Source organism: Microtus oregoni, unplaced genomic scaffold, assembly GCF_018167655.1.
Source record: "Microtus oregoni isolate MIOR12 unplaced genomic scaffold, Mior012 000050F_000, whole genome shotgun sequence".
Lineage (NCBI taxonomy): Eukaryota > Metazoa > Chordata > Mammalia > Rodentia > Cricetidae > Microtus > Microtus oregoni.
In genome coordinates this window covers 391847-463935 of record NW_024543224.1, presented here as the reverse complement: position 1 = coordinate 463935, position 72089 = coordinate 391847, and the positions used below count along the sequence as shown (strand labels likewise).

Genomic DNA, 72089 nt, shown 5'->3' with positions numbered 1-72089 from the left:
ATCCTTCCATTTTCTGGTATTTTCTTCAATTTCTTTCTTCAAAGACTTAAAGTTCTTGTTAAATAGATCTTTCACTTCCTTGGTTAGAGTTACCCCAAGATACCCTTTGCTATTTGTGGCTATCGTGAAAGGTGATGTTTCTGTGATTTCCCTCTCAGCTTCTTTATCATTAGTGTATAGGAAGGCTACTGATTTTTTGAGTTGATTTTGTATCCTTCCACATCACCAAAGGTATTTATCAGCTCTAGGAGTTTTCTGGTAGAGTATTTTGGTCACTTATATATACTATCATAAAATCTGCAAATAACAAAAATTTGACTTCTTTCTTTCTAATTTGAATCTCCTTGATCTCCCTTTGTTGTCTTATTGCTATTGCTAAAACTTCAAGAACCATGTTGAAGAGATATGGAGAGAGTGGATAGCCTTGTTTTGTTCCTAATTTTAGTGGAATTTCTTTGTGTTTCTCATCATTTAATTTGATGTTGGTTGTGGGGTTATTGTATATAGTTTTGATTATATTTAGATATGTTCCTTATATCCCTGATCTCCCTTATTATGAAGGGGTGTGGGATTTTGTCAAATGCTTTTTCAACATCTAATGAAATGATCATATGGTGTTTTTCTTTCAGTTTATTTATATGATGGATTACATTGATAGATTTTCGTTTGTTGAACCAGCCCTGCATATCTTGGATGAAGCCAACTTGATCAAGGTGAATGATTTTTTGATGTGTTCTTGAATTCAGTTTGTCAGTATTTTATTGAGTAGTTTTGGATCCATGTTTGTAAGTGAGATTGGTCTGTAATTCTCTTTCTTGGTTGAGTCTTTGTGTGGTTTTGGTATCAGGGTAACTGTAGCCTCATAAAAAGAGTTTAACAATGTCCCTTCTATTTCTGTTATGTGGAACACTTTATAATACTATAGGTAATAGCTCTTCTTGGAAGTTATGGTAGAATTCTGCACTAAAACCATCTGGGCCTGGGCTTTTTTTTTTATTTTGCTGGGAGGTTTTTTATGACATCTTCTATTTCCTCGCAGTTTATAAGTCTATTTAAATTGCTCACTGGTCTTGATTTAATTTTGGTATATAGAATCTATCTAAAAAAATTGTCCATTTCTTTTACATTATCCAACTTTGTGGAGTGCAGGTTCTTGTAGTATGACCTAATGATTCTCTGAATTTCCTCAGTGTTTGTTATTATGTCCCCCCTTTCATTTCTTATTTTGTTAATTTGAATGTTCTTCCCCTGACTTTTGATTATTTTGGATAAGCGTTTGTCTATCTTGTTGATTTTCTCAAAGAAAAAATCTTTGAGAAAAATGCCGGGCGAGGGCAGTGCATGCCTTTAATCCCAGCACTCGGGAGGCAGAGGCAGGTGGATCTCTGTGAGTTTGAGGCCAACCTGGTCTACAAGAGCTAGTTCCAGGACAGGAACCAAAAAGCTACGGAGAAACCCCGTCTCAAAAATTCAAGAAAAAAAAAGAAGCAGCTCTTTGTTTCATTGATTCTTTGCATTGTTTTCTTTGTTTCTCTTTTGTTGATTTCAGCCCTCAATTTGATTATTTCCTATCTTCTCCTCCTCCTGGGTGAGTCTGTTTCTTTTTGTTCAGAGCTTTCAGATGTGCTGTTAAGTCCATAATGTAAGCTCTCTCCGTTTTCTTCTTGTGTGCATTTAGTGCTATGAACTTTCCTCTTAGTACTGCCTTCATAATGTCCCATAGGATTGGATATGTTGTGCCTTTATTTTTGTTGAATTCAAAAAAAGTCCTTTTTATTTCTTTCTTGACACAGGGATGCTTCAGTAGTTCACTGTTCAATTTCCATGAGTTTGTAGGCTTTCTGAGTGTGGTATTGTTGTTAAATTCTGACTTTAATCCATGGTGATCTGATAAGACACAGGGGGTTACTGCATTTTTTTTTGTATCTGTGGAGGTTTGCTTTGTTACCGAGTATGTGATCAATTTTAGAGAAGGTTCCATGAGATGCTGAGAAGAAGGTATATTCTTTTGTGTTTGGGTAGAATGTTCCATAGATGTCTGTTATGTCCATTTGATTCATTATATCCATTAGTTCTCTTATTTATCTGTTAGGTTTCTGTCTGGTTGACCTGTCCATTGGCAAGAGTGGAGTGTTGAAGTCTCCTAATATTAGTGTGTAGGGTTTGATGTGTGATTTAAGTTTTAGTAATGTTTTTTTTTTTTTACAGATGTGGGTGCTCTTGTGTTAGGGACCTAGATGTTCAGGATTGAGACTGCATCTTGAGGAATTGTTCCTGCCATGAATATATAGTGTCCTTCTCCATCTCTTCTGACTGATTTTAGTTTGCAATCAATTTTGTTAGGTGTTAGGAAAGCTACATCTGCTTGTTTCTTAGGTCCATTTGATTGGAAAGTCTTTTCCCAACCCTTGATTCTGAGGTAGTGTCTGTCTTTGAGGTTGAGGTGTGTTTCCTCAATGGTTGAGGAGTCCAATTGATATTAAGTGATATTAATGACCAATGGTTGTTAATTCCGGTTATTTTTCAGTAATAGTGTTTATGTGTTTCCATTCTTTGGGTTATGCTGGTGGGGGGTTATCAGATGCCTGTGTTTTTGTGGATGCAGTTAGTTTCCTTGGGTTGGGGCTTTCCTTCTAATGCTTTCTGTAAGACTGGGTGTGTGGATATGTATTGTTTAAATCTGTTTTTCTCATGGAATATATTGTTTTCCCCATCAATTGTGAATGAAAGTTTTGCTGGGTATAGTAGTCTTGGCTTGCATCTGTGGTCTCTTAGTGTCTGCAGGACATCTATCCAGGACCTTCTGGCTTTCATGGTTTCCATTGAGAAGTTGGGTGTAATTCTTATAGGTTTACCTTTATATGTTACTTGATCTTTTTCCTTTTAGGCTCTTAATATTTTTCTTTATTCTGCATGTTTTGTATTTTGATTATTATATGGCAAGGAGATTTTTTTTGATCCATTCTATTTGGTGTTCTGTAAACTTCTGTGCCTTCATAGATATATCCTTCTTTAGGTTGGGAAAGTTTTCTTCTATGATTTTGTTAAATATATTTTCTGGGCCTTTGAGCTAGGGTTCTTCTCCTTCTCCCCCTATTATTCTTAGGTTTGGTCTTTTCATGGTGTCCCAGATTTCCTGGATATTTTGTGTTAAGAATTTGTTGGATTTAATGTTTTCTTTGACCAGTGTGTCTATTTCCTCTATAGTATCTTCAGTGCCTGAGATTCCTTCTTCTATCTGTTGTATTCTGTTGGTTATACTTGTCTCTGTAGCACCTGTTGGTTTACCCAGATTTTACATATCCAGAATTCCTGGGGTTCATGGTTTCTTTATTACCTCTGTTTCAGTCTTCAAGTCTTGAACTGTTTCCTTCACCTGTTTGATTGTTTTTTCTTGTTTTTTTTTTTTGAGGGATTTATTAATTTCTTCCAATTTTTTGTTTGTCTTCTCCTCCATTTCTTTAAGGGAATTTTTTATTTCCTTTTTAAAGGTCTCCATCATTTTCATAAAGTTACATTTAAAGTTGTTATCTTCTACTTCTCGGTTAGGGTGAGCAATTCTTCCTATTGTGTGACCATTGTGTTCTAGTGTTACCATGTTACTTTTTAGGTTGTTGGATAAATTATTGAATTAGCACCTACCCATCTCTTCCTTCAAATGAGGCTGGCAGTGTCTTTGCGTCTTTGTCCAATCCTTGCAGTGGCTGTCTCTTAAGTCCCCTCAGTACTGGAGCAAGCTGTGTTTCAGAGTTCCACCAAGATTGCAGGAGGATAGGCGGGTCTCCAAATGGATCTTGCACCATGTTGTAGCTTCCACACCCAGGCACACTCTTCTCACAGTTCCCTGAAGTAGTACTCACAGCACAGCACACAATTTACTAGCAACTACTCTGCTTTAAAATCAAGCCTGCAGGCCGGGCGATGGTGGCGCACGCCTTTAATCCCAGCACTCGGGAGGCAGAGGTAGGCGGATCTCTGTGAGTTCGAGACCATCCTGGTCCAGGACAGGCTCCAAAGCCACAGAGAAACCCTGTCTCGAAAAACCAAAAAAATAAAAAAATAAAATAAAATCAAGCCTGCAGGGCTGGAGAGATGGCTCAGTGGTTAAGAGCATTGCCTGCTCTTCCAAAGGTCCTGAGTTCAATTCCCGGCAACCACATGGTGGCTCACAACCATCTGTAATGAGGTCTGGTGCCCTCTTCTGGCCTGCAGACATACACACAGACAGAATATTGTATACATAATAAATAAATAAATATAAAAAAAATCAAGCCTGCAGTATCCACCATTCAGCTCTTTATTAACCAATGAGAGTAATACATATTCACAGTGTACAAAAAGATTGTTCCACAGCATCCTCCCCTATCTACTCCCAGATCTGCCTGCCATTCCATATACATCCAACTTTTGAGTCCTTTTTTTTTTTTAAAAAAAAAAAGCTTTTTAAGTCCCATTATTGATGCTTGCATACTCTTAGATGATGCTGAATGTGTCAAATGGGGTAAGTCAAATAATCCCAAGCTAATTCTGTTAGAGTATTTTAAGGATTTTCTTTATTAAAAGGGAACTCACAAAACACAGTGAGAAAATAGGAATGGTGTCCAACATCCAGGTATGGCTCATGGGAAAAAGAGAACTTGTGGGTTGGGACTGTGGCTTTTTGGTACCTAAAGTCACACTTCAACCTGGTCCAGCCTCTTAAAGGCCATTGGCTGGAGGATGTTCCCTATCACCTCCCTTTTTGTCTAAATAAAAGAGTTCCAAACTCAATACAAAACTATATACACTAAGAACAGATATCAAGTATAAAAATTAGAATTACAACCAACCAGCATAAACAATATTAAGCAAGGAACATATGCTAAATGTTTTAATAATAATTTTATCCTAAGGAGTCTAAGTCTTAAATTAGAAATGGCTTGGTTACATCATAAGAGGAAGGTAACTATGACTATCTAATCTTCACCCTCATTGAGGGTCTGAGGAAGGAGATAATAATACTTGAGTAGGCAGGACTTTTTTCTTGTATTCTGCTTGTCCAGTTCAGACACTGTGCACTTTGTCAGTGGTCAAGGCATAGGCAGTTCCTTGCCCAAAGGCCAGATGTACCAAGAAGAAAACAAGTTCCAAGCGGAGTGTCTTTAGTGCTCAACATTCTCTCAGAAATAAATTGGTGCTGCCAGGAGCAATTGTGTCTCAAGTCAACAGAAACATAAGTTACTTAAATGCCACATTCTACAGTTCTTCAAAATGGTTGAAGATTACCTATCTATGCAGAATACAATCTCAATGTATCTAAAGAACCTAATTAGTCTGACTATAAGTATGACAAACGTGAATAACTATTGACCTATAATACTTAATGTCTATGTAACTTAAAGACTTTAAAACAATCTTTAAACAACTGTGCAGTAAATGAGGACAATGACTGCAAAATATAAATAATGTATAACTTTCTTTATCAAAGGTAGATATATATAATGCAATATGATAAATATATCCTAAAATTGTACCAATATACAAAATGTTTTAAACAGGTGTAGAAACATGCATACATACAATCTGACAAAATAACTTTGCATAGATGTACAAATATTATAAACAGAAACAGGAGCATATTGAATATAACAAATATAATTTGAACTTGTATCAATTTACAAGAATCTATACCAATATAAATTGTTTATAAAAATAATAGTTCATAAGTATTCACTCTATTACTCACTATTATTTTTATTAGTGTGAGTAAGCTCACACTAATCTACCTATTATCCCATTCAATTTCCCTTTTTTTTCAAGGAGATCTCTGGGCCTACATAATTTCTACCCCAACTCCCAACCCTATATGAGTAATGATCAACCCCTAAATGATTACCTTAGCCCTGAGGACAGACTTTGTTGGGGGAGGGGACATCATCTTCTATAACTGCTTCCAGTTGTCATGGGGGTGATGTTACCTCTATGGGACCTGTAAAAGTAAAATGATGGTTAAGTTTCAAGATTACTGTCTGGTATTGTTGCAAATGGTCTCTGAGTAGTCAATAGGGTTTTTCTGAGGTTCTTATTTGGCATAATTGCCAGAACGTTGTAAGAAGGTGTACCATTTCAGATAACCAAGTTGCAATTATCTTGAGCAGCTGGTACCCAAAACCAGTATTAGAGTAGTGCTATCAGCATCATGATGTCATATGGCATGACATAGACCCGCTGTATACCTGGAATTGGAATGGTGTGCATGGCTCACAAAGGCAGTGAACAAACCTCTGCCATGTTGGACTGGGCAAAACCAAAAGGCAAAACAGCCTTAGCCCTAGCCACACCCACTTAGCCTTAAAAAGAAAAATTGCTCCTGGTCAAAAACAATTACAGATACTCAATAAAGACAAATTCAGATGGAAAAGACCTCTAAATGTGTCACAGTGTTGGATAACTGTATGTAGCTTGAAAGAGAGAGGAGAAAGAATATAGACAGTTATAATATAAAAGGGTAGAGACAGTCATAGAATAAAGGAGTAAAGATAATAAAATAAATATTAAACTTGTAAAAAAAGTCATAGAATAAGAAAAATAAGCCATGTAAAAATAGAAAATACACAGAGAGTCTGGATTATGTATATTATTGTGTTTTCTTTAGAGTTTTTAATTGAAGAGGGACATTTGATTTGGAGGACTGCTAAGCTAAACAAACATATGTGTTTTAAAGTTATCTTGATTTCAAAATTTGTGTTTAAGGATATGTTGATTTGGAAAGGAGGTTCTGCTTTTGTTTTCACAGAGGGTGAGAACTTGTTGATTCCTTCTAGATTAATGTGGTTTGATAGACCAAAATCCTCCAAAAGGTCTCCATGAAAACCCCCAAAATTACTTTGTCCAACAAAAAGAAGGAAGCAGTATGGAGAGAACTACACCAAATTCCACAAATGACTGTTTATAAATGTTTGTTTACATTTGAAGGGGGATATGCTATAGAGATGGATACTTTGCATTTGGTGTGGATTTTGGTTTCTTTTTCTTTCTTTTTTTTTTTTTGGTTTTTCGAGACAGGGTTTCTCTGTGGCTTTGGAGCCTGTCCTGGAACTAGCTCTGCAGACCAGGCTGGTCTCGAACTCACAGAGATCCGCCTACCTCTGCCTCCCGAGTGCTGGGATTAAAGGCGTGCGCCACCATCGCCCAATTTAAGGTCCATTTTGTAATATATATATATATATATATATATATATATATATATATATATATATATTTCTGCTCTTGATTAAGGTATTGTGTTTGTGAAGCTCATTTAAAAATCCAGTGTATAATTAAGAAATATAGGTTAATAGATAATCATCTATAATAGTTTAGCTCCTAGTCATGTTAGTTAGGTTTTCTATATATACAAAGATATATTTCAGTTAGAAAGGTATTTGTCAAATCTTACAGAGACCTTCAGAATATGGCATTTAAAATATTTTAACAACTTAGAACTTTTTATGACACGAGACAACTTTTTATGACATGAGACACATCTGCTTCTGGCAGCAGCAACTATTTCAAGAGGAAGAAGGGTATTGAAGAGGCTTCTTATGGAGTTTGCTAGCCATTTGGGCAAGAAACTGCTCCTGCCTGAACTGCTCAACTGGAATTGCAAGACCTACAGAAAAATGACTGTAGAAGCTGCCTAAAGAAGGTAAAACAATTCTTCAGGGTTCCCGCTTCATGGAAGAGTCTACCAGATATTCTGCAGGATACAGAAGAAAGTGACTGGAAAACTGCCAACATAAGTGGAACAGTCTTTGAAATTTCCTGCTTCATGGAAAATTCTGCCAGATACTATGGGCCAGTAGTCTGAAGATTGGATGCCCCAATGTTACAGAAGAACTTTGGCTGACTGTCCAGGCAGAGAGATGTCTCTGTCAATTCTAGAGTTTTGGAAGTTGCCTACAATGCACTTCTGTAGTCTGTGATGAAATTGAAGAATAGATAGTTAAATTATTCTTTTCCTTGGTTATGATAAAATACAAAGTAGATATAAGTATTGTAAGTGTAATTCTTGCTTGTTACCTGCTTTGTTATATGTAATTTTACTATGTTAAAGTTAGAACCTTCCTTTTTATTTAAACAGTAAAGATGAGGTGCTGTGGGATTCCCCCTTGTATGCTGTGAATACCATTGGTTAATAAAGAAACTGTCTTGGTCCTACACAGAGCAGAATAGAGCTAGGTAGGGAAAACTAAACTAAATGCTGGGATAAAGAAGGTGGAGTCAGGAGATACCATATAGCCACCAGAGGGGAAAGATGTGAGCTGCTAGCCAGAACCTTGTCGGTAGGCCACAAAACTTGAGGTAGAGTATAAAATAATAGAAATGGGTTAATTTAAGAGATAAGAGTGATCTAGAAATATGCAAAAACTAATAGGCCAAGCAGTATTGTAATTAATATAGCTTATGTGTGATTATTTTGGTTCTGGGCTGTCAGGAAAAAAACAAGTGGCCTCTTATAACAGTAGATATAAATATTGTAACTGTAATTCTTGCTTGATACCTGTTTTGTTATATGTAATCTTGCTATGTTAAAGTTAAAATCTTCTTTTTTTAGACAGAAAAGGGGAGGTAATGTAAGAGGTGATGTATGCTGTGAATATGTTTTGTTGCCATTGGTTTATAAAGAAGCTCCTTTCAGCCAATGGTTTAACAGAGTAAAGCCAGGCTGAAAGAGATCTATAAAGAGAGAGTAGGCAGAGTTAGAGAGAAGCCATGTAGCCACCAGCAGGATACAGACACACTGAAACCTTGCTGGTAAGTCCCAGCCAAGTGGCAATACACAGATTAATAGAAATGAGTTAATTTAAGATATAAGAGTTAGCCAGAAATATGCTTAAGCTATTGGCCAAGCAGTATTGCAAATAATATAGTTTATGTGTGTTTATCACAGGACTGAGTGGGACAGAAACCTCCACCAACACTTAGATGTCTGTCTGATAACTGAGGTGAGTGCCACACACTTAAAGAAAGCTAATTTTCCCTCTTTTGCAGCTAACACTCATCAATAACTCCTCAGCTGGGGTAAAACTTCAGGTCCATCTCCCTTGAGATTGGGTCTCATGTAATCCAGACTAGCCTTGAACTCTCTTTGTAGCCTTGAACTCTTAATTTTCCTGCCTCTACCTCCCAAATCTTGAGATCACAGGCTGTACAAAGCATTGTTGAAGTAAATTTGAGGTTCTTCCTACTATTAACAACCATGGCTAATAACACAATTTTGGTCCTTTCTTTAAAACTGCAGATTAAACCTTGTTTTTTTCATTCTGTCCACCTACTACTTTATGCAGCTCATTTTAGGATGTTATGACAATTATTATTAGGAAAAGTATTTATTTGGCACTGAAACTATTAATAAGGAACTTTCAGTGTAATATGTTTCAAAAAACACAGACAACTAAAATAGATCATTTAAATAATTTCTAAGAAAATAAAAGTGGCCTTCTTTTGAAATTTCTAGTATCTGTTATGGACAGGATAGAAATGGGTATGTGTAGCGATGAGGTGAGCAAGCCTGCTTTTTGTCCCACCCAGCTCCCATACGGCTAGCTTAGCCCCAGAAATAACAACACACAAATTGTATTCTTTTAAACACTGCTTGGCCCATTAGCTCTATCCTCTTACTGGCTAACTCTCACATCTTGATTAACCCATTTTTATTAATGTGTGTAGCACCACGAGGTGGTGGCTTACCAGGAAGATTCTAACCTGCGTCCATCTTGGAGAGGAGAGCTATGGCGTCTGTCTGCCTGAGGCAACTGCCTCATTGCCTTCTTCCCAGCATTCTGTTCTGTCTATTCCGCCTGCCTAATTTTCTGTTCTATCAAAGGGCCAAGGCAATTTCTTTATTAACCAATGAAAGTAACACATAGACAGATGACCCACCTACATCAGGTATGGACATGCTATTCTGGGTCTTCAGAATTTATAAAAATGCCTTTCCTCATTCCAGGTTACTCCAGGAGTAGTAGATCTCTAGATGTGTTTCTTTAGTCAGCTGTATCAAACAAAACAAAACAAAACAAAACCCTTTCCCTACTACTTGTAGAAACTCCTTAATAAGTAGTTTTCCATGGTTACTATCTTTTTAAAGAGACATTTTTATCCCTTCCCTCAAACCCAGGCTAGCCTCTGGAATAAGACCTAATGCATTCCATAGAATTTTGGGTTTAGCCTTAGGCGAATGCTGTAATTGAATGAGATAGGCAATCTAGATCTGTTATTTTTCTGTTTCTCTCAGACCAGCAAAGGGAAGGGCAGTCCTCAAATATAAATTTAATTGCCACTGAAACCAAATTTAGTTTTTAAAATACACACAATTTGTGAAGGTGGTTAATTTTGATGTATGCTATCTGATAGATAGTCAAGTGATTATCTATTACGTACCATAATAACTATAGTTTTTTTTAATTTGTTTGTTTTTTTTTTCAGACTGTAATAAGCAAGGTTTAATCAGCATAATACAAACATGTTTGGAACTCATCTCCATCCTTATTACAAAGAGATAGAGAAGAGTTGTATCTCCTCTGTGGGGTAAGCTTTTAAAGGCATAACTACAAAGAGAATCTTTGAAGCTGCTTTGGCACAGATGCAAGGAATTTTACTCCCTCCCATTCTGTTAAGACAGCTTTTTTCTTGTTATTAGAGCAAGGCCCCTGTTCCTGAGTTAGGCTATCTTTATCAGCCTGTACCAGGTGGCTGGCTTGGCTGAGCTCAGTGACCTTGTGTTCAGAATCTCCCAGGTGGGAGAGGGGAAGGCCACTATCTTCCTGGGAAAACACTCTGCTAGGAAATTTCTTCTTGCCCCTTTGAGAATAAGGGGTGAGGGTTTCACAATTATAAATGACTATTAAGCTTAATTTTTAATTGTGCATTGCATTTTTTTTCCTTTTTTTTATTGCGAAAAGAAGAAAAAAAAACATAAACAAAAAACAAGTTTCCACCTCCTCCCATTTCCCTTCCCCTCCTCACACAATTCTCCCCCTCCTCCCACCCTTCTCCCCCTCCTCCCACCCTTCTCCCCCTCCCGCCACTCCTCTCCCCCTCCCTCTCCAGTCCACAGAGCAGTCCGGGTTCCCTGCCCTGTGTTAAGTCCTAGGTCCTCTCCGTCCATATCTAGGAAGGTGAACATCCAAACTGGCTAGGCTCCCACAAAGCCAGCACATTAAGTAGGATCAAAACCCCCTGCCATTGTCCTTGGTGTCTCATCAGCCCTCATTGTTCGCCATGTTCAGAGAGTCCGGTTTTATCCCATGCTTTTTCGGTCACAGTCCAGCTGGCCTTGGTGAGCTCCCCGTAGATCAGCTCCTCTGTCTCAATGGGTGGATGCACGCCTCGTGGTCCCGAATTCTTTGTTCATGTTCTCCCTCCTTCTGCTCCTCCTTGGGACCTTGGGAGCTCAGTCCAGTGCTCCTGTGTGGGTCACTGTCTCGATCTCTATCCATCACCAGATGAAGATTCTATGATGATATGCAAGATATTCGTCAGTATTGCTCTAGGATAGGGTCATTTCAGGTTCCCAATCCTCAGCTGCCCAAGGAACTAACTGGGAACCTCATCTTGGGCACTAGGGAGCCCCTCTAGGGTCAAGTCGCTTGTCCACCCTAAAGTGGCTCCCTTAACTAAGAATTGTGGTTCCGTGCTCCCCTATCCACCTTTCCTTTATCCCAATTCTCCCGTTTCCCAGGTCCCCCCTCCTTCCCTTCTACCTTTTCTCTCCCCATCTCCCCTTACACCCATCCCCCCCCAAGATCCCATTTTCTCCCCGGAAATTTGGTCTACTTCCCTTAGCGAAGAGGACAACTATATGTTTTTCCTTCGGTTCACCTTCTTCCTTAGCTTCTTTAGGTTCACCTCTTGTAGACTCCGTGGTCCTTATTTATGGCTAGAAACCAATTATGAGTGAGTACATCCCATATTCATCTTTTTGGGTCTGGGACACCTCACTCAGGATAGTGTTTTCTATTTCCATCCATTTGCATGCAAAATTCGAGAAGTCATTGTTTCTTACCGCAGCGTAGTACTCTAGCGTGTATATATTCCATACTTTCTTCATCCATTCTTCCATTGAAGGGCATCTAGGTTGTTTCCAGGTTCTGGCTATTACAAATAATACTGCTATGAACATAGTTGAACAAATGCTTTTGTCATTTGATAGAGCATCTCTTGGGTATATTCCCAAGAGTGGTATTGCTGGGTCCAGGGGTAAGTTGATCCCGAATTTCCTGAGAAACCGAAACACTGACTTCCACAGTGGTTGCACAAGATTGCATTCCCACCAGCAATGGATGAGGGTACCCGTTCTTCCACAGCCTCTCCAGCAAAGGTTATCCTTGGTGTTTTTGAGTTTAGCCATTCTGACAGGTGTAAGATGATATCTCAAAGTTGTTTTGATTTGCATTTCCCTGATTGCTAAGGAAGTTGAGCACGACCTTAAGTGTCTTTTGGCCATTTGAACTTCTTCTGTTGAGAATTCTCTGTTCAGTTCAGTGCCCCATTTTTTAATTGGGTTAATTAGCATTTTAAAGTCTAGTTTCTTGAGTTCTCTATATATTTTGGAGATCAGACCTTTGTCTGTTGCGGGGTTGGTGAAGATCTTCTCCCAGTCAGTAGGTTGCCTTTGTGTCTTAGTGACCATGTCCTTTGCTTTACAGAAACTTCTCAGTTTAAGTAGGTTCCATTTATTCAATGTTGCCCTTAATGTCTGTGCTTCTGGGGTTATACATAGGAAGCGATCTCCTGTGCCCATCTGTTGCAGGGAAGGAACGGGAGGAGAGGAGGGAGTCGGAACTGGGATTTGGTATGTGAAATGAAAAAAAAATTAAAAAAATTAAATTCCTTAATGATACAAAAAAAGAGTGGTGGAGAAAAGAGATCCTTCAAAGGATACACAGAAAGGGCAGTTAGTGAAGTAAGAGGAAACCTAGAAGAGCATACTATTCTAAAGTCAAAATAATGAACATGTTCTTAAAAACAATATAATCAGATGTTCATGATGGGTCAGATACATGTTAAGGACTGTGAAGCAACCTGGATCTCATAAAGTAGATATAATAGGTAGAATAATTTTGCCAGATTATTTTGAGTAATAATCTAATTTATTCATTCAAATTAATTTATTTTCAGAATTCTCTTATGCTTTTACTATATGAAGAAGCAAGGATTAAATTAGCATAATGCAATGTATGCTTTGTTGCCTTATCAATAAAAATAAAAGTGTATCAATGCTGTGTTTTAGCAAATGCTTTGATTTTATGTAAATACTGTCTATAGAATGCAAGGAACTATTATGTATCAAGATAAAGGATACTGTTATGTTTTAAATGTGTCTGTGGTGTCATAAGTAAGTGTCAGGGAGACTTTTAAAACTAGTAGTCATGATTTGCATATGATTCTCCCAAAGGCCGATGAGTTAATATCTTGGTCACCATCTTCAGGTATTAACATGTGGTGGTAGAAACATTTTTGCAGGGCTAGGAATAGAACCTAGGAATTTTTATATTCTAGGCAAGCACTCTACCACTGAGCTCCATTCTAAAATCTTGAATCTTTAAGTGGTGGAGACTAATAGGATGGATTTCAGATACTTGGACATGCCTTTAAAGTGACTATTTGGACAGTGGTCCCTTCCTCTTTCTCTGTTTATTATTCACTATGAGGTGAGTCACTGCTTTTTCTCAGCTTTCCTGCCGTAATTTACTGCCTTCTAAAGGTCTCAAAAGCAATGACCAGCCACTATGAACTGAAACCATGACCCATTTTTTTCTTTCAAATTTAAGTAACCTCAAAAATCTTGTCACGTTGATAAAGTTGACAAATATACCAGTCAACAAATTATTTTCTTGTTTCAAAATACCTATTTTAATCAATTTTGCTGAATTTATCACACAATATTCCTGTTATTATGTTTATTAATCTAAATGAACATATATATACACATTCTTATAGTAACTATTTGAATAGTTCATTAAAATGAAGTAAAATTCTATGCTAAAAATAAGGACATTTTGAAATTTTTCAACTTCTTTAGTTGAACTAGGGACTTCATGTCCCTGTTGGGGAAAAGGACCTTCAAAACAAGACATTTGTGAGCACACTCTAGTTCTTTGTTATTTAGAGACAGTAGATTGCCTCTAACTCGCTTTAAAAGAATACAATTACATCTGGGCAGTGGTGGCCCATGCCTTTAATCCCAGCACTCCAGAGGCAGAGGCAGGTGGATCTCTGTGAGTTCGAGGCCAGCCTGTCTACAAGAGCTAGTTCCAGGGCAGGCTCTAAAAAACTACAGTGAAACCCTGTCTCGAAAAAAAAAAAAAACCAAAAAGATTAAAACCAGACGTGGTGGTACACTCCTTTAATCCCAACTCATGGGAAGCAGGCAGATCTCTGTGAGTTTGAGGGCAGCCTGGCCTACATAGTAAGTTCCAGGCCAGCTCAGAACATACATTGAGACACTGCCTCAAAATAGAAGAATGTGGCCTAAGATGTAGGCACCAGTCTGATAACACCTTAAATCTATAATTCTTCATATCCACACATATACCTTGCTTTCTCTAGCAGAATAACAATGTCTCTTCATTGCTGCCAAGGTTACTTGCATGGACCAGTCTCATTTATACTATCTAGCATAATAGACTAGTTGTTATCACATAAGAAAGTGTCTATAAATAATATGAGAGTTAACAGATAAATATCCCCAATATGGAATGTATAGATATGTAGTAGTTTCATAGGGACTGTTATAAGAGATTGAGAAAATAACTGGTCATGACAGTGTTATTATACTTCCTAATAGTTGTTGTCCTTTCCATAACTCATTACTATTGTCCTCACTTCTGTTTGTATGGATTGTATATCAACTTTAGCTTCAAGTTCTACTTTCTAAAAAAACCCAAGTTACGATACCTGAAAATTTTAAAATGAAAATAACTCTGGACTCGAGTCAGAAGTTTGTAATTCCATCATTTTTGGGTGCAATACAACTAAAATATGTGTGTAACTGTTGCTTTGTTCTTAACATAGGAATGTGTATATTTTAACTCCAAGGTGATAGAGTATAACTACGAGAAGAACTAATCACCAATGGGGCATGTTACTCTGTACTTGTTTACATGGTACTTCAAATTTCTGTACCTGACTCTGGAACATTAACTTGAGAGTAAAGCACCTAGGCTCAAATCTTAGCTCCAGTTTTAATAAGCTACCTAATTCTGTGCTTCATTTTCTCATGTGTGAAATGGAGAAGGGAATAGTACCAATATCATACAATTATTCTGAGAATGAAATATTATAAATAATGCTAAATCTAAGCAATATACTATCATGCTTACCACATAGTAGTATATATGGTGCACTATATTTATTATAGCTATTATGATAAAGGAATAATGAGTTGAAGTTAAAGGAAAAACTTTCAGCTAATGGCATAGAGCACCTATCAAGTCACCAATATGTGGAAAGCAGTAGAATTAGGTATAGAATGATTTAACTGCAAAGAAATACCAAGCAGGAAACACCACCTACACATTCATGTTTATGCAGTACATATTACAAAGCAGGGAAATAATGAAAACAGAGCCATTCTGAAGGATTTAGTTATTTTGTATATATTTTAAATATACATGTGCAATACATTAAAATATATAGAGATGTGTGATTATATATTTACATATATATACATATCTGTATGAAACCACAGAAGGGATACATATGTGCACTCACATGTGTGTGTGCATACCCCAACAGGACCCATCTCTATGTAAACCAGATGCAGTCCATATCAGGCCAACTTGGACATAAGTGAAAGCCCTGACTCGGCAGCAAATTGCATTCAAGAACCCTTTTTTATTCTACCAAGTATAAGGCCATTTAGAAATACACTGAGAAGAACTCCTCTGGGTGTATGGCAGAGCCCAGGGCTCTTCTGGCAGTGCACAATTTGCCTGAGTAAGGACTGCTATTAAGAAGGGCCTTGGAACTAATAAGCAAGCATCCATAGAGTAACTTTAGCCCCAGAACAATGCACAAATATCAAAGAATCCTTAGATATCTGGACTCTAAGCAAATTTTGGGCAGAAGCAGAGAGAAATGTGTGTTGCTACTCATCACCATCTAGTGTGACCCAGACAACTGGGTATAGCTTTTAGGGGTAGACTAAAGTACAATTAGGCAGATTTTTAAGATTAAACACAAACTATTTAAATTTAAAGGATTTAAAAGCAACATAAGAGGTTTCAGGTATTTAGGTATTGGTTTAAGGTTTATAAATGTTTCAAGAAGCCTAACCTTATATATGGCACCATTTGCAGCAATATCACTAACAATATTAATAATCATCATAACATATTTATATATACAAAAATAGAGCAAAGCAATTCTACAAGAGGAGATGTAAGTGAAGGTATGGGTCTGTGTGCAACCCAATGTCAATACACTTCAGGAAGTTTCATAGCCAATAAATACTCTGTGGCATATATTTCTGCAGTATATATCCAATAAAGGGACTTGGAATTTCCTTTCTTCCTCCTGTGCATGACTATACACTTCTCACTTCACCCTGCAGCACACATCCATGCACACTTTAAAAGAGATGATATGTAGAGTCTGGAAGTCTTAAACTAAGTTGGAGCACCTTGACTTCAAGCAAGTGCCCCCAATATCTGATTTCCTTGATAAATTTTGAGTTTATTTACAGAGGGAAACTATAAAATTCTCATGTCTCTTAGTAGCAGTCTTTTGCACCCCTGCCATCACCATTGCAGCCTTTTCCTTATTGACAGGGGTTCGCAGCACAGGCTCTTTGCGTACATTTTAAGAGGGGAGTCATTTTTGTGCATTACATATCTTTCATCTCAGTTGTTCACTGTTGCTGAAATCTAGGTTCTTAGGCAGCTACTATTGCAGACAAAGCCAGGAAGGAGCACAGTGTGTGCAGCAAAGAGTAGATGCAATGGCGAAGATAAAGCTTGGGTAGGGCTTCTTTATGTTTTTCCCCACATTTGAGCTTCTACAAAGTACAGAGTCAAAGGTGATGTCCACTGGGGGCAGCCTCAAACCCAGTAGCTAATAAACTACCCACCGTACACTGCGGAAAGACCACCACACTAATTTCTCATGATTTTCAAAAAGTAATTGAAAGGGAATCACTTTCTGGAATTGGTAACAGAGTCAGAAGAAAAAGTTCAATAACCCAGTGTAATGAAAGGGAGGAACAATGAAGGAGTCAGAAGGCCCATGTTTCTGTCAAATTCTGCTATCAACTCAAGTGTGTGGCCTTGGAAAATTCCCTTTCTATTTTCAGACCTTAGTTTCCCCATCTGTAAAATTACAACATTGAACTATATTTTTATTTAAGATTCTTTCCAGCTCTAAAATTTTATGACTTTTTATGTCCTTTATTAAGGCCTGAGCCATGCAGTCTCAGGGTGGTTAGCTTCTACGAGAGAACATACCTCTGTAATATCCTTTGCTTTGTTCATTTAGCTATAAAGCAGTCTGCCTTTGGCACTTGGGTCAGACATACAAAGTTATGAGCATCCTGATTTACTATCCTACTCAGCATGCTAGTAGAATCTGTCAGTACTATAAGTTGATTAGCAGGAAAAGGAGACAAACACTCCAATTAATTGAGTTTGGAAATATAGAGGAGCCTCATATGCCCACAAACAGGTGAATGTGGTTGTGAGTGCATACACACATTGAGATACCGTCTATTGCTAGCAATCAACTCATTACAACAATCCATTTCCCTTAATACAATTTAGTAAATAGTATAGCATAGCAAAGTTTGTCATCTAAGGAAACACCTATGGAAAAATAACACTTTTGAGTGTGTCAGAGAAAGAAAGGCAGTAAAAGAGAAACAAAAATATCAAACGAAATAAAAATATGGACAAAGACTAATCTTAGAAAGCAGAATAATAGGTAGGAAATGAAAAACAAATGTGACAAAGTAAAAGGAGGAGAACAGAACAGGAAAATGAAAGAAGAGTCAGGGAGATTGAACGTAAGAAAAGATGTAAGAGGGAGAAAGTAAGAAAAAGAGGAAGGGAGGGAGGGAGGGAGGGAGGGAGGGAGGGAGGGAGGGAGGGAGGGAGGGAGGGAGGGAGGGAGGGAGGGAGGGAGGGAGGATCAGATTCCCTGGAAGGTTGAACACTGTTCCACATGCACCTGTGATGACCATCTTAGAAGAAAGTCTTCAAAGGCACTGTGGAAAGCAGAATGACAATCAGAGTCTGCTTCGAGAGGCAATACCTTGGGGAGCCCCTAAACCTTCACAATGCTGGCTCTGTCAGTCCTCAGTGTCCAAACCTCATGCCCATATATCACCTGAATTTGCCATGACAGCCATAAAAGCTGAGCAGGCCGGGTGTAAAAGATTGAAGAAGAGTAAGATAGATTCTGTGAAAGAGCAAGGCATCCTGCACTGGGATATACTTTGCATTCTCCTGATACTGCAGGAACAAAAGAGGCGAGGCCCTAACTTTGGCTAGTTTATTATCTCACACCCTCCCCAAAACATGAGGCTTATGCTTTACTGAAGAGGGCCAGAAGGAGAACACTCTGGATCCATCTTGTAGGAAGGTCATACAGACTTCTCCTGGGCCTTAGGGAAAGGTGCGCTACCAGAAGAGATTTTTCTGCACACAGTGTTGGTGTGCCTCTTACAGCGGCAGCCGGGTCGCCGGAGGCTATCATAGCCTTGCTGGCACAGATGGAGGCATCCACGGGTAGGCAGGTAGCAGCACAGGCAAGGTAAGAAGAGGGAGATTAGACTCATGGCTGCCCAGCGAATGAAGCAAGAGCTAGGCCCACAGGAGCAGGGCTCATCAGAGCAGTTGTCTTCATCATCAGTGGAGCAGTGGTAGAAGAGGCCCTTGACACAGCAGAGGCAAGTGCCACAATCAAGGAGGCTCTCAGCAGAGCAAAGGCAACGCTGGTTGCACATCCAGCAGGAGGGAAGAGGGCGAACCGCTGTGCATGGGACACACTTGCAGCGCCCGCACTCCTCGCAGATAAAGAGGTGATCATTGGGATGCCCTACAGATAGCTCAGCTTCTCCCTTCAGAGCACCATCGACCTTTGGGTGGGCCCTTGCTCCAGGCTGGGTTCTGATGATGGACTGGCCTGACGGAGAGGGCGTAACGCTGGCCAAGAGCCTTTGATCAGAGGCAGTGGTGCTTTGGGACATTGAGCTGGCAATGCTAGATTGGCTCAGATGCTGAGGCAGGGGCTGCAGCTGATGGCACTGGCTGATACTGCGTGGGAGAGCAGTAGGCATGGTAGCCAGGGACCAATCAGACTTGTGGGTTTGCACAATAAGGGAAGGGCTGGAAAGAGCCTGTTTACAGGGTGCTGGAGGCCGTTCCACATAATCATTGCTAGCATGAGTAGAGCGCAGCTGTTCAATAGGCAGAATTTGTTGGAGCTCATCTATAGCTGTGGCATCCATTTTGCCTAGATTTTTGAGCTCTAAGTGATTTGGGGTCGGGGTGGCACTTATGGTGATTTAAAAAAAGCCCTTGTCGTTATATGGACCTCAACACACATCAAAAAAATGTCCTAGAAGAAAAGAAATAGAAACAATATATGAGAACATACATGTCACAAATTCAGGAAAACTAAAAAAAGTTAGGACTTATAATCACTACTTCATCTTTCAAATGCTGTATTGTAGGTTTCATGTAACACCTTTATTTTGTAAGTGAACTCACTTAGTTTCAGACAAGTATGGTCTTTCTATTCAAAGGATAAATCAGTTTTGAAGCAAATGTTATAACAATTTGCATATAAATACAAAACGTTAATTCTTTTTGTATTCCATCAAGTGACTAAGTTCACAGAAGCAACTAATCTAAGGTCTGAACATCTGCATTCTGGTAAAAATGGAGCCAAATGTTAAAGTAAAGGTCATTTCCTAATGCATATTGATTCAGTAGAGGAAACTTCACAGGTATACCAAAAGAACCTGCTCATATGTTTATATAGATATGTATATATCCAATCATTTTCCTGCTTTACCTTCCAGAGTAGCCAGAATGTAGGTATGCATCACCACACTCAGCTTCCAAAATCAAACATTTTTTAAATATTTTTTAACACTGGGCAATAGGACAACCATATAAAACTATAATACAAGCCCTGAATTATTTCAAATATCACTGTAACTATAAAATTGCATTTATCAAACAAATTCTGCATAGACTGCTTTCTCTATCTCTTACTTTACACCAGAAACAGGATTTTTAAAGAGAAAAAATATTCTTATACTGTACTTAAGCTTAGTTGAATATTAGAAAACATATTCTTACATCTTCATTGTGCCAAAAATGGTTGTGTAGTCATTCTCCTGAAGGCGTTGATATAGTGTAGAATCAATAAATGGTGACCTTGAAAAAATATTTCACAAGTAGTAGACTCCCGTACCTAGAGGACTGAATGTTTAGAAAAGAAATGAAAATATAAATAAAAAGGCAACATGGAACACCAGGACATAATGATCATTAGCATGAATACAGTACATATTTGAAATCTAGTGGATTTTAAGTATCCTTAGAATGAATCAATTACTTGTACTGGTTTGGATAGATTGAATAAATAGTAAATAAAAATGAACAAAGAACTGGAGAATAGTGTTTGTCTAGGTTTCCTCAGTAAAAATAAAGATACAGTTAATAAACAGTTCAGCAGCTAATAATGACTACATTTTGATGGTCTTTGATACTATATTCTCATATAAATATGATTAGCTAAACTTACACTGTTTAAAAATTAGATAAACATAATGTATGTCCAAAAACTCAAATATGAATGATACTTTTGTCAAATCATTTGATTTATTTAGGCCTCAGTTTCACTACCTATATAATTATAGAGGTGGGCTACATGATCTCCAAGAATATTGCCTAACATTAGTCTGTATTTTTATTTAAAAGAATTTAATCATTCTTTTCATCTGCACCATCTACATTTTCAAGTTTCTTGAGAATAAATTAGGCAAAGTGCCCTTGTTTATTTGGAAAATTCAAAAACAAAAATAGATTCACTTCCTTGCTCTTAAAGTCTTTGTAACCTTCAGTCCATACATAGCTTTATTAAATCTTTATACAGTCATAGTCTTGGCATTGGAAAGAAATATACAGTATTCATTTGGGCATCTGAATAAACAAGGATATACTGTTTAGTTAACTGTAGATTATATGTGAATATAGAAACTTTGGACTATGAAAGGTATTTGACAAAATTATAAGAAAAGTGTTTATGTCCAACTGATCAAATTAAAGGACTAGATGACAATTTTCTTGCCATTCTGGGGCGGCTGAATCAATCTAGCTAAAAAAAAAAAAAGATGAACTGAAATAATCAGAATATTACACACACACACACACACACACACACACACATTAAAGCAAAAGGTAATGAGGAGGGATGCTAAAAAACAAATAAGCAAGATACTACTTGTAGACTAGATGAGAAAATGTGTGTAGATTAGATGAGAAAGTACCATTGTATGCATGTTTATAATTTAGGAGTCCACCCATTAAAACACCACTTTTTGTGAGCAGTAACACTTAATAAACTGCCTGTGGTCAATTTGATATTTTGATATATGACAAAGAATATACATATCACATATTATTAAATAGCAGTCAGTGTGTTTATGAATCTTGGCTATATAGGGAAGGAATCTAGTGATTTTTGTCACGTAGTGCCTCTGCAGTAATGAATGATGCATTGTAAACCTACCTCCATCAGTCTTGCTGGCCAGGTGCTCATGGCTTTCTGAATAGTTTTTCTATAGCCATGAAATTTTCTATATACAACCTAAACAGAAATTCCTTTTCTTACTAGAAAGCTAAACCTATTCATGAAATGGTAATGTTTTTTTAATGAAAGAAAATGTATTTTTCTCTCTAAAACCTAAAATCTGCCATGTTGAGACAAAAGTTGAAAACTTTTCTGTCTAAAGCTATTTGCTGTCACCTTAAGACATTAATGATGTCTATAATAAATCTTTTTTGATAGAGTGTGATTCAAGGCTGATTTTTAAAGAGAGGAGAGAAAAAAGAAGGAAGGGCTGACTACTGTTTTCTCCCACACTCACAGGCTCAATGCTGTTTTGTACCTTACTGTGTAATGGCTGTGGGGTGTGTTTTTCCCCTGTACTCTGCTGTTATACACTTGTTCTCAGAATAACTGAAAGCAAATATAGGGGGAATTTCTGTGATGGCTTTATATGTTTTCTTAATTCTACTATACCAAAGTCTGTTCTCTAAAAATCCTTCTCTGTGCAAAAGCATTTGCATCTCTATCAAAGCACACCCCCCTTTACAAATACCAAGTTGTATATAGTTTACATTACTGACCTCTCTGTTACTGACTGGGCCTCCCTCCTACCGCATACATCTTGCTAGAGCTGCCAGATTCTCACCACATTTAACTCTTAACTTGTCACGTTGCTACCCCAATCCTATTCATTACTTTAATAGTTTCATTAAGACTCATAGCAGTTTATTTCAAGCCCCTGAGCCTTGCAGTTTTAAGACCTTGGCATTATTAAAGATATAGGAGTTTTAGTGATGAGTGATAGAGAGAAAAATTTTAACACTGAATAAATTCATATACTTCTAATGGTGAGGAAAATTCTAAGAAATGAGTTGTTCATTTAAGACACTGGGATCTTTATATAAGCCCCAAATTATTTTCTAAGACACAAGAAACTTAGGATATAGTCTTAATGCTAGCTTTATTTTGCTGTGTTACTATAGGTAAGTGACCTCTCTGTTTCTTCATCTGCAAAATGAAGAGGTATGTAAGAAAGATTTTTAAAGCCCATTTTGCCCTGGTCTAAATTCTTTCCTGGGTTTAGACTGCACATCTAAGTCTCAAATTCTTTCATGAAGAATTAGTCTCCTTTCTTTTCAATCGTTGGTTACTTACTATTCAATTCTGAACAAATATCTCTAAATACAAACCACTCATATCATTAGATTATCTTTCTCAGATAGAGACCTAAAAACAGAGCATAAAGAAATAAAATGTCTAGAATTTTACAATAAGATCTTAGTGTATGTTTGTTAGATTCAAATAGACAACAATATACTTAACTGTGGATGAACTGCTAGTCTGCCTTATTTGTATTTTTGCATGTAGCTGTCTTGCTTTAACACCTTACATCACATTACAGCAAGGTTTTAATATGGTGCAGAAAATCAACAATAATTTGCATTTCAAAATGCATTATCTGCTTAAGAGTTCAATTTGTTTTCTGTTCATGGAACTTGATTTGAAACATTCGTAGGTGAGTGATAGTTAGATGTGTTGAAGAAAGTGTACTGTAAATCGGTTCCCTAGGTCCTATCAAATGTCTTTTGACTAACTATGCTCACAGGTTCTTATTTTGGACAAAATTCCCATATGCCATATAAAGATATGTACACATGTACCCAGGCATGATTCCAGAAATTTCTAAATCATTGCTCTGACTCAATGTAAGTGGGGGGTTATGCCGTGTCAGCTTGCGCCATTTCTACCCAAGGCAAGGTGATGTGATGAAATCTGAACGATGCACAGCCCAGACTTGTGAGCCAATAGCAGACTAGCCCCATGCTGACAAGGATGCCCGCTGGGCAGCCAGACTGGCCTCAGCACGGGCTCTTCCTATGTCCTCACCTTGGGTGGTTAGGCTGCGCAGTAAGGGGCTTAGGTAAGCACCAAAATGCATTAAAGGTCAACAGACTAGGCATTAAATTGGCAAAAAAAAAAAGGATCATATTGAATTCCTATTTTGATTTTTAAATTTCCAGTATGAATAATTTTCTACGAGAGCTGATTCATTTAAATGTCATTTTAAGGGTTTTCATTTTATTTTACCCAGGCACTTTCGTGTGTGTGTGTGTGTGTGTGTGTGTGTGTGTGTGTGTGTGTGTGTGTGTGTGCACGCTTGCGCGTGCGCGCGCGCGCGCACACACACACACACACACACACACACACACACACACACACACACCGAACGCTGGAATGAATGGCAATCTGTGCATTGCATAGAAGGGATTCTGAAGTCTTTAGGAGCTAATCCCCGTGGCTTACCTTGAGAAAATGGTTTATCCATGCCGAGAAAAGCAGAAGAACTAACCCTCGATCTGGCTCAAAGGATCTCTTCTCCCGAGTCTTCACGTTTTTCCACCTCTCTTCGGAAAGTCTGAATGAAAACTCCTTTAGTGGAAGAGAAGATAAAAACAGAGATAGTTCTGTCTCGGTCCTTCCGACACAGCAGGAGAAGGAGAAAGGAAGAGAGGGAGAAGGGAAGAGAGGGAGAAGGGAAGAGAGCAGAGGGAGAGGGAGAGAGAGGGGAGAGAGAGGGGGGAGAGAGAGGGAGAGAGGGAGAGAGAGAGGGAGAGAGAGAGAGAGAGAGAGAGAGAGAGAGAGAGAGAGAGAGAGAGAGAGAGAGAGAGAGAGAGAGAACGGCAGCATTAAGGAGGGGGTTGAGAATCAGACCTGTAGTGGCAGACACTCTGTGGATTTTACATGCAGAGCTGAATCTTGATGCACGTATTCCCCAAAGAAAGCTCAGCAGGGTAAGTTCACCTCCTCCTCTTTCTCCTCCTCCTCTTCTTTCTCCTCCTCCTCCTCTTTCTCCTCCTCCTTCTCTTACTCCTCCCCCTTCTCCTCCTCCTCCAGTTTCTTTCCCCCTCCTCCTCCAATATTTTCCTTCCCCTTCTCTTCCCCTCCCCCTCCCCTTCTCTCCTTCCTTCTCCCTTACCTACTCCCCCACCTCCCTTTGCTCCCCCCCTCCCCCGCCTCCACATCCACCTCAGTCTCCTCCAATCTGTCAGAAGAACCGAAGCAGCAGAAACTGCAGTTGTAGACACAGGGTATCTCAACCAAGCAATAGATACCGCTAGTGTGTGATTATTTATACAGCTCTGGGTGTGTTGGTATATGATCTGCGGCAGTATGTGTGTAGGGTGAGGTTGCACTCTGTGTTCAGCTCAGCTAGCTGGTTGTTCTGTGAATGTAGAGGGTTTCTGGAGGTCTTGTGAATGGGTTATAGGAGGAGGATGGGAAGGGATTTATTGCTCGTTGCTATAATTTTTTTCTCTTCCCCGTCTCTGTGTCGTGGCTTTCCCGGAGCTTTAGCTCTTAATGCTTGGCTAAGTGGCGTCATCCAGCTGAAATTGAATCGACCCATTAGAACTCCCCATAGGAATCTCTGTATCCGGTCCCTGGGTAATGACTGAAACAAATTTTAAAGAGGAGTGGGGTTCCAGGGGTGGTAAAAATTTTAAGGGGACCTTATTTAAATATCTCTGCCAATCACAAGACTCTCAGAATTTGCTAACTGACTGTAGCTTCAATCTGATAAAGATTGAGCTTCTCCTTTAAGGGCTTCCCCCACCTCTTTTCCTCATTCATTCCCACTCCCCCCCCCCCCCACCGCACTAATAATGATTGTCCATCCATCATCCTCTGGGAAACCATTACCCAACCTACATTCCCTTTCTTCCTTCAGCATGTCATACATTTAACAACAAATATTTATTAATTGCCTTCCTTTGTGCTAGGTGTTCTGAATTCTTGCCTTTATGGAGCCTCCTTGGGACTTTCTGGCTTCTGAAAATAAAGCAACAAAGCAGCCTTAATTTACTCTTAGAGAGAAAGACAAATCTTTCTGTAAATTATCTTCAGCTCATTATTTAGTTCAGTAAGAAGGGGGGGATTGTCCTTCTCACACCCAGACAGAAGCATTGGAAGAAATTCAAGCCTTATATTTAAAATTAAAGTCCTGCTTAGGTGGACTAGTGGCAGGAACTTGGCCATCAGCATTCTTAGGATGCTTTGGTTACTCTATCTATAAAATTAAGATGGTAAATGGTGACAGTTCAGACTAAAACAAACTCGTGAGTCTGGAAACTCAGATTCTTAATCTTACTCTAATTCCTTGTGTGACCTTTGTAATTTGCTTCCTCTCTAGAGCCCCAATTTCTACATTAACAGAAGGAAATCTTATTTGGTAATTGCCCTGTCTAGCTTTGCCATTATATTATCTACACCCTTTCATGAATATCAGAACAAAAGAAAACAGAAACTATAAAAATGTATGGATGTGTGTTTGCGCATACTCTGTAAAAGTTCTTCAGATTATTCTGTTGCTATATATCATATATGTGTATAATACTTATATTCATATATAATTTATAAGCAAATCTAAATGTGTTTTTAATCATAATTATCAGTCAAGAGATTTTTCTATGTAAATTCTTCTCTTTTATGGCTCAATACTGTTCTCTTGAGTTTATTGAAATTATGAAAACCATAAAAACTAAATCATAGGTTTGTCTGCAGATAATAGATTAGTAATCTATTCCTTTAACAACTATTTATTGTAATCAACTATGTGCCAAGAACTTACTACTAGCTAGATACAGGCCAACAGATCAACATTAACAATTTTGACTTCTCAATTTAGGAGGTATGTATTTGACTTTGGAAAATTCAGTTAACCCCTATGAACCTATTTCTTCATGTTTAAAATAGAGACAAAATTCTACATCATAGAATTATATTGTTGCTCTGTAATTTGAATAAGGTTTTACATTTAGAAATTCTATTAGATTGACATATAAAAAACACTCAATGAATAGTAAGTATAAATTAAAAAACTGTTTTCACCTTAATTCAGTCCATAAGCATAGCAAGAGATGGTTTTAATTAAATGTCCTTTTAGTTTTTAAAAGTTTTAAAACCTTTTCATTTTATGTGTATGAGTGTCCCATCTACATGTAAGTGCAACATGTGCATGCAATGAAAACAAAAAAGGACATATTATAAGCTACCATGTAGGTTCTGGGAAACTGAACCAGGGTCATCTGTAAGAACAAGTGCTCTTAACCTCTGAGCTATCTCTCCAGCCCCACCTTTTATTGTTTTAAGGTACACATTTAAATTTGAACAGGTGGGTTGCCTAATTATTTCCCCCTTTATTCTTTGAGTCTATATTAAGGAAAAAAAATCAACCAAGATTATTCAACCTTACATTTTAGGATACCTATGCCAAAACAATTATGTTACAGATCATTCATTCCACAGTGTTTTCAATGGGCCAACCATTAGTAAATTTCTGGTATTCCAACAACTAGATGTCCTGTTCTTTCAGAATTGACATTTAATTAAGTAGGGAGACATTTTTAAAATCTGCAAGATACTATCTTAAGTATTTTATGTGCTTCAACTCATTTAATTCTTACAACAATCCTATGGAGTTTACGTACAAAAGAGAAATAAAAATTTAAAGAAATTAGGTAATTTACATGACTTATAAGTTTCAGATCTGAATTTAATTTACTACAGGGCTTGCGTACTTAATCATTATGCCATAGTGCCCAGTCATGTGCAAATCCTCCTACACATACATATGCAACATTCTTCCAAACTATTTGGCATTTATTATGGTTAGAATATATGTGTCTCCCCAAAATTCTTATGTTGAAAACTAATCACTAATGTTGTGTTATTAAGAGGAGAGTCTATTGAGAGTTAATTAGGTCATGAAATTGGAGCCCTCATGGAATTAGTGATCTTATACAAGAATCCCTGGTGAGCTAGGGTGTCCTTTTCATGATATAAAGATTTAGTGAGAAGGTTCCTATGAATCAGAAAGTTGGACCTCATCAGACACTACCAATAACTTTATATTAAACATCCCAGTCTTTAGAATACATCTACTCTAAGATATTTTGTTATAGTAGGTAAAACAAATAAGACATTAACTCTGAATATTTTGTATTATTATATACTTCTTTGTCTTTGAATATTCTGCTCAGTCTTCTTGAAATACTTCACTAATGTTTATTTTTATACCTAGGTGTCAAAGTCCCACATTGTAGGAAAACTTTGCCTAATCATGTCAGTACTCTTCTTAAGGTTCCAGTTGGCTTCCTTATACTTTAATACAATCAATCACAGAGTTTGCCAGCTTTTATTTATGATTATCTGTTTTCCATGTTAGACAGTTATCATTGGTGGTATATTGTATTTGTCTTTATTGCTTTATCTCTAGGGACTGATATACTACCCACACAATTAATGATTATTGTATGAATAGTTAAATGATTCTTGGAAATAAACCTGGATAACTTCTTGACCTTCGCATTTTAAGATACTATGTTCTCAAATTACTTTTGTAGTTCAATGATTTTTGATAGACCATCAGACAAGGATGGCTCTATACAGAAAACTCCTGATGAGCCATTACAAAATTCAACATGTATTATCTGGCATTTTGCTTTATGAAACCATTAGATTTTTATAACAGTACATTTCAGGAAATATGTTAATGGTTTACTTTTTGGTAAAAGACAGATTCATTAAATTGCTGAAGATAATTCAAGTAGTTTGCGACAGTGTGGGAACTAGAAGCAAGCACAGCTTTCTTGTTTCTTAATCTAGGAATTTCTTTTTGTTTATAAAATACCATAATGACAATTTCATTCCAAGTGAGTTTGTAGATACTATTTCAGCACAAATCAGCCACGTATTTTTTTTCCAAAAAATAAATGAATAACCTTGAAGAAGACCATAAAACTACTCTGCCCTCAAAATATTTCCCTTACTACTCTAAAAATCTCCCGATTGTGATTTTACAATAAATTAATCACATCTTTAAACACTTTATAGTAACTGATTGTTCAATTCACTTCTCGTATGACAGCTAACTCAACGATATCTTAAAGATGAAAGAATATGTTTAAATATTATACAAATTAAAAAAGATTGGTTGCAAAAACAGTGAAAGACTTAAAGAGATATTAGTATCTGGTCAAGAAAAAACTGAATAAACATACCTACCTAATTTACATGAAGGGCACATTTGGAAAGTTCAGTTGTCAGAAACTGACTAGCACATGGAGTTCTGAGAAGAATGATATATTCAAACTGTCTTATGTAAGAGATATATATTGAAAATAGGAACAAAATGTGTAATGTTGGAGAATAACTTGAATGACAGGTAGAATAATTTAGAAAATGTTTTAGGAATCAGAAATAATTTTTTGAACAAAGTAATAAAGTATAAAATTAAACCATATTAAGAAAGATATATTGGAGGGAGAGGTAGTGAGATTGTTCAGCAAATAAAAGTGCTTGCTGTCAAGCCTGAGGACCTGAGTTCAAACCTCATAACCCACATGATAGGAGAGAACCAGGTCTTGCAAATTGTACTTTACCTCCCCATGACACACACACACACACACACACACACACACACACACACACACACACACACACACACACACAATAGATAGATGTGAAATTAAAATTTAAAAAGAAAGACATACAGGACATGATAAATTGGTTAGGAATATTTGAATTAAGTCAGCTAATTTAGAAATTTAAAGCATCTTGGAGAAATTAAAAAAAAAGAAAACAAAAGGGGCTGGTTTAGGGAATTGACAGTGAAAATGGGAAGTTAGGCTGGTTTAATAATAACTATACGAAAAACCAAAAAAAATAATAATAATGATACATTGTCATATGGAGACGTAGGAAGGTGAGCATGAGTTTAAAACAATATTGGTGCTAGAAAAAAGCTTTAGAAACTAAATTATCAATCCTTCATTATAAAATTGTATTCAAAATTCCAACCTATCTGCTTATCCTAGTTTCTTTTTTATAGTCATCTATGTAATATTATTCTGCCTTAAAGATTATTTCAAGTATGATGTCCTGTATAACGTTTTCAATATCTTCTTTGTACTTCCAAACTTTAAAAACAGGAGAGTTGTGGTTTTGTAGAATTTATCAATTTTTAAAAAGATTTGTTTTATTTTTATGTGTCTAGGCTGGTCTTGAATACCTCTATAACCAAGGATGATTTTAAACTCCCAATCCTGCTGTCTCCACTACTTCAGTGCTGGAATTACAGGCATATGTCATCACACCATGTACATGCTGTGAATCAAGGGTTCCATACCTTCTAGAGAAGCATTCTACTGAGACCTATATTTCCCAGCCAGGTATTTATCACTTCCAATTTGTACTGTAATAGTTTATGTATGTCTTATCTTTACAACTAAAATTATCTCACTGAATATCCAACTATGTGTTCCTAAGGTACTTTTTATTGTGATTATTATAATTACACTGTATTATTGAAATAAATGAAATGAAAAGAACCCAGGACTCCTGATGCTTGGGCCAACATTCTTTATGCTGTACAACAAACAGAAAGGATGGTAAGATTTTTTTTGAGTTATTTGTGAGGAAGTATAGAACTTGAGGTGATCATGAGACGTTTTCAAGTGAGAACATTTAGAATAAACTTATTGATGTGCGACTAAAATTTGAGTGAAACACCAGAATAGAAATTTAGGGGCTACTAACATAGAAGAGATCATTGAATTTTTGAAAATGGATGAAACTTTGGAAGTACAGGAAAGTAATAGAGAGGATTGTGTATCATGTAGAAAGTTAGAGAGCAAAAAGATAAAGAACTAGTGGGGAAACCAAATAACAAGTTATCATATGTTGGAAAGTATTCAGAGCAGCACGATGTTATAGAATTGCAGAGAAAATATAAATAAAGACAAAAATTTGAAAAAAATGATTTAAAATATGACTTAATTTACACATAGGACTATAGGTGAATAATTGAAAAATCCTAAGCATCAATAGGTTGAGAGGAACAAATCATGACATGGTTATAAGATTTTATCAACACAGGAAAGCTAGTGAATTGTGAAATAAAAGGAAGGAATTAGTGGAAAAAGAGATGAATAGGAGCTTTAAAGTGTTTGTTGGAGCCAAATTCCAGTGGAATTTGCAAGGATTGACATTCTGAAGCAAAGTATGTTGTGTACTTTAGAGCGAAAGATAGTCACAAGTCTTACCTTTGTTACATTTTAAAGCAAAAGATAGTCACAAGCTTTGCTCTTGTTACAATTTTACCTGGAATTACACTGCTGAAGAAAGAACTTAAACACCTGAAGCCTGGATAAGACTATGACAACTAAGGAGTTTCCCGTAGCTTGATCCTAGTGAATTCCAAGGGTCACAGAAAACATCTCTGCAACTAAGCCAATCTAGAGAAGGCTTTAGAGTCAGATCTAGGTTTACAGCCAGTTCCATTAATTAGTAGCTGTGTGATGTTTGGCTTAGTTACCTAAGACTTTTGACTCTTACGGTGTCCACTTGTGAAACAGACATTAATTTATTTGTTAAAAACCTGAGTAATTTGAAATAATGTGAATAGTAAGTAAACTAAGTACTCAATACATGGTAGATATTACTATGATTCTTATTTTCTGAGAGACTACTTCAGACACTGTGAAGAGTCAACTTAAAATTGCAGCAAACTCTCAAGATAGTCACTGGCATGTGGAGCAAGTATACACATTAATACAGTGACCACAGCACATGCAGAATATATTACTCATACAAAAGAAGTCTTCTATAAATATTAATTATGGAAAAGAAGTAAATATATCTAACTAGCAAACATAGTTCAATTTTTCTCTTTATCATACCTTGAGATAATTAAATATTCGGTTATTTTCTTTAGTCAAATATGAGATACGTGATTAAGTAAACAATCAGCAAACATATTGAGAATCAAATTTATATTAGGTTTGGGGGGTTAGAAGGAAACCAAAGAATAATAGTAAATTAATTAATGATATGCATTTATTTTTAATTTTTGAGACAGGATCATGCTTTGTAGCTCTGTCTGATCTGGCCTTTGCTGTGTAGCACAGTCTGCTTTGAACTCATGGCAATACTTCTCTCCCAGCTTCCCAAGTTGTTATTACAGGTATGTGACTTTTTGTCCATCTAAATTCTATAGTAACAAAAATACAATAATATTGTGTAATTATATGTTATTAATTAACATAGAAACAACAGATGAATATATTATTCCATAGATATCATAATCTAGTAAAAAGATATAAAATAGATAAATATATTAAAGTATATCAAGTGTTTTGGAGAGAAGCAGAAAGAAATATATCTAATTCACTGTTGAGAGTAATGATAACATAACATTTAATATAAATTTTGGGGGGCTAGAGAAATGGCTCAGTGGTTAAAAGTTCTTTTTCCAGAAGACCCAGTTCAATTCCCAGTATTTGCATGGCAGCCCTCAACTCAGTAACTCCAGTTCCAGAAAATCTTGAGCCATCTTCTGATCTCCACACAAGATAAAATTGTTTATAATAGAGAATTAGATTAGTTTTACAGGTACACTTTCTGATAATGATTATTTTAAATGTTGTATTAGATTAAGATATAATGTTGGCTCTAAATAAGCTCAGTGTGTTCTAAGAATTTAAGTGAGATATGCATTGTGGTGACTTCTAGAGAAAAATTTTGCCTCTGTGATATAGTGTGTTTCAATGTAATTCAATAAAACAAATATATATAAACCATATACTTAACATTATATAATATGCTTGATGTGAGAGATGCAGTGATGAATGTAGCCCAATATACTATGCTATAAAGCACCAATGCAAACTGATTGAATGAGTGGATTAATGGTCTTATCCTCATTATTCATAGCGTACAATAATGGACATATAAAATATAAACTGTAATATAATATGTCAATAAACCAGAATGAGATACAATTATGGCCATAATTATGGTAAGGACAGTATAGACAAAGATAAGTGAGTGACAAGTAAAAAAAATAAAAAGAACTACGGAGACTTAGCAACTTACGGTTTATCAAAAAGTTTCATGAGATTCTTGCTTTCTAACACTTCTAGACAACTACAAACACTAGCCATCTTGCCTGGAACAGTGGAAACTTCCAGACCTGGCTCAGACTTCCTAACTGAACTCTAGATCTACATATCTAACTTTATATCAGATATCTCCATTCATTGTTTTTCTTTCTCTTGACATTTTGGTTGTCAGACTAACCTTTAATGGTTGAGCCATCTCTCCAAGCCCTTCCTTTTTCTGTCAAACAATATAGGAGCTGAGGGGAATTGTTATTTTGTATATGGTAGTAACGGAAGGCTTCTCTCATTTGGATGAAATTTGACTCAAGTAAAATAAAAACCCTGAGATAGCAAGGACTTGGGGGTGTAACCCAGTGGTATATTATAAACCACAGATAGACCTCAGTAATGCACATTCCTGAGGCCAGAAGTGTGAAAAGATTAACTTTCTATTCTTATAGTGGAATACTGGAGAAAGACTGGTAGTATATGAGATGCAGCAAAGGCTCATAATTTGGAGTTCTGAAAGTGATGTTAAAGATTTTGTATTTTACTCAAAATGGTCTGAGAAAATGTTAAATGTTTTCGCACAGAGCACTAATAAAATTTGAACTATAATATATATAATCATATAAATATAATTTTGTAATGCTCTCTTTAGATGCTCTGTGGAGTATATATTCAAGATACAGGCTTGGATTGGAAGTTGGAAAAAATTAGGAAGCTATTGAAGGAGTCTAGATGCTAGAGTAGTAAGAGTAGACATGAATCAAGTTATTCAAGGTACTGAGTTTAGCCAATATGCACATCCATGTATTCTATATGCATTCTGGGATTTTGTAAACTTCTCTGAGTAAAACTGTATAGATTTCACTTCAGGTGTTAACAATGGCTAATAGCTGCATTTTTTAAAAGAGAGTTTAAAGCAACAATATACAGACTGAAAAGGTTAATAATACACTCATATGTATAAAATAAATGATGAAAAAGAGGTCATGAACTTGCAAAAGGGCAAGGAAGTTATATTAAAGGGTTTAGAGGGAAGAAAGGGAAGAGAGAAATGGTGTAATTAAAATCTCCAAAACAAAAAAAAATTAAGTAAGAATATAGAATTGATTGGAATTTTGGCTCTATTTTAGTCCTTAAATACTTATATGGTGTTTTCTCCTATATTTTCCCAACAGTGTGTTTGTTTGTGTGTGTGTGTGTGTGTGTGTGTGTGTGTGCATATGTGTATCTAAATAAAGCATAATTCTCATGTCTTTTCAAAGGGAAACAGATTAAAATTGCTCTTAATGGAAAGGATGAAATACCTCCTGATTTCTAATTTCTTCATGTGCAGTTTTGCTTTGATAGCCCAAATAATGAATTGTCTCCTTTTTACTTATATATCCTGTCTTGGACCTGGGGGTGTGTCCTATATAAACTCCTTATGTCCCATAGAGATGACATCTTCATAGGAATTATCTCTATGATACTTCAAGATGCTTCAACTATTTCCTTTTATATAATGTATTATATTGCTACTGAGTCTTTTTGTCTACTTTCATGTCTTAGAAGTGTATCAAGAAAGTAGTTAATACTACATTAAACATCTGACTGTATGGTATTGAGATTCTGGTTTCAACTTAGCAGAACACTTTCCTCCTCCACATATGTACCAATATTTATCCCACGTTGTTCAAATTATCTCACTTCTTTTTATCTACATTAATTGGAAGTTTTATAATTTGGGAATAAGAAAACAATGGGGCAAATTCCTACAAATATCAGATATCTGATACATCCATATTGTACTCTTGTTTACAAGCAGGTCAGCCTAGTGTAGGTGACAACAGCATTGAAGATTGCTTTTGGCTCTGGAAGAAGTTTGTTTTTAGAACTCACATCCTACCCAGAACTAAATTTAACCATTACTTTCATTTCAAATAATTTTGACAAATTCAAATAAGTTTTAGCTTTGTGTTTCAAGGTCTCCCCCACCCCCTCCTACTAGTCATGAACATTATTCATGTTAAACTTCTTCCCCACAACCACATCAGGTTTCTTCTCCCTTGCCATGCTTGTTTCTTTACTTTCTGGTTGGTTTTATTTTCTATCTTTCTTCTCTCATTTCTTTTTTTCCTATCCTCTGATACCATTTTCGTCTTGATGCTCTTAACTTAAAAAGAATCCCTTAGTTTTATTCCTAGTGCTTGAACTGGCATTAGGAGTCCATTCTTTTTGGAGGGATACCTTGATCAGCCTAGATTTAGCGGGGGATGGCCTTGATCCTACCTCAAAGTGATGTGTCAGACTTTGTTGACTTCCCTTGGGAAGCCTTATACTTTCTGAGGAGTGAATAGATGCCTGGGGAAGTTAGAGGGAGTGGAAGGAAGGAGGGAATGGGAACTGAGATTGGTATGTAAATGAAAAAAGAATGTTTAAAAAATAAATTTAATAAAAAGACTCCCTCAGGAATACTCTTCAAACAAGTAAAGAAAGGACACGTGCTCAAGATTAAAAATAAGTTTTGTGCAAGTATTTATAAAATCTTCTCAGGCTGAAGATATTTATGTTTGTCTTCTTGTGTGACATTTGGTTCACACATAACATTAATGACATCTTTGCATTTGTTGATTATTTATAATGTTCAAGGAACTATTACATAGATATAGTTATGAATCTATTAAGGAAAGTGTTAAGGCCATTCTTATTTTAAGATGAATCACTTGAAGCCAACAAAGATATAGAAAACACAAATTAGGTCAAATAACATTTTTTACAGATATTTCAAATTCTGTATACATTATAGGTGAGAAGTATGAAGTAGTTATAACCATACAATGAATCAATATGAAATAAAATAGTTTGTTTTTTCTACTATTGCTAGCGAATAGTCTGAGAGGGGCAGAATAAAAATAAGAATCTAGAAAGAAAACATTGAATTTATAATCAGTTAATTGTCTACAATGGTATAAGCACCATTTAGTGAAAAAAGAATAGTTTTTCCAACAACCAGTGCTAGAAAACGGAATAGTCTAATGGCAAAGAATGAAGTTTGACCCTAACTTCAAACCATATAGACAAAAATTAACTAGAACTAGATCATAGCTAAGAAGCAAAAGAAGCAAATATTTGTGACCTTGGATTGTGTAACCCTTAAATACATAAGCTAAGAAGGCACATGAGTAAATATTTGTGACTTTGGATTGTGCAAACCTCCTTATATACAGCAACAAAGTACAAGTGACAAAAGAAAAGATAGACGAATTGAAATCCTTAAAAATCCTTACAAGCAATTTTTCTGGCAAAATATCACCAGTAAAGTACACATAAAAAATGAAAGAAATTTTTTGCCAATGATATTTGTAAATTTAACTCATATCTATGATAAAGAACTCTTTCAACTCAAGAATAAAAGGGAAGTAAGATGAAAAATGGACAGAGGTCTGATCTCCAAAATATACAAAGAACTCAAGAAATTAGTCATCAAAAGAACACATAATCCAATTAAAAAATGGAGTACAGACCTAAACAGAGAACTCTCAACAGAGGAATCTAAAATGGCTGAAAGACACTTAAGAAAATGTTCAACATCCTTAGTCATCAAAGACATTCAAATCAAAACAACTCTGAGATTCCATCTTACACCTGTAAGATTGGCCAAGATCATAAACACGGATGACAATTTATGCTGGAGAGGTTGTGGGGTAAAGGGAACACTTCTGCATTGCTGGTGGAAATGCAAGCTGGGACAGCCCCTTTGTATGTCAGTGTGGCGATTTCTCAGAAAATAAGGAAACAACCTTCCTCAAGACCCAGTAATACCACTTTTGGGTATATATCCAATCGTGCCACAAGGACATATGCTCAACTATGTTCATAGCAGCATTGTTTGTCATAGCCAGAACCTGGAAACAACCTAATTGATCCTCGATTGAAGAATGGATAAAAAAAAATGTGGTACATTTACACAATGGAATATTACACAGCAGAAAAAAAGATAACAACAGCTTGAATTTTGCAGGAAAATGGATGGAGCTAGAAAACATTATTTTGAGTAAGGTAACCCAGACACAGAAAGACATTTATCACATGTACTCACTCATAGGCGGTTTTTAAACATAAAGCAAAGAAAGCCAGCCTACAAACCACAACCTCAGAGAACTTAGACAACAATGCAGACACTAAGAGAGACTTACATAGATTTAATCTACATGGGAAGTAGAAAAAGACAAGATCCTGAGTAAATTGGGAGCATGGGGACCTTGGGGGAGGGTGAAAAGGGGGAGGGTGGAAAGGGGGAGGGGAGAGACAGGGAGGGGAGCAGAGAAAAATACAGAGCTCAATAAAAATCAATAAAAAAGAAAAATAGACAAAGGAATTGAACAGAACCTTCTTAAGTAAGACATATTAACAACCAATGTGTGTATGCAAAACACTCAATATCAATAGTAATTAGTAAGATGCAAACAAAAAAATAATTACATACAACTTTACAACCATTAGAATGGCTAATATCAAAACAATTGATAGCAACAGTGTTAGTGGGGAAGTGGAGAAATTAGAAAAATTTTATATTACTGATGAGATTGTAAAATGATGCAGTCACTTTGGAAGCAGTTTGAAAGTTATCCAAAATGTTAAATATAAAGTTATAATATGATTTAAGAATTCTAGTAGCATATATACATTTGAAAAATATTGAAAATATATATCTATATAAAATATATGCATAGGCTGGGCAGTGTTGGCCCACACCTTCAATCCCAGCTTTTGGGAGGCAGAGGCAGGCAGATCTCTATGAGTTTGAGCCCAGCCTGGTCTACAAGAGCTAATTCCAAGACAGTTAGGACTGTTACACAGAGAAGCCCTTTCTCATAAAAACAAAAAAATTAAAAAATAAAATATTATTTTTAGCATTAATATTTAATATCTTGGTTATTTAGAATTAGCTAAAAGATGAAAATAACCAACTAACCCTAACTCTAACACTAAGAAAATAGGATGAAATATTTTTCAATCATAAAATTATTAAAATTGATACATAAATTATCCTTGAAGTTAAAAAAGCCACACACAAAAGGTCATGGACTGTATCATCCTGTTTATATGAAATGTCCATAGTAGGCAGATATATAAAGACAGAAAGTAGAATATAGGTTTGGGAGGCTAAAGGAAGAGTTTGGAGTGATTGATAATGAATATATGTTTCTTACTTGGTTGATGAAACTGTTTATATTAGGTAGTTATGAGTGCACAAGTGTGTGAATATAACCCAAACTATTGAATTGAGTACACTAAATGAGTATTTTTTACTATATGTTTTAAAATGATGTATTGGTGGAACTCACTAGTCTTCATGTAAAAAGACTCCTGGCATAAATAACTCTTTTATCAAAATGCCAGTCAGTCTCTGAAAATCATTTAGCAAATTTTCAGATTTGATATTATAAATAGAAATACAATAAATTGTTGTAAGAGCTGCGGGCTATGTTCCTGCCTCCCCAGCTCCTGGTCACCTGGCTAGCTTATGCCCCGAAATAACAACACACAAATTATATTCTTTTAAACACTACTTGGCCCATTATATCTAGCCTCTTCTCGGCTAACTCTCGCTCCTGGACTAGCCCATTTCTAATAATGTGTGTAGCACCCCAAGGTGCGCTTACAGGGAAGATTCTAGCCTACGTCCATCCTAGGTTGGAGCTTCATCGCGTGTGCCCCTAGAGCTGAGCTATGGCATCTGTCTGAGGCATCTACCTCACTTCCTCTTCCTCCCAGCATTCTGTTCCGTTTACTCCTCCCACCTATGTTTTAACCTATGAGGCCAAGCAGTTTCTTTATTAATTAACCAATGACCTCCCTCCATCATTAAATATCATATATATACATATTGAGCTTTATACTAAAATATCTATAAGCTAAACTTCCAGACAAAAAATGATGGGCAAAGAATACATATTTTTATTCTGGTGAATGTTGTCAAATTGCTCTCCAGTTTCCACCAATTTATGGTACCAATAAGGAGTTTAGTAGAATGCTCATTTTTAAAATACTTTGACAACTAACTGTATTATCAAATTTCTGGACTTTGTTCCAATGAAAAGTCAAAAATTGATACCATTGTGTTTTAAAAATCAGAAACAAACATTTAAAAATATTTGATCTTTCTATGACCAGCATTTTAAAAACTGTATTTTCATGTTCTTTGTTCATCTTTATATTGAATTCCTTTTTACTATCAGTCTGTAAAATCTTAATATACACATTTAAATATAATCATTATTGTATAAATACTAGTATAATTAAACCACTGATATAAACATAAGTTTTACCAGTCTGTAATTGGCTTTTAAACTTAATTTAAAACAGTGCACACTATATATAAGTCATTTTAATAAAATAAAAATACATAGATACAAAAGTTGTACATATTCACATGATACAGTATAATATTTCAATACATGTATATAAAACTTACCTTCATGGGATTATGGCATCAGGGCTTTGTGGCATATTATTGCTTAGTATTCACATATTTTGTATGTTTATATTTTCGATATGTCTGTAACCTGTTTGAGTTTATTGGCTTAGAGATAAATTAGCATTCTCACAGTTATTGCCGCTTGAGACTTAGTGAGCCTTTAAGGATTTAAATCATTCATCAATTTAAAGAAACTATGGTATGTTATTCTATTACTTCTTCAACTCCGTATCTTTTCTTTCCCCAGTTCCTCTTTCCTTCTTTAGCTTTTTTAAATTTTTTTGCTCATGTCTATATGCCATGACACATATGTCATGTCAGAGGATAACCTTTACCCACTTCCCTTTATTTTTTATTTTTTTTCCTTTCCAACTTTTATTAAGGAAATCAATGGGATCTAAAACAATCTTTCTCTCTCTCTTTCTTCCTTTTCATGCTTTACCTGGGAGAATCTCTATGTTCATTCCTCAACTAAGTAATTTTGGTTTTAGTTGTGTAGATTGTTAGTCACTCTTCTAGTAAAGTGTAAATTTTTGGCAATCATTTTAAAATTTAGATGTTTGGAATATTCTTGCATGAGTAGTAATAACAGCCATATATGTTTAGGAAAATCTTAAATAATAATTTGTGTCTTTTTAATGTTAAAATCAAAACTCTGACTTCTGGTATGCGTTGAAACTACAGGGTAGGATTTAAGTTGTACCAATCAGATGCCCTAACATGACACTTAAATGCAAAATTTTCAACACACATTAAGCAGTACTATATGACTTCCATTTTAGTTGTAATAGGAGATGGAAAAGGAACTTGGCTCTGGGGAATGGCAGAAATTGCAAGGGCAAGTTCTTAATAGAGTGGTGGCACAGTGCTGGCAGCAGTAGCTGTTGCAGTAAAGTAAATTTCTTAGCCTCTAATGCAGGAGCAATAGTTTTTCTTATAAGGAAAGTAACATTATTCCTGCCCATTATTTCCAGAAACTAAACTTCAACATTGGATGGGTAGCTTTCCTTTTATAAATAACTGTATTCTGTACATAACCTCAATTTCAAAATCTTTCTCAAATAATCTCTTCTAATCCCCTTTTTTCTTCAGTCCTTATAATGCTCCATTTCTCACATGTTCTGTATCCTAGTGGATCCTGTAATACACTAGCTTCAACAACCTTTTGCAGTCTGTCACCCACTGTCTCCATAGTTTTACTTGTTTTCCTTACTTGACTTTGGAGTTCACAGTCCATAATTACAATAAATTCTCAGCTATATACCACCAGCACTTTTACCCTTTTGGTCCAGCATATTCACACGAGAAATAAAGATGATCTTCAATAAATCCTATGCTCAATCTATTTAATTTCTGTATTAACTGGTTTGTACTTCATTTAATTTTAATATCTTCCAATTCATAGCCTTTAATCTCAATTGTGATTGATGATGCTATATTGTTTTCACAACCTGATATTTGACTATTTTATACCATCTTCTCTTTACTTAAACCGACACTGTCTATTACTTGTTTCTTACTCTAATTAATGGTCTTATTTTATAAACTACTTCTGTTACTATTGCCATTTACTAAATGTTGTCTTCTTCTTAATTGATCTATTACTATCATTCACATAATAGATTATGCTATTCTTTATAAAACTCTTTGCTTGAGTTCCAGGTTAATTATACTTCTCTAGCTCACTGATTCTTCTTAATATTTTCTGGCATTATTTTAGTTTTCAAATAGAAAAAACTGAGGCAATGCAAGCTTTGAACCTTAAATAACTATTAAAAGTATTTGACACTATCTACTTATGAGTAGATATTTTCACTATCATAGTACCCATGATCTTACAACTAATTAAATATTATTTACAAATGTTTACTGCTTTTTTATATCATCCTTATATCAAGTGTTTATCATTTCATTAAGTATAGCTAGCAATTTTAAACTAAGACACACAAACATCTATAACTTATCAGTAACATGAATAATTCCCTTATAACATGCCACAAGAAATTTGTTAAAAGTATCAGAATAGAAAAAAAATTCCCATTCTTCTCCCTCTCTAAAACAGTGTTATTCTACGTGTACTCCACAGATCAGCGTCAAAAGTACTAATGATCTATTATGACATAACTATGATATTTATACAGAATATTCAAGAATGATGAGTATACTAGTAGAGTACATAGATTGCATTTTAGAAAATTTTGTTTCATGTTAATATATATATGCACATTTTTTACTATTTTACCAAATTCCATGGCAGATTACATTTTTTTTTAGAAAGTAGTCCATCATAGAGAGTTGAAAACTCTACTTTTCTAAAAGTATCTTAATAATGCTTTAGGTCAGGTGGTATAGTTTGACTTCTTGTATTTACCTTTGTCTTCCCCATGGTTGGCCTTTAAGTCAAGGGACCTGGCTGCCTTCCCAAAAGTCGTTTCCGCACAGTTTAATAGCTATAGCCAGTGAAAAAAAAGTGCATTTCCTGCCACCATAGTGCAATATTATTACTAATCTAGTAAGGATATTCACTTCTGGTTTTGGCACTGAGGTTTGGGGTACTGCACTGAGCCAGGTAGCTCACAAAAGTGCAACATTTTGAAATGTGGATTAATAGAGATAGAATAACTAGGACTATTTCCTGTTAAAAATATATTGCACTTGATAATTTGGCAGGACAAAGTAAATGTTAGCTCATTTTCAGAAACAATTTTCTAACTGCTAATGTAGGAATTTTTTTTTAATCCAGGAAGTGCTTAATCAATGATAGATATACAAACTATCATTCATGCTCTAATAATAAATCCTGCAACGAGTTGCAAATTAGATGGAACTCTAAAGAAATAGAATAATTTTTGAATCAGCATTCATTAAGAGGTATGTCCTATGATTATCCTTTAATTTGTAGAAAACTTGGGCTATAAGTCAGAAAGCATATAAAACTGCAGTCATAGCCGGGCGGTGGTGGCGCACGCCTTTAATCCCAGCACTCGGGAGGCAGAGACAGGCGGATCTCTGTGAGTTCGAGACCAGCCTGGTCTACAAGAGCTAGTGCCAGGACAGGCTCCAAAACCACAGAGAAACCCTGTCTCGAAAAAACCAAAAAAAAAAAAAAAAAAAAAAAAAAAAAAAAAAAAACTGCAGTCATTTGAGGGGTGAAAGTTTGCTTGGAGTTGTATGTGATATCAGATCCACAGTTTGAGCTAAGAAGTGAAAAAGAAGAAAGAAGTAAATGGAAATTCAATCACACACACACACACACACACACACACACACACGTGTGTGTGTGTGAACCAATGTATTACATGAACATTTTCTGTAACCTTCTTACACATAACATGTTTACTCAGTTATTAATCCTTCAACAATGATCTTTTCTCACAATTCTACTCCAGGTTATTTGATTGCATGGGAGGTGACTTATTGTAGTAATGTGCAGCAGTACATCATAGATCAGCCCATTTAATCTTTCCAGAATTTGAGTGTATCCTAGTGAATTATAATTAATAACACAAATTAACATATTAACATTTACATATTAATGCTATAAGATTTATGCACAATGAGGATAAAGCAAAGTATGAAAAGGAACTGAGTCTACTTTTATTTTTAAGTATATTCATGTTTATTTACTGTGTATGTGCACACACGTCACTGTACACGTGTGAATCAGAGGACAATGTGCAGGAGTTGGTTCTTTCCACCATGAAAGTGGAATTCGTGAGGATCAAATTTAGGTCATCAGGCTTGGCTGAAAGCACCTTTACCTGTTAATCTGTCTTTCCTGATCCCACTATCTTAACATAAACACACAAAAAGTATTTTTTCTTTTACACTTATAAATTGAGGAGTAATATTAAGGTTGGCAGTTTTAAATCTTAGAGAACAGAAAAGTTAATTAAGGGTGAGAAGAATTTCCAACTATTTATAGGTCTTTATATTGCGTTTTTATTTAAAAAGTTTAAAAAATAGCAGAATTACAAATCCAGTATGTTGCTAATGAAGTTCTCTTTCACTGAAATTCTTTCTTAAAATCAAAGCAAAGGGAATAATTTAATGTCAAATTACCTAGAGTAAACTGAATTAGGCAGTTTACTGTAAATTATTTCTGACTAAACATTTCAGAGAAATGTAAAAGATTAATACTTGTTGCAGATATATAGAATAAAGAAATATAAAATATTATTTTAGGAAAAGAGAAAAATTTTCTTATTAGCCAATTCATACTTCTGCAAATACTTTGGATCAAGACTGAAAGGTAGAAATGTAAACAATGATAGCACTGCTGCTGTTGCCCTAGATTCAATTACAAAACAAGCAGCACATTTAGAAATTTATGCTGGAAAAATCCTTTCAAATGTGTCTGAATACAGAACAGTTACAGTGTTTGTGCAGTCATGCAGTTTGGACTTGTGCCAAGTGTAACGCTCTTATATTCCCGGGCCTACTCTCCTGATGAGGAATCTGAAGGCTAGGTTACAATTCAAGGTCTCTATGGTGGGCTTAATTTTCTACCAAGTGCTTTTGAGATTTTACCCCACTATGTTTGATAGTGAAAATAATAATATGAACACCTAACATATATTTGGTACTTACTATGTGCTAAACCATATGTAAGGCAAATTACGTAGTTTACCCCAATTAAGCTTTACACCTATGAATTTTAAAATTCTTATGTGCAGGTAGAGAACTGATATTCTATGAAATTAAATAAATTACTGAAGGCCAGATTACTTTTACCTGCCCAATTTGAAGTCTGCTGAGAAAATATTTTTACTGAAGAAAAAGTTTATTTTTGTTTGAAATATAGAGTAGATATCACAGAGCAATAAATTCTGTCAAACCTTTATATCTAGCTACATATTGCCTTCAGAAGTGGTTGCTTTTAGCCATGCCTCTAATGTGCTTTCAGTAACTCTCCTTAGTCATGATGGTCCTTAAATCAGTCCCAGTTCTGTGGATTCCTCAATAGTCATGTAATTTAATATTGCAACAGAGTCTCTGAATCACCTTTTTAAAATACAGTTTTTAAGTCACAGAAATAATTAAGAAATAAAAGACCTTTACTGTTTTTTTTAAAAAAAACTAGCATATGAAACACTAATTAATTTGCTCCCAATGGTTATCTGTTTGACAAAAACTTAGAGAATGCAAATTGATCGAGTACAAGATTCATAGGCGTAGGAAAAAGAAATTTTCACAACAGATATTCCTGAGGTCAGAGTCTAATAGGATCTCTAATTTTCATGAGGAACACTTGAGTGGTTCTAAAATGAGATTAGGAATTGTGAAGGAATTCTTCCTTAGTCATGCATTAAAACACTATTGTTAGTCAAAGGGACCTGTACTTAATACTAGAGCATTCTATTTATCCTTGATTCCATTTATCCCTAAAATACAATTTGAATCAGACATATGTCAGAAATTACATCGAACCCTAATTCAAGGAAATGGGGATCATGAAAACCTAGGTATCACCTAGAAAGGATACTGCAAAGAGTGGCGGCTACAAAAAAAAAAAAAAAAATCCACAGATAGAGTGGCCCCAAGCCAAGTAAAAATAGAATGGAAGGTTTCTGTGGGGGACTTTCTTTTAACGCTCTACATAATGTAAGCAATGGCTGTGTGAGACTGTCTCTATCTCTTTGACTTTAGTGCCCTGGCTATACACTACCCTTTGCTGTTTTTCTACTTTTCATGACCAATTTCCTCTGTGGGATTAATGTTTTTCCATGCAATATGGCATGGCTAGAAATATTTTAAGTAACATATGCAAGGAAAAGTCCATATTCTCAGTCGAAATCTGTAAAGGGTAGAGGTAGAAAGAGGAGGCAGAAGGAAGGTGGACAATAGGTACCAAAACAGAATAAAGTAGAAAGAATCAGTTCTACTGAGTCATAACACAGTGAGATAACTATAGTTCACAATAATTTATTATGTATTTTTGAAGATCTAGGAGAGAGGAGTTTGTAGACTCCAAACATAAATGATAAGGAAGATCCTGGAGACATAGCTTTGTGGTAGAGTATTTGCATAATATATGGGGTCTGTGGATTTGAGTATCATCACCACAAAAATACTTTTAAGCAGTTATAAGGAGAAAGAAGTGCTAATTATTCTGATTTGATCAATTCATGTTGTAGTCTGTGTGGAACTATCACACTGAACTCCACTAATATGTATAATTAACATACACTAATAAAATTAAAGGTTATTGCCATCCTAAACTAAGATTTAGACAGTAGATTCCTTGTTTTTTCTATGACTTTTTTCCACCTATCTCATAAACTAGGTGATAGTGGATTTTGGACACAGAATAAATTTTGAAAATATTTGTTAACCAAACATGGAAATAATGAAATCATGGCTGAAGGACTCAAATTGTTGAAACAGACTATGCTAGTAAAATTGTAACTTGAAATGATTTTGCTAGTACTTGCTTCAGCTGTTTTGATCTAGGAAATTCTTATCTGTTTTGGCCCTTGAAGCTTTGTGTTTGTTTTTGTCTTTTCTTTTTCCTTTAGCATATATTTTTTTTCTGCGGATTGTACACACAGGAGACGAATTTTAAAGCTCTTCTTGAAGAAATGCATTCTTCTGTTTAAACTTTAAACTTAAAACTAATCTCCTGTCTTGCATAAGCACGTATACTAGGGAAAAGAATGGAAAAAAGTATTAGTAACCTGGACTCCTCACATATTCACTAAAGATAATTCTACCCCTGCACACTCTGTTCTGAACTTTGTTCCAAAGATCAGGACAATGGTTAAGACAGAAAAATAAAACAAGCCAGGTTTTGTTTGACTAATTTACATTGGAAAGGGCAGAGAATTATAAAGGATGAACGTTTTGAGTATTTTGAGGAAAAAGAGTCTGGAATATTAGATATACTGAGTCAGAATGTTAAGAAGTAAATACGTGAAAATAATTTTGATGGACTGTTTGCTCTACATTATGAAGTGAATTAGCAGACAAAATTAAAATGTAAATTTATTTGTAGACTTTAAAATATTTTAAAAAGGATTTATTAGTATAAGATCCAATTTTGAGACTACCACTAGGTGGGCAGATTTTATTAAGCAATATTTAGAAGAGAAGACTTAAGTTTTACCAAAATTATGGGAAATATTGAGGTATGTCTGCCAGTTCTGATAAAAGTGAAGATGGTAATAACCTGTGACATACCCCTTCCATTTCTTCCCTAGAGAAACACACACACACACACATATGTAAAACAACATTTTCTGAAATATTTAAAAATTTTGAGATCAGTCTGAATGTCTTAGAGTAATAAATAAAATTTTATCTCTGATCAAACGTGACTCAGAAATCACAATAAATAATATTTGTATGACTGTATGTTAAAAATATTACATTGAATTACTAAAGAAGTTACTGTATAATCTATTGATATAGAAAGTATAGTGAATAAAATAATATATTTTCATATATTTTATGACTACATGCATATATTCTTAAAACATAAAATATTTTATCAACAAATAAACAAGAAAGTTTATGATAGTAGTGGTTTCTGGAGTTTTAGTACAGGTAAAGTAAACAAAATGAGAAATGGTGACCAAAAGGGATATTAGATTTATCTACAATGTCCTAATTTTTTTGCAAAAACTTTTAAAGTTAAGAAATGGCTAAATAACCCAGAAAATCTTGTGGGCCCTTTAACTAGCTTCCAATAGTAATATAGTAATGCCTTTATACCAACATCTAAACTAGGAATTTGACAATGTTATGGCTGTTATTTTTAACTAGATTTTATTTAGTTTTCACTATTTAAAATTGGCATTAGTGTTTTTTATTTCTTATTAAACATATGTCTTCATGTAATCATCAACACAATTAATACACAGAATTCTTTCATAACCATGAAGAAACACCTGTGTACAACATTTTTATATTATTAGTCACTGTTTACCACATACTATGTCATTCTTGTCCCCTAGAAACTACTAACATTCATTTACAAAGTTCTGTCATTGTGAGAATGTTATAGTGGTGAAACTATATGGAATGTAATGTTTTATAACTGGCCTTTTATTGAGGATGGTAACTTGAATGGTAACAAATTTATAACTTTTATTAGCAGTCCATTTTTATTGTTGAATTGTATTCTGTGGTACAGATATAACATGGCATGTTCAGCTATTTGCCTTTTGAATTATATCTGAAGTTTTCTACTACTTAGTTTTATTAAAAATAATATTTAATTCATGCACATGTTTTTACATAAACATAAGTCATTTCTTGCTGATAAATATTCAGGAATATGATAGCTGGGTTTTGTGTTAATTATATGTTTAGTACTTAAGAAATTAGGACACTATTTTCCAAAGTGGTTTTACCATTAACATTTCTACTAGTAAATATATAAAATACTCAATTTCTATGTATCCTCAAGGATTAGTCAAATGTTTCAACACTTTGACTAGGAGCTGACATTCATTTTCCTCATGGTTTTTAGAAGCTCCAATCCACGGACAGCTGGCTCTATTGTTTTTTGGGTTTTTTTTTTTTTTGAGATCTTATTGCAAAAAAGAAAAGCCATGGTAAAAAGGCATAAGGGAGACACCCTGTGTACTAATGACATCCAGAAAGCAGTATTTAGTAGTAACAAGACAGGGGCAAATAAATACCTACTCTTGAAAAGTATGTTCCCTGAGACCTAATTTTTCAAATAGTCCCCAGTTTCCACAATTGTATCACTTCCCAATAGTCAGTTTATTTTGAATTCACCAGTGATTTAAATTAATGATTAGGTGAGAGGCTTTTTTTCTGAATTTGTTTATTATATATTCTGATCACAGTTTCTCTTCCTGCATCTCCTCCCAGATCTTCCTACCTTCCTCATCCACTCAAATCTATACCCTTTCATTCTCTCTCATTAGAAAGCAAACAGGTAACTAAAAACAAACAAAAACAGAATAGGTCAAAAAAAACAAACAAGAAAACAGGAAAAAAAGGAGCCAAAGAAAAAGCACAAGAAACACCTACACACACACACACACACACACACACACACACACACACACTTTTATAAACAGAAATCACATAGAAAACAAAATCATTAACCATAGTATATGAAGAAAAGTCCTGTAAAGTTTAAAAAAAAGCCCAAAGTATTATGATCCCCTCCCCCAAAATAAAATGCCAAGACAAAGCAGTATGAGACCAAATTAAAAAAAATAAAAAACAAAACAAAAAAATGAAAAAGAAAAAACCCACTCTAAATACCACTGGATTCATTTTGTGTTAACTATCAATTTCTGGGCCTGGGGCCTACCATCAAGTGTGGTTTCTATACCTAGAGAGACTCTGTTAGAGATAACTAATTTTTCCTTTGTGAGAAGTGTATCAATTGGTGATGGCTTCTGGGTTAGGGATGCAGGCTTGTATACACTTCCCTTTTAGTGCTGGGACCCCATGTGGCTTAGAATAGTGCAGGCCCTAAGCATGCTGCCACCAGCTCTGTGCTTTCATAGGGGTGTCAGCCAGGTTGTATCTAGAAAGCCTTGTTTCCGTGGTGTCTTCCATGCCCACTGGCTCTTACAATCTTCCTGCCTCCTCTTGCACAAAGCTCCCTTTGTGCAAGAGGGAGGGACATCCCATTTAGAATTGACTTTTCCAAGTTCTCTCACTCTTTAAATAGTGCCCAGCTGTGGGTCTCTGTATTTTCTCCTATCTACTGTAGGAGGAAGCTTCTCTGATGATGGCTGAATAAGACACAGATCTGTGCATATAGTAGAATGGCATTAGAAGTAATTTTATTCCTATGTTCTTTTAACAGAACATATTGACTCTCCTCTGGGCCTATGACCTGTCTAGCCTCAGGTTGTTGGCCATCTGAGCAGTCTCACGTATGGGTTCCATCTCATGCAGTGGGCCTTAAATCTAATCAGATATCAGTTGGTTACTCTCACAAGGTCTGTGCCACTATTGTACTAGTGTGTCATGCATGCAGGTCACCACTATAGATCAGAGGGTTTTGGTATTTACCTTTCTCCTCAGGTGGTATGTAGAGTGCCTACAATACCATGGACACTAGGCAGTAAGGGGGAAGGATCTAAGTAAGCACCAGCTCAACTTCTCTGTGTTTAATGAGTTGTGTAGGTATCTTCAGCAATAGGGCCTTACCATCAGTTTTTGGATAGCCACCAATAGTGTTGGCAATAGCTTGAGTTGTTTGGGGGTTTCTATCAGCCTCTTTTGGCTAACAACCAAATGAACCTGGAAGCTTCATTTTGTAGTAATAGATGTATAGATAAGACTTTGTCTGTCCCGTTATTTGGTGATTCCATTTATAATTCTTTCATATATGTATATATTTTAAGAATCTTATACTGTAGTAGGTTTCCATATGACCCCTCAAATGGCAATGGCCCTTAATTTTAGCTGTTCCTTTCTATATCCTTTCCTTTGCCATCCTCTTTCCCTCCTCCCCATTTAGTCCTTCTGTTCCAATCATAATTTCAGCTTTTTAAACAGCTGATAAATATCCCATTGTGTAAATATACCACATTTTCTTTGTCCATTCATCTGTTGATGGACATGTAGAATATTTCCAATTTCTGGCTATTATGAATAGAGCAGTAATGAACATGGATGACCAAGTATCTCTGTAGTAGAATTATAGATTCCTTCAGGTATATGCCTGAGAGTGGTATAACTTGATCTTTTTTTATTTTTTATTTTTTTTTTAGTTGTTGAAAAAAAATTCCCCCTCCTCCCCATTACCCATTTCCCTCCCCCTCCTCCCACACATTGCCCCCTCCCCCCACTCCATTCCCTCTCTCCCCTTCCTCCCCACTCCATTCCCCTTCCCTCTCGAAATGGGAGCAGTCCAGATTCCCTGCCCTGCGGAAAGTCCAAGGTCCTCCCACTTCGATCCAGGTCCAGGAGGGTGAGCATCCAAACAGGCTAGGCTCCCACAAAGCCAGTTCATGTATTAGGATTGAAACCTAGTCCCATTGTCCTTGGCTTCTCATCAGCCTTCATTGTCCGCCATGTTCAGAAAGTTTGGTTTCATCCCGTGCTTATTCAGTCCCAGTCCCTCTGGCCTTGGTGAGCTCCCAATAGATCAGTTCCACTGTCACAGTGGGTGAGTGCACCCCTTCTGGTCCTGACTTCCTTGCTCATGTTCTCCCTCCTTCTGCTCCTCATTTGGATCTTAAGAGCTCAGTCCGGTGCTCCTATTTGGGTCTCTATCTCTATCTCCATCCCTCGCCAGATGAAGGTTCTAAGGTGATATGCAAGATATTCATCAGTATGGCTATAGGATAGGGTCATTTCAGGTTCCCTCTCCTCCGTTGCCCAAGGTACTATCTGGGGACATCTCCCTGGACACCTGCGAGCCCGTCTTGAGTCAAGTCTTTTGCCAACCCTAAGGTGGCTCCCTTAATTAGGATATATATTTCTCTGCTCCCGTGTCCACCCTTCCTTTATCCCAACCATCCCATTCCCCCAAACTCCCCCCATCCTCCCCTTCTCACGTTTCTCACCCCATTTTCCCTTTAGCCCCATGCCACCTCACTCCCAAGTTCAATGGAATAGAGTAGAAGACCCGGATTTTAACCCACAAACCTATGAATACCTGATTTTTGATAAAGGAGCTAAAAGTATTCAATGGGAGGAAGAAAGCATCTTCAACAAATGGTGCTGGCAGAACTGGTTGTCAACCTGTAGAAGAATGAAAATAGTTCCATATCTATCGCCATGCACAAAACTCAAGTCCAAATGGATTAAAGACCTCAATATCAGGCTGAATACACTGAACCTGAGAGAAGAGAAAGTGGGAAGTACTCTACAACATGTGGGCACAGGAGATCACTTCCTATGAATATCCCCAGCAGCACAGACATTAAGGGCAACATTGAATAAATGGGACCTACTAAAGCTGAGAAGCTTCTGTAAAGCAAAGGACACTGTCACTAAGACACAAAGGCAACCCACTGACTGGGAGAAGATCGTCACCAACCCTGCAACAGACAAAGGTCTACTCTCCAAAATATATAGAGAACTCAAGAAACTAGACTTTAAAATGCTAATTAACCCAATTAAAAAATGGGGCACTGAACTGAACAGAGAATTCTCAACAGAAGAAATTTAAATGGCCAAAAGACACTTAACCTCTTTGGCGATCAGGGAAATGCAAATTAAAACAACTTTGAGATATCATCTTACACCTGTCAGAATGGCTAAAATCAAAAACACCAATGATAGCCTTTGCTGAGAAAGGTTATGGAGTAAGGGGCACACTCATCCATTGCTGGTGGGAATGCAAACTTGTGCAACCACTTTGGAAATCAGTGTGGTGATTTCTCAGGAAATTCCAGAACAACCTACCCCCAAGATCCAGTAATACCACTCTTGTGAATATACCCAAGAGATGCCTATCATACTACAAAAGTATTTGTTCAACTATGTTCATAGCAGCATTATTTGTAATAGCCAGAACCTGGAAACAACCTAGATACCCTTCAATGGAAGAATGGATGAAGAAAGTTTGGAATACATACATATTAGAGTACTACTCAGCGGTAAAAAACAATGACTTCGTGAATTTTGCATGCAAATGGATGGAAATAGAAAACACTATCCTGAGTGAGGTATCCAAGACCCAAAAAGATGAACATGGGATGTACTCACTCATAATTGGTTTCTAGCCATAAATAAAGGACACTGAGCATATAATTTGTGATCCTAAAGAAGCTAAATAAGAAGGTGAACCCAAAGAAAAACATATAGTCATCCGCCTGGATATGGGAAGTAGACAAGATTGCCGGGCAAACCTGGGAACTTGGAGGTGAAGTGGCATGGGGCTAAGGGGAATTGGGGTGAGAAAGGTATAACTGGATCTTGAGGTAGATCTATTCCAAGCTTCCTAAGGAACTGCTACCTTGTTTTCCACAGTGGCTGTATAACTTTTCACTCCCACCAGCAATGGATGAATGTTCTCTTTACTCCTCACCAGCATGAGGTGTCACTTGTTTTATTGATTTGAGCAATTCTGACTGGAGTAAAGTAAAATCTCAAAGTGGCTTTAATTTGTATTTCCATGATGACTAGTTATATTGAATATTTCTTTACATGTTCCTTGGCCATCTGTGCTTCATATTTTGAGACTTCTGTTTAGATTAAAATTGGGTTGTTTGTCTTGATCTCCAGTTCTTTTGAGTTCTTTATATATTTTAGATATTAGCTCTCTATCCTATGTGTAGTTGATAAAAAATAACTTTCCCATTCTGAAACATTACACTTTGCCCAAATGATGGTGTCCTTTGCCATACAGAAACTTAATTTCCATGAGGTCCCTATTTACTAATTATTGTTCTTTGTGCCTGTGCTATCAGTATTCTGTTCATATCTCTTTTTGAATATATATATCTTTTTATTTATTTTGAGAATTTTATATGAATACTGTATTTACTTCATGCCTCCATTCCTCTCCTCTCTCCAATTCTTTCTGTGCACACCCTACTCCGTCTCAAGTTCATGACCCCTTTTTATGTAGTTATTATTGTTAAATACAACATATGAATGTACACACACACACACACACACACACACACACACACACACACACACGCTAGCCCTCAAGGAGAAGATTTCCAGGTCAGTCCCTGCTTGATTCTTCTAAGTTTTGTATCCAAAGTGTCTGGTATCTTCAATAACAGTGTTTTACTTTCAATTTCTGGGAGGCAACCAAGGGCTATAGCATAGTTCATATGGCTTTGGAAGTATCTTATACACCCCTGGACAACAACTTGAGGGAAGGTGCCTGGCACTGAGGTTTTTGTTATATAATCTGTGGCTCTTGGGGGAGCATTATCACCCCAACTGACATAACTTCATTTAAATTACCTATATATGTATTACACACATACATATATACACATACAGTATATATGCATTTAAGGAAACATAAAATAATGTTTCTCTGTAATATTTTCAATCATCCTTGGTGTTCTTTATCCTTCCTTCATTTTCCTCTGTATTGTCTTTTTTCTCACCTCCCAGATAAATTCCCCACTCTATTTTCCCATTCCCCCATTCACAGCACATGCATCCTACTATCTTCTCTAGAGAACCCTGCCATGTTTTCTTTTTACTTTCCTGGTATCTGTAGCTACTCCAGGTTATATACTCTCATATAAACATTTGAAATTAGGAACCACAAATAAATGAGAATATGTAACATTTGTGTTTTTGGGTTCTGGTTACTTGGTATAATATCTTCTAGGTCCATCCATTTACCTAAAAATTTCATAATTTTATTTTTCTTTAGAGATGAATAGAATTCCACTGTGTGCATGTACCACATTTTCATCACTCATTTATGAACTGAAGAACATTTTATTTGTTTCCATTTCCTATCTATTGTGAATAGAGTGACAAGGAACATTGCTGAGTAAATATCTGTGGATTAGAATGTTGAATCTTTTGGGTATATTTCAAAGAGTGGGACAGCTGGATCATATGGTAGATCTACTTTTAGCTTTTTGAGAATTCTCCACACTAATTTCCATAGTGGTTGGACGAGTTTTCAATCCTAGAAACAGTAAATGAGTGTTCCCCTTTTTCCACATTTTTGCCAGCATTTGTTGTCTGTTTCCTTGACCTAAGCCATTCTGATTGAGGTAAGATGAAATCTCAAAGTAGTTTTAATTTGTGCATGTGTGACATACAAAAATAAACAAAATCAGAATATGTAAAAATAAAATATTGTTGATAAAATATTTAAGGGAGGATTATATAATGGAGAACTATAACCTTTTTATGGATTGGTAGTTTAGAAAGCGTAATAATCTTAAAATATTATTTCTCCCTAAATTTAATTATAATTTCAATTAAGTCCCCAAACAAAACTTCTAAAAGGTTTTTAATGAAAATAACAAATTAGCTTTAATATTTATGTAGAAACACAGCAACCCAAATAGTTTTCATAATCATTAAAAAATAAAATTTGGGGGCTGGAGAGATAGCTCAGCAGTTATGAGTACTAGCTGTTCTTTCAGAGAACCCAAGTTTAATTCCCAGCACCCACATGGTGATTAACAACTGTTTGTAACTCCAGTTCCAGAGTATTTGGCACAATCACACAGACATAATGCAGGCAAAACTCCAATGCACACGAAATAAAAATAAATATATTTAAAAGGAAAAATAAATATAATTTGAAGACTTATACTTCCTGATTTTATGACATATTAAATCAATTGTACTCAATAAATATGTTATTGACATAAAGATAAGCCTACAGACAATGGGCCAGAATTCAGAGTTCTGAAATAGATTTGTTTAAATATAGCAGATAAAGTTTCAAATAAACTGCTAAGACCAATTCTTGCTTTGGTTGAAGATGTGGAGAATAGCTTTTCAATAAACTATGTTGAGATAACTGAATGTCTATATGTAAAACAATTAGCTGTCATCTCTCACCACACAAAAATTAATTGAAAGTGGATTATAAACCTAAACATAAAATTAAACCCATAATATTCCCATGATAAAATATGGGAGAAAAATCCTTGTGACTCTGATAGGATGAATAAGTGTAGATGGAAGTTTCTGTCCCACAGGGGCCTACAGCTGTTCAGTTACAAAGAACACACAGGGGCTTATATTAATTATAAACCATTTGGCCTATTAGCTCAAGCTAGCTTTTACAACTCAAATTAACCCATAATTAAATACCTTTTACAACTTAAATTAATCCATAATTATTATCTTTGTTTAGCCACGTGGCTTGGTATATTTTCTTAGTAAGGCATTCTCATCTTGCTTCCTCTATGTCTGGCTGGTGACTGTGTCTCCGCCTTTCCTCTTCCCAGAATTCTCCTACTCTGGTTTCCCTACCTATACTTCCTGCCTGGCTACTGGCCAATCAACATTTTATTAAACCAATATGAGTGATAAATCTTTACAGTATACAAGAGCATTGTCTGAAAGCAGATACGTGATTCCACAAAGTTTTCTCCTTTTTGTCCCTGGCACCAGTAAATATTTTGTCTTACATGGTGAAAGGGACTTTGAAGGCATAATTAAAATAGTTGAAAAGGGGGCATTGTCCTGGGTCAAAGTGGTGTACCCACAGTAATCACAAAGGTCCTTATTAGAGGAAAACAATAGGTACATAAATGTACACAAAAAGATGAATACAGAAGTTGGAATGATGATCTTTAAAGGTAGAAGAAGGGGGCCACACAATAAGGAATACAAATGAACTCTATAAGGTAGAAGGCAAAGAAAAAGATTGTCTCCAAGACTCCAAGGTAAAATAACTTATTCAACAATGTAATTTTAGCTCCACAAGAGGCATTTTATGTTTCTGACTCTCAGAATTAAGATAATAAGCATGTTATTTTAAGACACTATATTAATATAATGTGCTACAACTGTAATAGGAAACTAATAATGAGTTAGACAAAAAGTGCTCAGCAAAACTCAAAAGCATGTCCCATTGGAGATGAAGTTGAAAAACTGTTTTTTCCAGGTCTGAGTTCAATTGTTAGCAGACACAGTAAAGAAAGGAAGTCTAAGACTTAGAAAGAATGACTTAAAAGAATTCTACAATAATGATATAATCCAATACAAAAAAGATATGAATTAAGATCTCAAAAAATATACCCAAATAAGTAGTTAAAAACCTGAAAGTTTATAACATTATTATTCATCAGGGAAATGGTATTTAAAACCAAAGTGTTATAAATTTATTATGCAAACATTGAGAACAAAACTTGGAAAAAACTGACATAGAAATATTGCAGTGGATGTTCAGTGACTATTGTATGTGAATGGAAAGAAAAATTATAAATATATATATATAATATATATTCAGTGTTTGTTCACTTCACATTTATTGATAATTTTGCTTCCAATGTAAACATACAATTAACAGCAAAATATTTTGATTGTTCAGTTCATATAAGAGTAGATTTATATGACCCTAGTCTTCTCTGTGCTTTTCATTTATCAAGGATAGAACAGGCCCTTTATATATGCTTACTTATTAACTATATCTCCCTACAGTATCTAAAAGCCCTTTGTGGATATATCATATGTATTGTTTGAAAAAGGTAATACACCATGACCAAGTTGTCTTTACTCCAGGGATACGGGAATGCTTGAACATATGAAAATCAATAAATGCAACACATTACATGAATGATGTATCACAAATAATAAAAACCCACAAACAGATATTGGGGTTCAAGCTGAAGATCAGAAAAGCAAGGCAGCCAGCCACTGGCTCTTATCTCTACCTCAGATTGAAAATGAGTGATCTTGCCTTCACGAATCCTCAGATTGACAATGAGCATGAGACCTGTCTCCTTCTGTCTTATATTCTTCTCTAGTGCTAAAATTAAAAGTGTGCACCACCATAGCTTGGCCCCTATGGTTAACTAGTGTAGCAGGTGGGATTAAAGGTGTTTGCCACCACTTACTGGCCTGTACTGCTGTCTAGTCTGACTGATTTGCATTGATCTTCAAGGAAGTTTTATTTCTTAAAACACAAATAATATACCTCTATAAAATGCAGTCAAGGACAGAAATCACATTCCACATTCCAATAGGTATAGAAAATGCATTTATCAAAATCCAACACCCTTAATGAAAAAAAGTTCTTGCAAAATTAGGAAGAGAAGTAAAGTATCTCAACATAATAAAGGGCATATATGACAAAGCTATGAGCAACATTACACTATGGGGAAAACAGAAAGCATCTTTATTAAAATCAAGAACAAGATAGGTTTCACAGTCTCTACTCATTTAACATAGTATTGGAAGTATTAGGGCAATAAGACTAGAGAACCAAGCAAAAGGAATAAAAATAGGAAGTAAAAAGTAAAAGTATCTTCATTGGTAGATGATATGATTTTATGCATAAGATACCTAAAAAATCCACCAGAAAACTCTTAGGGCTGACAAACACTTTTAGTAAAGTGTAAGGCTAAAAAATTAATACACAAAAATCAATAGCCTTCCCATATACCAATGACAGACAAAATAAAAAGAAATTAGATACACAACACCATTCATAATTACCTAAAAATACTGACTTTAATGAGTGTGGCTTATTTCACTTAAGATAATCTCAAGTTTCATATATTTTCTTGCAAATATAGTTTCATTCTTCTTTACAGCTGAATAAAATTACACTGTGAATATATGTCACACCTTTTTTATCAATTCATCTGCTGATGGGAATCTAGGTCGATTCCATGATTTGACTATTGTGAGTGCTTCTGTAATAAACATCAATGTGCAGGTATCTCTGTGGCACATTGATTAAAATGGTTTGGGGTATATTCTCAAGAATGTTACCGCTAGGTTATATGGCAGCTTTTTGAGCAAGTACAGTAATAGCTCTTGGCTTCAGAAAAAATATCTCTGTAAAATAAGGAGGTACAAGAGAAATTTCCATTTGTTTTGAATTATACTTTAACTATGTCTTATAACCTTAAAATAGCCTGTGAGTCAGACAAAGAAGGTAGGTATTATTTTCCTCATTTATGATTTAGGTCTAGGTTGTTCTGCTGGCTAGTTTTATATCAGTTTGACACAAAGTAGAATATTATGGAAGAGGGAACTTCAATTGACAAAAATCCCCTGCCAGATTGGCTTCTGATTAAAGATTGATGTGTGAGGGCCTAGCGCACTGTGGGTGGTGTCACCGCTGGGCTGGTAATTCTGGATGCCATAAGAAAGAAGGCTAAGCCAATTATGAACAGCAAGCCAGTAAATAATACTCCTCCATAGCATCTGTTTCAGTTTCTACTTCCAGCTTTCTTCCATGAGTTCCTGCCCTGACTTTCCTGGATAACAAACACCAAGTTATAAGTTATAAGATAAAAAATCCTTTTCTCTCCAGTTTTCTTTTGGTCATGGTGTTTATTCACAGCAATAAAAGCCCTAACTAAGACAGAAATTTGTATCAGTACATGGTGTATTGCTGTGACCGACTTGACCATGTTTTGGAGAGAATTATAGGAAGACTTTAAAATTTGTTCTAGAGAAGCTGTTGAGTGGTCAGAGCTCAGTGGACGGTTCTGTGCGAATTTAGAAGAACTAAGAATGTCGAGAGTATTGTAGACAATGGAGGCCTGTCTTGTGAAGTTTCAGAGTAAAGTTTGAGAGGCTCTTAAAGACTCTACTGGGACCATCAATATTTTGAAATAAGAATCACTACAGTGAAACTGCTAGTTCACTGGGACAATTGATACTATCCAGCCAGGGCTGAAGAATCAGCTATGATTAAGAAAACAAAGCATTTTAAGGCCAAATCTCCTGGGAAGTGTTTCCTTAGGATTAGCACACAGAGGCTGTCATCTTAGAGAATGCCAAGGCTATACCTTGAGCTGGCACTTGAACTTGGTAGTTTGTAATAGTCTCCAAAATGGCATGAAGGGGTCGTGGAAAGAAGCTGAGGCGTGGTCCTGTGTGACGGGGCTGCAGATATCAAAGAAAGACCAGGAGAGCCCATTGGTGAAGGTGTAGCTTCAGTTTCAGTAGAAGGCCCAGAATTGAAGGGGTCATGGAAAGAAATTGAGGCTTGGCACCATGTGTCAGGGATAGAGACCCTGAAGAAAATCCAGGAGAGGTTATTTGTGAAAATGAAGCCCAGCTGCTTCAAAGATCTCAGCATTTTGGAGATGCAAGTATCATGGGATGACTGCTAAGGACAGCAACAGCTGTGGAGTGGAGCAGGCCTGAGCCTAAAAGACAAGCTGTGTGTGCTGTATCAAACCCTTTGAAACTAGAAGCTTATGAATCCCAGAAGCCTAATACTGAACCTTACACTGCTAGACTTTGTGGAGTTTGGTTTTTATTTGATTTGATTGTTACTATGCCATGATTATTCCCTCTGAGAGTAAGAAAGTGTTGAACTTGTTTTTGTTTTGTTTTGTTTTTTAATCTTACAGGGCCCCACAGCTAAGAGACTTGAGCTTTTGGTTTTGTTTTGTTTTCTTTTTCGAGACAAGATTTCTCTGTGGTGCTTTTGAGCCTGTCCTGAAACTAGCTCTTGTAGACCAGGCTGGCCTCGAACTCACAGAGATCCGCCTGCCTCTACATCCCGAGTGCTGGGATTAAAGGTGTGAGCCACCACCGCTTGACTGAGACTTTGGACTCCTAAAGAGACTTTGGAATTTTAGAGACTGGATATTTTAGAGACACTTTGGATCTTTTTTTACTTTGAATATTTTATTTTTTGACCTCTATTTGTTTTTTATTTTGTTGATGGTTTACATTTGATGGTGTATACAATGGCATATACATTGGAACATCAAATACATCAACATTGGGTGGGAGTAATAACTAATGTCTGTCTTTTTTTAAGACAATTACATTTCTTTCCACTTGAAAACAGTTTCTGCCACTAGTAAACTCTCAGTTTTACAAAATGTAAGATTAAATTTGGCCTTTAAGCAATTAAGAAAACATTTAATGTATAAAAATAGAAGCATTTCCAAATTAAAAAAGTGAAAACTGCATTTAGTTATCAGACATTTTCTTTTGGTTTTTAACATTCATAATAGTAACATTGAATATGAAAATTATATAGGGAAACACACAAAGGTCCAAAGAATCCATTTTTGCTATTTTTTAAATTATTTAAATATTTAAATTTAAAAGACTATCACACTTGTTTACAATGAATTGTGGTCCTATCAATTCTACATTTCCTGTTTCTCACTACCCCTATTTTCCCTCTACACAGCAACCTGCATATATTACAACCACTAACTTTTATTTTAGTAACCCACTAAATCTACTTAGTGCTACACATATATGCATGGGACTATCCACAAGAGTATGGCAAGCTGTCAAAGTTCACACCTCTGAAAGAAAATAAATAAGGGGGCAAGCGTTTTAGTAGTAAATAGGAAAAGTGTTTGGTAAACAAGGGGAGTAGCACTAATTAAAATAACCACATGGTGGTGAGAGCAGTCAAAATGTCTATGGATTATATATATTTGATATATAATCAAATATATTTGGCTGGGAAGGAGCTGCTGGTTGGGATGAGTTCTAAAGATGGATGGCAGTGGTGGTTACACAGTATTCAGTGCCACTGAACAGGAACAAAGAAAAAGGTGATAAAGGGATGTGATTCGTGTTAGCTTCATCTTTCTTCAGTATCTAGAAAATAAATGAATTGATCATAGTAACAGAATTGTTCATTCTGTAGCAGTAAACACCTAAAGATTAAAATGAAATACAATTTTCAATAGTACTAGAAATAATAAAAAATTTAAAAGAATTTCTAAAGAATTTTAATGATTTCTCTGAAGAAAAGTTTTAAACTCTGGGAGAAGACAGACATTAACACTTTACAAAATCCATCTGTTTACATGGAAACCATGATGCTATTTATAAGCAAGAGTCCGGGTGGAACCTTGCTGGATGGCAGCCGCCCTTCCCTGAACAGCAGTTCCACCTTAACTTCATGTGGAGAGCAGCAATTCCACCTTAACTTCATGTGGCTTTATTCATGAAGCTTTCAGTTGCAAGAGTATATATTTGTAGATAGTTCGTTTCTTTTATTTATTTATTTATTTATTTATTTATTTATTTATTTATGATTTCTGCCTCCTCCCTGCCACCGCCTCCCATTTCCCTCCCCCTCCCCCGATAAAGTCCCCCTCCCTTGCCAGCCCAAAGAACAATCAGGGTTTCCTGCCCTGTGGGAAGTCCAAGGACCACCCACCTCCATCCAGGTCTAGTAAGGTGAGCATCCAAACTGCCTAGGCTCCCAGAAAGCCAGTACGTGTAGTAGGATCAAAACCCCATTGCCATTGTTCTTGAGTTCTCATTAGTCCTCATTGTCCGCTATGTTCAGCGAGTCCGGTTTTATCCCAGGCTTTTTCAGACCCAGGCCAGCTGGCCTTGGTGAGTTCCCCATAGAAAATCCCCATTGTCTCAGTGTGTGGGTGCACCCCTCCCGGTCCTGAGTTCCTTGTTCGTGCTCTCTCTCCTTCTGCTCCTGATTTGGACCTTGAGACTTCAGTCCGGTGCTCCAATGTGGGTCTCTGTCTCCTTTCATCACCTGATGAAGGTTAATATTCAGGAGGATGCCTATATGTTTTTCTTTGGGTTCACCTTCTTATTTAGCTTCTCTAGGATCACGGTAAAGAGACAAAACATTTCAAGTGTTTGAGTTTTAAAGACTGATGGACTTTTAAAGTTTGGAATATGTTTTATATTGTGATCATTGAAATTAGTATGACATACTTAGGACAATATGAAAAGAAGGGTTATGGTTTAACAGTGATGTATTTGTGTCTCTACTAGGGGTCAGTTATGCTGGCTTGCTTTGTATCAACTTGACAAAAACTTGAGTCAATTTGGAAGAGAGAAACTCAAATGAGGAAATGCCCCCACAAGACTAGCCTCTGAGAAAGTCTGTCGTGCATTTTCTTGACTTATTATTAGTGACAGACGACCCAACTCACTGTGGTCAGTTCCAGCTCTGGAATGATGATCTTGGGTGCCATAAAAAAAAGAAGGCTGTGCAAGCCATAGAGAGCAAGCCAGTCAACATTATTCCTCAACTTTTGCATCAGTTCCTGCCTCCAGATTCCTGCCTTAAATTCCGGACCTGATTTCCCTGAATGAGGGAGGGACTACAAGCTGTAAAATAAAATAAAACCTTTCCTCTCCAAACTGCTTTTGGTCATCATGTTTTACTACAGCAATAAAACAACAATAAGATTGTTGGCAATGATATTTGGCCAAATTCATACAAGGTAAACCCAAGAGTAGAACATTTCATAAAAACAGATGCAGCAATTGTCTATTATTTTTCATGGTCCTTAACTGTGAGCTCATAGCAACCTTTTCTTTGATGTAGAACACTAGATGCTATGTGCTGTTTTACCTTCATCTACCTATTCAAATGAGTCCCTTGTAAGCCCCATTCTTAGGTCTTAGAAAGTGCTGAGACAATCTGTTAGAATGTGATATTTTAATTTAGAGTTGGTGAAGGTCTTAGAGATATAAAACCAGACGAGACAAGAGCATTTACAGGTTGAAAAATGGAAAATAGTTTGAAATAAATTACCAATTTTCTTTGAGTGTTTTGAGCTCCTGATTTAAGCAGTCATCTTTTATCCTGATAATATTTTTCTCTTAATCACTCTCCTCCTGAGTCATTCTGATCTCTGAGACAAGGAGCCATTTTTTTTTTATTACAGAAGGTTATTGTTTCTCCCAATGTCAGAGGGGCCGGAGGTGGTGGACACACCTTAAGCTTTGGTGTTTTTGCTTATTGAGGAAACAGAAAGGGCCTGCCAAGAGCTGGTGCAAAACTGTTCTCCATCTTCTTAAGGGTGTCATTTCAAGCCCTAACAATTTTTAACAATTTCAGACATTTTAAAAATAGACATTATGGATATATAATGTCTTGTTTATTTATCTACCTGACTACCCCTCTACTTGTCTAATATCTATGCTGTGATTAGCTGCCAGAATGCAAATACAAAATCTCAAGATAGGTTCTAATTTAAAGGACCTCACATCATGAGAAAAGCACATGACAATTAGCATGATATGTTTTTCAACTACTACATGTATATAACATAGTTTTCTTCTTTTTCAACAAATATGAAGTATATTTGAAAAGCTAATGGTATTGTTTCTGTGAAATTCTTCCCCGTTTTCTCTAAAGGGGACATTGCAGTGGGAAAGATCTCTGGCCAAAGTTTGTTAGACAGGCTGCCAAAGTGTGAAATCAGCCAAAGTTTCTCTGGTGCCCTTCCAACCTCCCTGACTACTGGCTCTGAATTCTTCACTGTCTTTAGACTGTCTCAGGTTTTACAATTCTCCCCATAAAGCACCTCATCCCTATCTGCCTAAATCAGGAAGTTCCAAACTAGCTTTTGTACTTAATCTTTTCTCTGGTAAAAGTGTATCTCCATTCTTTTTTTTACAGGAGGCACTAGATTTGGAAAACTGATTCTCTGGACTTGGGCACTAATGCAGGAAACAATGCATCCCATTTTACCTCAGGTCAGCTCCACTATCAGTTCACAGAGGACAGTGCCCCTTCCCATACTAAACCTTTACAAATGTGGCCTACCAATTTCTTTTTTTTTTTTTTTAAGATCAACCACAAGTTTTATTTCGGTTTGCCAAAAAATTCTGTTTATACGGTTGCCCTTTAAAAGACATAGACTTAATCAGGTCCTTAAAATTCTTGGCCTCGTGTCAGCTAGAAACTGAGACTCAGTCCTTCCCACCCACACGCTTATCTTCATTTACAGTCTTTCATCCTTTATCCATGACGCCTCTGGCTGTGTGCCTGGAAGAAAACTCAGGGCCGTCCAATTAACTGACTTATCGGTAGGAGGTGAGCAGGCTTAAGTTAATCTGGGGGACACCAAAAAGCAACATCTAGGAAAGGACTGCTGAACCTCACAGGGAAGCCCCGACAACTATCACCTAGAGTGAACATTAATCCAGTCGAGATTAATTCATTCAGAAGGCAAAGGGCAAGTTTTCAAGATTCATTATTATGAACTGGCCCCATTCTGCCCTACCTACTTAGGGAATTTGCTAAGCTCCCAGGCAAGTCATTCTGAGTAGGCAATGGAGTATCTTCCTCAAGTCCTCCCCAAAGAGAAAAATCATCAAGTTGTCCCATCTTCACACCAACTCTAATCCTCAAATACAAGTCTAGGAAGCTGTTGTGATGTGCGACCACACATGAGTGCTTCTCTGACAAAGTACAGAGAAAGGAAGCGCGGTTCTCAAATGCTTCGTTCCGGTGATTTAATTCCAACACTCGATTTAACACATCTGAAATGGGAAATGAGAAAATTAAGAAATCAGAGCAAAATAGAGCTAAACGGAACTGTGGAATCTGGTGTTACTCTGTGGCTGTCTGCCAAGGCCTTCTCACGTCACAAATCTGAGCTCACTGCCATGCGGAAGCACTGCTGTGTGGTCCTAAAAGTCAATGGGAGTGCAGCTCTGTTGGCTTCGCCTCTGAAGCAGCATCCCATAGTTAGCACTGTAGACTTGGCCAGTCGTTAGCTTTCTCTTTCACCTTGAACATTCTAGAAGAGTGCTTGGGTTGTCTGTGATTCTTTCCTGCAACAAGAATCATTCTAGGTAATAGGAAGCAATACTGCAGGCAGTTTTACCCTGAATTACCAGAGGCTGCCTTGGAGTGAGCTCCAGTGAAAGGTCTGGGCTATGCTGCTTCTTACTGTTAAGCACAGTAATTAACATTGCCAGTATGAGGAAAAGCTCTTCTCAGTCACTTCTCTCAGATAAATCTGTGTGTGTGTGTGTGTGTGTGTGTGTGTGTGTGTGTGTGTGTGTGTGTGTGTTGTGTGCGCATGCTAAAATCTAGAGTATACAACATGCACTATATATTTAAATATGGGATATTATTATAATATATAGTCAAATACAGTGAGTATGCTAATATCTGGAGTATATAATATGCACTATATATTTAAATATGGGATAGTATTAATATAATATATAATCAAATACACACACACATATATATGTATGTGTGTGTGTATATATATATATATATATATATATATATATATAGAGAGAGAGAGAGAGAGAGAGAGAGAGAGAGAGAGAGAGAGTCTTGAGATGAGCTCTCACTGGCTTTGGGTTTTCAGCAATCTTACTTTCATAGTCTCCCAGCGGCTAGCATTATAGACCTGAAATTAAGTGTTTCTTTTTGCTGGGTTATATTTAACAAGTGTTCAGCTCTTGCTCAGAATCACTGTTCTAGTGATTCTGCTCGGTGCTAGCAACATGGAGATATAGAAGTTAGACTCCCAAAGAGTTCATATCTGGAAAAAGAAGAGAAATGTGCGTACAAATTATTCCAGCACTGTGTGATGTTTTTACTTCAGTGTGTAGTCCTCTAGACGTTTAAAAATTAAATCATGGGACCAGTAAAGGAGAAAAGAATGTAAGTCTAGCTACAGAGAGAGGGGAGTTTCCTTATAAAGTTTAATTGTATTGAGATGTGAGATGAGATTTGAAAAAGAAACAAATATTTGGCAGACAGAGCAACCACAAGCTATATCCAGCTGAAGAAAGGCAGTGAAATAGGCAGAAGGTCAGGAGAAAGATAAAATTGAAGGGTCAAAACATGAGCTAAAAGACCAATGACAGAGACTCTGTGTCCCTCTAAAGAGGGTTGAGAGTCAGGGAAAACAATGCTTGATTGATAAGTGGAAAGGCCAGACAGTAGTGGCATACACCTTTATTCACAGCACTCAGGAGGCAGAAGCAGGTAGATGTTTTTGAGTTCAAGATTAGCCTGGTCTACAGAGCAAGTTTCAGGACAGGCTTCAAAGCTGTAGAAATCCTTTCAAAAAAACAAGCAAACAAACAAACAAAACACCAGCAAAAAAGTGGAAAGGCCAGGTAGTGGTAGGGTACACTTTTAATCCCAGCACGCGAGAGGCAGGAGGCAGAGGCATGTGGATATCTGTCAGTTCAAGGGCAGCATGGAATACAGAGTAAGTTCCAGACAGCCAGAATTGAAACATAGAGAAACCCTGTCTCTTTTTAATCTTGTGTAGCCCAGCGTGGCCTTGAACTCACAGAGAGGTGCGTGCCACCACTCCCTGGCTTCTAGTGTTTTAGCTCTGCACTCTGATCTTTAGGTAAGCTTTATTTGTTAAAACATAAACAAAATATCACTACAAAAGACAGTTTGATTCTTCTTTCATCCTAGTTTTTCCCTTATTTTCTGCTATTCCTCGTTGTAGAAAGTATCTGTGAATAGAAAAATATTATTTTCAAAATCTGAGTTTAAGGCATTGTTTGTTCAAAATGAATCTATTCCTCCTACATGTTCTTCATAAAGCTTAGAATTAGACATATAAGAATTCAGCAATAAATTGTCAAATATTATAAGTTATAATTTATTTACAATGTAACCAACAAATGTTGTTCACACACTTACCACACAAGAATACTCCTCTTTGGGGCTCTTGGTTAGAAGAATAAATAAGGTATTATCATTAATATTTAAAACACAAAATGGATACAATGGAACCAGAGTAAAAATGTTATACTTCCTAGATTTAGATCTGAGTTTATGTGACATAAATATCTTTGTTAAAATTATCACCATCGTGGCTTTCCTTCCTCAAGCCAAGATGATTTATTTATATCTACATGATAGTCATGTCTAATTCTAAGATCTCCAGTACTCTTCTTGAAATCTAAAGCAATTCCCATTTCTGTAGTTTTACTCTTCCTATCTTAGATGGGTCACTCTTCTTGGCCTCTGTTTTCCTTTCTTTAATACAGAGTCAGGACTTTAATAATAATCGTCAAAAGTTAATGAATATTATGAAATATAGAACATTTATATGCAGCAAAATATCTGAGTACCTGGCAAAGTTAATTTACAGTTGGGTTGATCTATGTTTGAGGTAAAGTCAGTCCTATGATTTTCTTCCATTAGAACAATGTACCCCTCTCCATTACCTTCTAGGCATTAACTGAGAGACTTCATAATGGTTTCACAAAAGGAAAGAACCTGTAGCCTCTTGCTACACTACCCCACATTTTCTTCTCCACTCTGCACACCTGACTCAGCATACAATGGAGTCTGAGTCCTTCTATTAAGTTCTTTCTGTATAGCAGTGGAAATCCAGAGTATTAAATCTAGGCTGAGAATCTACCACTGGGAAGGATATTGAGAAAAGAAACATGTTAAGGCATGAGCAAATAGTTTTACTTTACCTGAGAAGTGTGCATATAACTGAGCAGTGTATGTACATGGGTATGAATTTGCATATAAAGATGAATTTTATAGAGTTTCATATTAAACTCATTGCTTATTAAACCAATTGCAGATCAAAAATATCCTAAGAAAATTACATGCCTACTAAATATGTGCAGAACATTTTCTTGTGTTTATTCCCTAAATAGGACAGTGGTTATTTATACTATATTAGGCATTACAAACAATCTAGAAATAACTTAAAGTACCCATAAATCACATGCAAATAGAAGACTATTCTGTATTAGAGACAGAAACACCCTCTAACTTGAATATCTGTGGGAGATTTAAGGGTTAATTTCTCAGGGCTATGAAAGTATGACAACATAAGATTATCTGCAGATCCACGTTCATGGAGAACTTGAACTCCATCATGTGAGTTTGGAAGAAATAGGATGAGATGGATTATTCAAATGAAGGATACAGAAACGCATTCATTGACTGTGCAAGGAGCTCTTCCAAAAGGAGGAAAAAGCACGGAGGAACTAGGACAAAAGTGAGCACAGGACAGTCAGGACCATGAATGTTCTTTCAGATCTTATTGTGACTGTGGTTGTAAAGAGAAGCTTTACATCTGAGGGTTGTTATCAGGTTAACACAGAAACACTGTGCAAAAGACTCCCTGGTGCCTTTTCATAACATTGGCACGGTGGCCTATGAGTTCCAGGCCTGGCTGTAGGCTCCACCATAAATCAATGTCATCATCAGGAAAGCAAAGCCAAAGAAGCATCTTGTCACCTTGTCCCCAGCCTGTTTTCTTACAGTCACCTTAAATGCTTCCTTAACTGGAGCTGACCTCTGGGATACAAGCTACACAGAGCAAAAATTAAATGATGCAGAACACATGGAGCAAGGGAGCTCAGGGAGATTCCTGAATGGCAGCGTGGTGTTGGCAAAGGCTTCTATTCTGGAAACCTCATGTTTCCCTAAAGTGTTTATGGGTCTTATGTGCTCCAGGGGAAAAAGCAAAAGGAGAGGCTCATTATAGACCCCTGCCCTCAACCACTCAAGTACCACAACTTCACCCATTCTTTTAAATATTGTGATACCTTTAATATTCAATAGCCATCAATGATGCCAATATTTTGCAATGCTATTACAAGGTTGCAAATTCTATATGAAAAGTCAAGATTCTGATATTAATTTTGAGACTTCATTATTGAGTTTTAAAAAATATACTTATGTTTATTAGTTTAATTTATGTACTAAACAACACCATAATAGAATGGTTTGATGTGGTTTTTTTTAATTTTATTTTATTTTATTATTTAATTATTTTATTTATTTTATTTATTATTTATTTATTTAATTTTATTTTATTTATCAAACAAAACAAAACAAAACCCTTTCCCTACTACTTGTAGAAACTCCTTAATAAGTAGTTTTCCATGGTTACTATCTTTTTAAAGAGACATTTTTATCCCTTCCCTCAAACCCAGGCTAGCCTCTGGAATAAGACCTAATGCATTCCATAGAATTTTGGGTTTAGCCTTAGGCGAATGCTGTAATTGAATGAGATAGGCAATCTAGATCTGTTATTTTTCTGTTTCTCTCAGACCAGCAAAGGGAAGGGCAGTCCTCAAATATAAATTTAATTGCCACTGAAACCAAATTTAGTTTTTAAAATACACACAATTTGTGAAGGTGGTTAATTTTGATGTATGCTATCTGATAGATAGTCAAGTGATTATCTATTACGTACCATAATAACTATAGTTTTTTTAATTTGTTTGTTTTTTTTTCAGACTGTAATAAGCAAGGTTTAATCAGCATAATACAAACATGTTTGGAACTCATCTCCATCCTTATTACAAAGAGATAGAGAAGAGTTGTATCTCCTCTGTGGGGTAAGCTTTTAAAGGCATAACTACAAAGAGAATCTTTGAAGCTGCTTTGGCACAGATGCAAGGAATTTTACTCCCTCCCATTCTGTTAAGACAGCTTTTTTCTTGTTATTAGAGCAAGGCCCCTGTTCCTGAGTTAGGCTATCTTTATCAGCCTGTACCAGGTGGCTGGCTTGGCTGAGCTCAGTGACCTTGTGTTCAACAGAATCTCCCAGGTGGGAGAGGGGAAGGCCACTATCTTCCTGGGAAAACACTCTGCTAGGAAATTTCTTCTTGCCCCTTTGAGAATAAGGGGTGAGGGTTTCACAATTATAAATGACTATTAAGCTTAATTTTTAATTGTGCATTGCATTTTTTTTCCTTTTTTTTATTGCGAAAAGAAGAAAAAAAAACATAAACAAAAAACAAGTTTCCACCTCCTCCCATTTCCCTTCCCCTCCTCACACAATTCTCCCCCTCCTCCCACCCTTCTCCCCCTCCTCCCACCCTTCTCCCCCTCCCGCCACTCCTCTCCCCCTCCCTCTCCAGTCCACAGAGCAGTCCGGGTTCCCTGCCCTGTGTTAAGTCCTAGGTCCTCTCCGTCCATATCTAGGAAGGTGAACATCCAAACTGGCTAGGCTCCCACAAAGCCAGCACATTAAGTAGGATCAAAACCCCCTGCCATTGTCCTTGGTGTCTCATCAGCCCTCATTGTTCGCCATGTTCAGAGAGTCCGGTTTTATCCCATGCTTTTTCGGTCACAGTCCAGCTGGCCTTGGTGAGCTCCCCGTAGATCAGCTCCTCTGTCTCAGTGGGTGGATGCACGCCTCGTGGTCCCGAATTCTTTGTTCATGTTCTCCCTCCTTCTGCTCCTCCTTGGGACCTTGGGAGCTCAGTCCAGTGCTCCTGTGTGGGTCACTGTCTCGATCTCTATCCATCACCAGATGAAGATTCTATGATGATATGCAAGATATTCGTCAGTATTGCTCTAGGATAGGGTCATTTCAGGTTCCCAATCCTCAGCTGCCCAAGGAACTAACTGGGAACCTCATCTTGGGCACTAGGGAGCCCCTCTAGGGTCAAGTCGCTTGTCCACCCTAAAGTGGCTCCCTTAACTAAGAATTGTGGTTCCGTGCTCCCCTATCCACCTTTCCTTTATCCCAATTCTCCCGTTTCCCAGGTCCCCCCTCCTTCCCTTCTACCTTTTCTCTCCCCATCTCCCCTTACACCCATCCCCCCCCCAAGATCCCATTTTCTCCCCGGAAATTTGGTCTACTTCCCTTAGCGAAGAGGACAACTATATGTTTTTCCTTCGGTTCACCTTCTTCCTTAGCTTCTTTAGGTTCACCTCTTGTAGACTCCGTGGTCCTTATTTATGGCTAGAAACCAATTATGAGTGAGTACATCCCATATTCATCTTTTTGGGTCTGGGACACCTCACTCAGGATAGTGTTTTCTATTTCCATCCATTTGCATGCAAAATTCGAGAAGTCATTGTTTTTTACCGCAGCGTAGTACTCTAGCGTGTATATATTCCATACTTTCTTCATCCATTCTTCCATTGAAGGGCATCTAGGTTGTTTCCAGGTTCTGGCTATTACAAATAATACTGCTATGAACATAGTTGAACAAATGCTTTTGTCATTTGATAGAGCATCTCTTGGGTATATTCCCAAGAGTGGTATTGCTGGGTCCAGGGGTAAGTTGATCCCGAATTTCCTGAGAAACCGAAACACTGACTTCCATAGTGGTTGCACAAGATTGCATTCCCACCAGCAATGGATGAGGGTACCCGTTCTTCCACAGCCTCTCCAGCAAAGGTTATCCTTGGTGTTTTTGAGTTTAGCCATTCTGACAGGTGTAAGATGATATCTCAAAGTTGTTTTGATTTGCATTTCCCTGATTGCTAAGGAAGTTGAGCATGACCTTAAGTGTCTTTTGGCCATTTGAACTTCTTCTGTTGAGAATTCTCTGTTCAGTTCAGTGCCCCATTTTTTAATTGGGTTAATTAGCATTTTAAAGTCTAGTTTCTTGAGTTCTCTATATATTTTGGAGATCAGACCTTTGTCTGTTGCGGGGTTGGTGAAGATCTTCTCCCAGTCAGTAGGTTGCCTTTGTGTCTTAGTGACAGTGTCCTTTGCTTTACAGAAGCTTCTCAGTTTAAGTAGGTCCCATTTATTCAATGTTGTCCTTAATGTCTGTGCTTCTGGGGTTATACATAGGAAGCGATCTCCTGTGCCCATCTGTTGTAGGGTATTTCCCACTTTCTCTTCTATCAGGTTCAATGTGTTCGGGCTGATATTGAGGTCTTTAATCCATTTGGACTTGAGTTTTGTGCATGGTGATAGATATGGGTCTATTTTCATTCTTCTACAGGTTGATATCCAGTTATGCCAGCACCATTTGTTAAAGATGCTTTCTTTCTTCCATTGTATACTTTTGGCTCCTTTATCAAAAATGAGGTGTTCATAGGTTTGTGGGTTAAAATTCGGGTCTTCTATACGATTCCATTGGTCGACTTCTCTGTTTTTATGCCAGTACCACACTGTTTTCATCACTGTAGCTCTGTAATAGAGTTTGAAGTCAGGGATGGTAATGCCTCCAGACAATCCTTTATTGTATAGGATTGTTTTGGCTATCCTGGGTTTTTTGTTTTTCCATATAAAGTTGATTATTGTCCTCTCAAGATCTGAGAAGAATTTTGATGGGACCCTGATGGGGATTGCATTGAATCTATAAATTGCCTTTGGTAGAATTGCCATTTTTACTATGTTGATCCTCCCAATCCAAGAGCAAGGGAGGTCCTTCCATTTTCTGGTATACTCCTCATTTTCTTTCTTCAATGCCTTAAAGTTCTTGTCAAACAGATCTTTCACTTCCTTGGTTAGAGTTACCCCAAGATATTTTATGTTGTTTGTGGCTATCATGAAAGGTGAAGCTTCTCTGATTTCCCTCTCTGCTTCCATATCCTTTGTGTATAAGAGGGCAACTGATTTTTTGGAGTTGATCTTGTATCCTGCCACATTACTAAAGCTGTTTATCAGCTGTAAAAGTTATTTGGTGGAGTTTTGGGGGTCACTTAAGTACACTATCATATCATCTGCAAATAACGAAAGTTTCACTTCTTCCTTACCAATTTGAATCCCCTTGATCCCCTTATGTTGTCTTATTGCTGTTGCTAGAACTTCAAGTACTATATTGAAGAGGTATGGAGAGAGTGGACAGCCTTGTCGTGTTCCTGAGTTTAGTGGGATGGCTTTGAGTTTCTCTCCATT

The 72089-nt window shown here is 36.4% G+C and overlaps 1 protein-coding gene and 1 long non-coding RNA gene across 4 annotated transcripts; one reads left to right on the top strand and one right to left on the bottom strand.

Annotated features, from left to right (window-relative positions):
• Positions 1-18131: 18131 nt before the first annotated feature.
• LOC121436623 (protein sprouty homolog 3-like) lies at positions 18132-24630 on the bottom strand. Its single transcript, XM_041636639.1, has 4 exons — positions 24514-24630; positions 24106-24231; positions 20328-20450; positions 18132-19578 (listed from the first exon to the last, which is right to left on the bottom strand). Exon 4 carries the CDS (start codon positions 19466-19468, stop codon positions 18602-18604), a length of 867 nt encoding a protein of 288 aa, XP_041492573.1. The 5' UTR covers positions 19469-19578; positions 20328-20450; positions 24106-24231; positions 24514-24630; the 3' UTR covers positions 18132-18601.
• LOC121436625 lies at positions 24456-63197 on the top strand. Of its 3 annotated transcripts, none has more exons than XR_005972721.1 (4): positions 24456-24593; positions 29855-30029; positions 31718-31822; positions 63149-63197. It is a non-coding gene; the product is annotated as an uncharacterized LOC121436625 (long non-coding RNA). The 3 variants fall into 3 exon arrangements; XR_005972719.1 differs by lacking the exon at positions 63149-63197 and adding an exon at positions 61510-61808; XR_005972720.1 differs by lacking the exon at positions 63149-63197 and adding an exon at positions 61510-61808 and having other exon boundaries at positions 31714-31822.
• Positions 63198-72089: the final 8892 nt, after the last annotated feature.

What these genes read in the sequence shown, in the direction of transcription:
- LOC121436623 (XM_041636639.1), bottom strand. Translation starts at nt 19,468, where the DNA reads ATGGATGCCACAGCTATAGATGAGCTCCAACAAATTCTGCCTATTGAA.